Source organism: Strongylocentrotus purpuratus, unplaced genomic scaffold (assembly GCF_000002235.5).
Source record: "Strongylocentrotus purpuratus isolate Spur 01 unplaced genomic scaffold, Spur_5.0 spur5_scaffold_13, whole genome shotgun sequence".
NCBI lineage: Eukaryota > Metazoa > Echinodermata > Echinoidea > Camarodonta > Strongylocentrotidae > Strongylocentrotus > Strongylocentrotus purpuratus.
In genome coordinates, this window is record NW_022145598.1 from 15,289,720 (window position 1) to 15,361,808 (window position 72,089).

Genomic DNA, 72,089 nt, shown 5'->3' on the forward strand with positions numbered 1-72,089 from the left:
CTATTGTATTTCAATTTAGAGCCCTCAGTTTCTTTTACTTTATATTTATAGAACAATTTGTTTTTACGGTTAATGCACTTCAAAAGAGATTTAGTGACCCAAGGCAGTCTGGGCACTTTTTTGTAATTAGAACGCAATGGAATACATATCGGAATATACAGGTTGTATAAATCATCGAAAATTTCAAGGAACCTATTATAACAATCGTTTACATTTTGACAATTATATAATTCAGACCAATCAGTAGAGATAAGACTTTGTCGAAATCGTTCGATGTTCACATGGGACAAATTACGAAAACCCGACACCTGCTTACTGGAATTACACTGAGAGTGAAAATTGGGAATGAAAGCAAACACAGGGAAGTGATCACTCAAGTCGGAAAGTACTATACCAGATTCAATATAAGAAGATACATTTGTAAAAATATTATCGATCAAAGTGTGACTGCTATTTGATATTCTTGTTGGTTTGGTGATTTGGGGAAGAAAAGAATGGGATAAAAGCAAATTTAAGAAATCCAAATACTGAGAATTTGAGTCACACGATAACAAGTTGGCATTAAAGTCGCCCATTATAAAGCACATCTTATTGGCAATATGAGGTGATGATAAAATAGTCTGAACAATTTCAAGAAATTCAATGAAATTACTTTGAGGTGGCCTGTAGATTTCACCAATAACGATATGTTTTTTACCAGGAACTTCGATCTCTATAAATATGCTTTCAAATATATCAGACATGATGGTTAAGTCATTAAGTCTTTTGGATGCATAATCATTTGAAATATACAAGCCAACTCCGCCGCCAGTTTTGTTTATCCTGTTATTAGTGACAAGAGTGTAGCCATCAATAAAAAATAGTGAGGAGTTAGATTTAATCCAGGTTTCACAAATACCAATGAATGAACAATCATATTTAATTTTGTCCAGGAGTAGTTGAAACTGGTCAAAATTTTTACCGAGACTTCTGACATTGCATTGTAGAAAAGATAGTTTATTGACAGCCTTTGAAAAATGATCAATGAACTGGGATTCTGTAAAATAGCGTGAATGTTTGCTGCCTGACAATGACTCACATGAGTCCATGTTCAGTTGCAACTCAGCAGTGCATAAATTTAAATATTCAGCCGTGTCAGCTTCATGACGAACGTTATCTGTAGTTATGTAAGAGGAGGATGCCTGTGAATTATCAGGTGGTAAAAGTTGTTGATCATTACCAACATTAGATAATAGAGGTTCAGTCATTGATAAAACATGAAGTAACAGGTGAGTAACGGAGAATCCAGTAGATGAACTGGAATGACATGTATATAAATATGAATAGGAAAGAAGAACGTTCAGGTGGTGTAAATACACAAAAGGCGTGGTTTATAATATGACATTTGTTGTATAGTAGAATTAGAGATGGTTCGCAATAGAATGTAATAACCGATTTAGTACAGGTAGCATCAATCAGGAAGTTAACTGAATCAATTGTACATACGTATACATTCATTGGAAATAAGATCGAGACAAAACACAGATAAGAAATAAAAACAAGAAAATTCATTACTTAGCACTTATACTAGAACACGTACAAGAAACTCATGGGCTCCTTTCAGCCACCGCACGTAGAAGAAATTTAGAAAATTCAGGCAAAAGCAAGAGAGAGAGGGGGGGGGGGGGGGGGGGAGAAAGTAGGGGGGAAGTGGGGGGGGGGGGGGGAGATACCCTTCTTACGGTATCGGGTTACATGTATGTTTACATGTTAATCAAAAGTTAATTCAGAATTTAAAATGCATTTAAGTTGAAATGGTAAAATAGATGTACATGTATCACACAGTAAACAGAGCACATTCCAGAGAAGGTAGAGAATAATTATCGTGATTTGTGTTCAATGCTGAGGTGATTTACCTTACTCCTGCTGGTTATTCCACTTGGAGGTGTTTTTTTCCTTCCATTTGAGTTCAACTGAAGCTCCGACAACGATTATCTTAGTGGAGACTCCCTTTTGCTTCCGGAGGTCGTAAGCGATCTTGGCAAGCATTCCCCTCCTGGCTTTGAGGGCTGGGGGGAGGTCTCTTCAGTACATAAAAAATGCTTTGCAAGGAAGCACTATCAAGATTTAACGCCCTTCTTGCTACTTACAGACGGTATATGGTTAAAATTCAATTGGATTAATAAATAACTTCTATACTTATTCATGAAAACTCTCAAAATATACAACTGAAAATTTCTTGTTAATCTTGTATACAGGCATGAAGCGATAAAAGCGTGTTAATCGCCCTAATCAAGCTAATAATTGAGTATGAGTTTGCACAGACTTTGATATCACGCTGACAGGCAGGGTAATATGCAACATCTGTTTAAGATATAAGTTTTCTCATCTTTATCTCTGAAGACAAGATTACAACTCGCTCGCTTGCTGGTAGATTATTGACCATATTATTTGAAAAGGCAGCGAACTTTACACCTACTTTTCCGCATTTCAAAATGAGCTATTCAAAATTTCGATGAATATTGTTTTTTTTTCTTATCTGTGTTTTACGCAAGTCGATACTGCGACAGTTTTACTTAAACTAGCGCCTTATTTGTTTCAAGTAACGCCTCTGACGACCATGACAACATTACAAATAGAACGTAATAATGACCGTTGGAGGCGACAAACCGTGTTTTTACATCATCAATCTCAGCAGTTGTAAACCATGACACAATATCACTGACACCGACAATAAAAAAAATCATGTATTCTTTTCAGCAAGGATGCTTTAATTTCAGATCATGTGGAACAGAATAATTTACATGATAGGTTTTGCTTTTTATTACATATTCAATGACCAATATATTTGAAAAATTAGTAAAACTGATGACTGAATTTCGACCATCACGATTAATTATATAATCATGTTTATATTTACGTTTATATATTAATAAACATATATAAACGCATGATTATTATGTGTTTATATATGATATATATGTTTATAAATGTTAATATATGTTTATATCATTTGTTGTATCTTAGGAAGAACGAGTGCCTCCTGAAACAGCGAGAGAATGAGTAACCCAAGTATATGTTCCTTCTGTGCGAGGCCACAGATATTGATATATAATGGAATTTGATTGAATGGAATAATAGGATAAGGGGAATAATATCCAATGACAAGACAGCCAAAGGATAGATTGTAAACGCCATTTTTAGACGCTGAAGTAGGCGGATCCGATGTATCCTCCATTGTAGTCCCATGTCTGTACTTTCTGTGTTATCCCACCGGCCATGGTGAAGGTACTCAGAGCATTAGGGTTCTCCTTGAAACAAACCGTGAAGATGGCTAGTTCGAACTCGGGACTGGCTCCGTAGATGATGGAGGCCAGCTCCTTGTAATACGAGGAACCATTATCGTCAAGACGGAACTGCATCAGAATTTGGTTGGGCTGCGGATGGATTGATGGATGGAGAAGAGGGATAGAAATATGAGTATTTGTTATCAACTTTGAATAATATTTATTGTTGAAAAAAAGTCACAATTAACACAATGTACCGATGCTCCATGAGCGCCAAGCAGAGGCAAATACCGGCGCTATACAAGAAGCCATCATTATCTTCATCATCATCATCATCGTCGTCGTCATCATCATCATCATCATCATCTTCACCATCATCATCATCATCATCACCATTATCATCATCAACATCATCGTCATCATCATCATCACCATCATCATCAACATCATCATCAGCAGCAGCATGATCATCATGATTAGCATCATCACCATCATCATCATCACCATCACCATCGCCACGATCATCATCATTATCATCATCATCATCATCATCATCAATTGCTATTTTTTATATGAGCGTAGCTAGAGAGGTGCACACGAGCTCTTAATTTAACTGCGTCATTCGAGGGCAATCAGGTACATGCATGTACCTGGACAGAACTGGTCCAGGCACAAATTCTAGCCATGGACACCAGGGTGGGATTGGTTTGCGCAAAGTTTCAGACTTGTCCATAAATCGACTTTCGACGAAATACTGACGTATAGCAATTTACAGCATTTGCTTGACGAATATTTCAGTGGAAACAGAGCCGCGTTATCTTTAGAGGCCTATTATTCTTGAATTATATTGAACTGACCAATCAGCTTGCGTAATTAGTGGTAGTTAAATAACTCCTCGTGTGCACGCGCTTATGAAAGCCACCTGTATTCTCCCTAAAGGCTTGTTAACGTAAGATGCGGTAAACCGCAAAAAACAACGCCTCGGTTAAAAAAAAAGTGGAAATGAATAGCAACTGCGTGCAACATAGGTCCCGCGCGGACTCACTCATGAGCTCTGTGTTAAAAGACGCAGGAATGTGACGCACATTTAACTTTAATTAGTATCCATAAAAATAAAAAACGGTTTTGCCTCGTCATATCTGAACGAAGCCCATTTCGTCACCCACCTCGTTGTCGCTGGTGTAACCGTAGTAGTTGACATTTCCTTCGAGCTCGTCCTCGTAGAAGGCCAGCCAGTTATGGTAGCCGCTGACCTTGCCGTTCTTGACCTCGCCGACGAACGTGTGCTCGAAGGCGGACGAGTCGAGGACGCCGCCGGACCGGGTGTAGGACGTGAACCAGATGTCCTTGACGTAGCTCCTGAATGCCGACAGTGACGAAAAGTAACCTGTAGAGTAGAGGACGGAGGAGGAAGAGTGTGTGTGTGTGTGTGGGAGAGAGGGCGTGGAAGAGAGAGAGAGAGAGAGAAAGAGAGAGAGAGAGAGAGAGAATGAGAGAGAGAGAGAGAGAGAGAGAGAAAGAGAGGAGAGGAGAGGGGGATATAGAAGTATTATCATATAATTTCGCTCAGTATTGTGACGGATTGAAAAATTTTGAAGCCAGTCTCTTCCGGGACAAAAACAATTAAGCTATTTTAACGATAGAGTAAAGGAATGGACACAGAAAGCTATATGTAAATGTGAATGGATCACAATCTCACTCAGATTATTACAAACATGACGCACAGGTAAAGCATTGCAGTGCCCTCAACCCTTATGCCCTTTGAACATGATGCGTTATTTGCCTGACGTACGATTGACGTAGAACTGCGTCATAGATCGGTCATGTTGTTGCGCTCTTTAAAACACCGCATGACCATATAGGGTGACATAGTCCAAAATACATTACAAAATAAACACCGCACATAGTGCATTAACCTGCTGACGTATGATCTAATTGCCTCCATGGCCTTATTAGCGGAGGTAATGACGCAATCAAAATGACGTTTCGTGTACAACATTATGGTGACTCAAGTGTCTAAACTGAAAATATAAATTCGACTTACAGCAAAAATTATGACCGTAGACAAAGGAAAAATAGAAGGGGCAAAACATAACGGTACAAGATCAAACAAAACAAAAACAAATATACAAACAGACCCTCCAAATGAAATCTCACCTTTATTGAACAAGTAATCATACGTCAAGTCCATGACCCTGGTATTGAATACCTCGTCGAGGAAGTTTTCGATCTCTCGCTCCTCATTAGCGGTGTTGGTATCGGAGCTGCCGGTGAACCGGATGTAGTTGTCGAGGAGAGCCCTGAACGTCGGCCATGTTCCGGTATCCAGCTTGGCAGGGTTGACGTAGGTAAAGAGACTGTGCAGAATTGAATTGAATTGAACAGTATTGAATTGAGTTGAATTGAACAGAATTGAATTGAATAGAATAGAATTGAAATTAATTGAAATGAAATGAATTGAATTGAAATGAATTGATTTGAATGGAAATGAAATGAATTGAATTGAATTGAATTGAAATGAATTGAATTGAAATGAATTGAATTGAATTGAATTAAAATGAATTGAATTGAATTGAAATGAATTGAATCGAATTGAAATGAATTGAAATTAATTGATATGAATTGAATTGAATTAAAATGAATCGATTGAATTAAATCGAATTGAATAGAGTAGAATAGAATAGAATTGAATGGAATTTAATTTAATTGAATTGAATTGAAAATATAAAAAAAGAAGTTCTGGGCTAGGTGAAAAACAATTTGTCACTTTTTTTCATTATCTTCATATAAGTGTGGAAGGGTGTGATAGAAGATGAAAATCCCCCGAAAAGGCAAGTTTATTCAAATTATTACTGTTATTATTATCATTGTTATTATCATAAATATCATATTAAAAACAATCGCAACTATTTTTGGGGAAAAATCACTTCAAGTACAATTTCAGTACCCTTTGTACATCGCATGGGAATCATGTTCAGATTACGTAATGCATCATTGTCATATCCGCGCATTAAGATAAGTGACTCATGCACAGAGGACCGTGAAATGGAACTAGTTGCGATCCTGTTCGTTAATATAATATTATTATTATTAATAGTGATTATAATAATAATAATAATAATAATAATAATAATAATGATAAAAATGTAGATAATCAAAATGATATCAATGAATAATGATAATAATAATAATAATAATAATAATAATAATAACAATACTAATAATGACACAAATAAAAAATAATTGAAATGATAATACTCCTACTAATAATGATAATGATAATAGCAATAAAATTATGATCATAATACTTATGATAATAATGATAATGATGATATAATAACAATAATGATAATAATAATAATAATGATGTTATAGAATAATAATTATAATGATAATAATATATTATACTACATTTAAATTCTGTCTGAAGTCCTTAAATTGCATGGGCCATTGTTGGACTCACGGCTGCGAGGACAAATCGTTTCGTGCCGCGTAGTTGCTCAGGTATGCTTGTCTGTTGAAGACCAGGTCGGAACCGCCGATACCATTGTCATCAGCTTCCCACAATGCCTCAGCCAGGGATGAAAGGGTTTCTCCGGGGTTTCCTCCACCTTCAATAAATAACGAAATTATTCTCGATTGATATTGCGCTTGATAAGAAATACCGTTTCTAAGCGCTTTACAGATTGTATCATTCGTTTAATATGACATTCGCTGAACAATATTGTTCTTAAATTGTCTATTTCTGCATGCATTATAAATATACATGTTGTTAGAGATGTGAAACAAATGAATTGAATTTGAATAATATTTATTTTTTATGAACACTTTATATATTAAAATGATGTACACCATTAAATAAAAAAGATGGAGTGAAGAAGGAAGGAAAAAAAATAGATGCGGTTCTTGAAGGATAAGAGGAGGGATGCAGGGGTGGATTCAGGGTGGGGGGGGGGGCATGCAGGATAGAATAACAGGATATAGAGCTAGAGGAAGGAGACACAAAACGAGAAGCAACAAAAGGGAGAGACAAGATTAATAGTCAGACCGTAACCTGCTAGTATTAGTTGCACATTCTGATTGGTCGACGTGACGTCACTGGGTCTTGTTTCTTGTCTGTGATTGGTCAGTGGTGGCTGTTACTCTGGACTTAAAGGGAAATGCTCCCAGACCCCTCTAGCAGGGCCGCGACCGGGCACGCTTAAAGTGTAGGCGCCACAACTTGACTTTACCCTTTCCTGCTTGGTACATTTCACGACCCCTCCCCTTCCCCTTTTGAAAATAGATATACAAACTTCGCCATTGCTGAACTTGTCATTTTTATTGACTTTTTGAAGAGAAATGCAGGAAAAAAAGCTAAGAAAAAATAACATAAGTGTTCAGATATTTAGAATATTTACCCTAATACGGCCGGGCTATTTGAGGTCTCAATACGGCCAGGGGGGGGGGGGGGGGGGGGGGAATTATGGCCCCCCCTCAAGATCTCGGCCGTCAAACGGCCGATCGCCGCGAAAATTTGCACGCATGTCAAGTGAAGTGTATAGAATAGTATGGTAAATTAATTTTTTCGAAAAATTCACTCATTTCCATATTTATGATAATTTATGCAAATAAGGTCATAAAATTCACATTTTTACCCATAAATCATATATTATTCATATTTGAACATTAGTTTTCACTACATATATTCTTTAGACCATTTGGAATAATATTACCGAAACAAAAATTGGAAGAGCGGTTATTCCTTATGTTATCTATTGATTTGATAATTTCTTATGTATTTCTTATTTTTTTATTTATGTATTTTATTTATTTTTTAAAAATTTTAATTCTCACTATAATTCAACTATTTTGAACCCCAAAATAAACACCCAAACTATAAACAAGACCAAATAACCAATTTTTTATCTCTTTTTTCGAAAAATGAGATTTCCATATGTTTTGTACACAAATCACGAAAATGAGCGATTTTCGGGCTGACATGCAAAGACAAAAGGTCACGTGACTTTGTAACGACAGGTCCGATTTTCGAAAAATTTATTTCAAAAGATGCGCAAGACTCGAAAGAAAAAAGTCAGAGAGTGGCGGGGCGCCATCCGTATGCGCTCCCGAACAATCAGAAAAATTCCGGAGGGGGGGGGGGGTGGCCATTATGACCCCCCAGCCATATTAAGGTTAAGGTATTTGAAGAGCCATGCTTTTTAGGGAACATTTTTTATATGATGTCCTTCCACACTGTATAATACAATGATAACGCTCACAAAATATTTGTCACTTCCTCCCAGAACTCAAACTTCTCTTTAAGTAAAATAAAGTATATTTTTTGAAGCTTATGGATTGCATTAACAAAAAGGGTAATAATCTCAAAGAGTGCATCAGCCAGCATGATAACAAAATAAAAATAAGCAGTATACAGTACATAGGTGTAAGCAAGCAGTCACAGCGTGGATGTTAAAGGTCGAGAGAGAAATCCATTACCGGCATGTATATAGTTTGTGATTAGGGTCCTATATAATTATTTGATTGAAGGTTATCTGTTGGATGCAATGATTAAATCAGAAAATGAATTAAAAAAGTTAAAAAAAATAAAATGTTCAGATTAAGCATTCAGGAATGCCTCAGAATGTTCCATAGCGTAGTTTAAGGTTCAACATTTTCCGGGTCTCTTAAGCGGGCCCCAGAACCGACGCCGTAAAGGCTTCGCGCTTTGCATTTGAAATTTCCTACATTTCACGCCGCCCCCGCCCCCTTTGGAAACTCCTGAATCCGCCATTGGGAGGGGGCTTTGGGGTTCTTGCATTCAATTTCGAATTCAGTTCCTTACGAGCCCTCTCGTAATACATACCCCTCAACCGAAACAGTAAAATGAGAATGATTTTAATACATTCTAAAGCTATGCACGAATGATTTTTTTGCAGGTGATTGGTGCACATTTAAATGATACGCATCTACTGAGATTTACCCGAGCACAAGCTGTCGTAGTCTGTGCAGCAGTTGCTGTACTGCGTACATTGATCGTTGCAATGGCAGGGGTTGGCTGCGTTGTAGGATTCGCCACACCGCGAGCTACACGAATCTACCCCCGGATCTACCCCACCTGGTTTGTGGAATAACGTTCATGATGGCCCAAATTCACAAAGGAGGTTTGTCGACAAACCTAGGTTTTTGTGCATCATATGCCGCGTTTCGACGCGTTTTTACAAACCAAGGAAACGCGTCATATGACGCACATCAACCTAGGTTTGTCGACAAACCTCCTTTGTGAATTCGGGCCTACAAGTTCCGAATAGCCAAAGACAAGCTCATGTGTGATCAAATCCTGAAATACATGTAAGTTATTCAGAATTTACTTCCCGTAAAGTCCTTATTTGGTATATGTATGCACATGTAGATCTTAGCAATTTTTTTCTTCTATAATTTCGATAGTTGTTTCTGCATGCATTGTATTTTTTTTTTTAATGTGAAACAAATGAATTGAATTTGACTAATTATGTCTCTTTATGAACACTTCATATATTATAATGATGTACACCATTCAATAATAAATGTAAAAGATTGAGAGAAGACGGAAAATGAAAAATAGACCAGGCGCGGTTCTTGAAGAATAAGAGGAGGGGGGGGGGGGGAGCTTTAGGATAAGGAGGGGAGGGAGCGTTAATAGGGTTTCTTGCATTTATTTTCTGTAAGTGCCAATTCCAAATTGGGTTCTATACGAGCCCTTAACGCGGGGTCTAAATGTTATCCATTATGTTCTATAGCTACACACAAATTATTTGTGCATCTATGGAGCGACTTACCCGAGCATTGGCTGTCGTAGTCTGTGCAGCAGTTGCTGTATTGCGAACATAAATCGTTGCAATGGCAGGGGTTGCCTGAGTTGTAGGATTCGCCACACCTCGAGTTACACGAATATGCCCCACCTAGATTGTGGAATAACGTTACATGGGTAAGTTTTAAATAGCCAACGAAAAGCTGATATAATAAAATACATGTATGTTACTAACTTTTTGTATTAAGATTCTCCCCCTTTTTTTATTTTAACGAAGTCTTAAATTCGGCTTCATCATTGATAAATTATTATTAGCTTGCCTGAAAGTCATTATTTGGTAGAGGTATATAGATTTTAGCAATTAATTTGTCTAAAATGTCATTTAATATCCGACTAAAAGTCAAAAGTCTCGTGCACCTCTAGAAAAGGTGTCAGATGCCCCAGAGACTGACATATCTCATTGCGATTCATATTCACAGTTACATATGTTTAATTCCTAATATTAATTATTCATATTCTTGATCACTTTAATATTATCATTCATATTCAAGTTCATAACATTATCAATATAAGAATGTGCCCATAATTGGAGCCGGTACTATACAAAACTATACTGAACTTAATACAAAGTTTCACGTTATTACCCCCCAGCTTTAACGCATTCAAGGAATTACTTACTCAAGGAATTACTTACTACCGGGTACCCATTTACATCACCTGGGTGGAGAGTAGCAAATGTAGATTACTGTCTCGCCAAGGGACACACGTGATATTTCCAACCCCCTGCTTACGCCATGGTCACAACCCCAAAAGTAGCCTGCTCGGCGGCCGGCCGAGCGGCGAGTTTTTAGCCAATTTCGCCCGGGCATCGCTTGTTTTTAGGACATCGCTAGGGCGCCGCTGAAGTTTAGCGCGGAGTTAAAATTCGAGTGGCGCCTGCTCACTTTCACTCGACGCTCAAAATACCGACCTAACGAGCGTCTGCCGTCGAGGGATTTTTCGGTCGGCGTCCGGGCAACGCAAGCCTTTGACCTAGCGGCTTCGATTTGTGACCTAAATTGCTCGACGGCTAACGCTCAATTAGGTCGGTGCTCGAGCGGCGACCGCCCGAGAACCGAGCGTATTTTAATACCCGCAGATCCCCCGCCGATCACCGGTCGGCCTCCGGGCAATTTCTTTAATATCAGCCGGTGGCCGATAGGAGACCGCCCGGGAATCGATGGGCCATCAGTCGGTCACTGCCGGGACGCCGCCGCGGATAAGCTCCCCGATTATGCCCAGTTTTGACCTTAAACCGACCGGTGACCGACGGGAAATCGACAGGGCACCGCCCAGGCATCGCTGATGCTCTACAGCCTGCTCGATTTCTTTAAAAATTGTTGGGCGATGCCTAAATTCCCGCTAAATTCCAGCGGCGACCGACGATGCTACAAATCGGTCGGTTGCCGCTCTGAGTTGTGACCATAGCTTTAGCTGCTGCAACACATAGATGGCGTGATCCGCGAATCCGTACACATCGACAGTACGCCTTTCACGCAATATTTGGCTCGCAGCAAGTAGGAGCAGATCGCGTTACGTTAGAGGAATTATTTAAAATTAAATCAACTATTACATCAACGAAAACATCAAAAGCATCAGCACTACCATCACAATTAACAGCGAATTTCTTACCGAGACATTCAGATTGGTAGTCTGTGCAGCAGTCCCCGTAGGTCTCGCAAGCACTGTTACATTGGCAGCTCTTCGAAGAATCGACGCCCGAGTTGCACCTCCCGGAACAGGAGTCAGCCGAAGCTATGATAATTCATAAAATAATGCAGGGGGATTGAATCAAATTCATATGATCAGAAAATGATATAATAATAAATGCCCCCAGCAAAAAAAAATAAAAATAATAATGTTATTCAGACAAATATGATAATTCACAACGTCAATCATGCTCATATACCGGCTGCAACCGGCGACCGGTCTGTAGCCATTCCTCTTCATTAGAATTCAAGTTCGTTGTTTGTCGTTCTGAATTATCGCAGTCTTCTCGGAATATCTCGCAATGTATGGCAATTACGATAATAACAATAATTATTTTATCCAGGAAACCCTCATCAGCGCCATTGCTGTTGTCCCTGACAGCACTGCAACTAGTATAACTCCAGATATTGCCTACTGGACGGTAAAATGGTGGCAAATGTGGAATAAAATCTTGCCAAAGGACGTTCGAGCCGAGGTGGGATTCGAACCTTCGTCTCTTGGATTGGGAGTCAAGTGAATGAACGACTATACCACGACACCTCCACACACCTCGAGTTCCGGTCAATCCCCCCAACTTAAAGTGCTTACCTGCGATTCCAATGTGCAGCACGAGGCAGAGGACAAGAATAGGAGAGAATAACATGATGACGACTCGATGATCAGACGTTGCTTATTTGGCAATGGACAACCTGGATTATGGCCAGATAGTTAGCACTGCGCTCGCTTTTATCTTATCATCACCTAGCAGATTTGCGTATCCAGGGGTGTCGCTTGAGGATGGGTGGTAAAGCCCCCGTTAAAAATCATCCGCCGGTAATTTTTTTGGAATATTTTTCGATGTTGTCGACGAATTTCAGAATTTGACAGCTCTCTTTCGCTTTCTCATCCTTTTATTTTCTTGGTGGGTCACTTTCGGCTACCTTATTGGCAAATGTCGGCACCCCCCTTCAGAATGGTCAAACGAGGCCCCTGAGCTTTTTGGTAGTTCCGTCTACCAATGGTAGAGCTCAAGTTTTCAAGTTTCAAGTTTTCAAGTTTATTTCACATTTCACAAATAAAAAGAATTTACATAATAGACAAAAATAGAACATAATATGAAATATACTAAAAGTGTCACATTATATAACTAATTCTTTGAAAAGACGTCGAAATTGTTTGGAATGAATATAAGGTTATACAGAGTGAAATGTGGGGAACCTATTAAAAAGCTTAGCTTGTAGATTATAGGTTCCCATAAATAGCTCCTTGTAGACTGATCAAAGAAAATGACCACCGCAAGGGGGTCGACCAAGGATATAGGTGGGAGGGGGGGGGGGGACAAAATCGCTCATATGGTACTAGAAGTCGTAGAAGAACAAACAAACAAACAAACAAACAAACACAAATTAAACAGAGTTCATATCCGCAGATGTAGAATATTGGCAAGAGAAAAGGTATAAGGATAAGGGTATAAGATTAATCGGTTAAAAAGACCGAGAGGGGTAGGGATGGGAGGTGAGACACTCGCCCCTCTTAACAAAAAAGGGGTCAATAACCATGGGCAAAAAAGTTGGGTTCATTGGAGGAGGCCCTATTTCTTTGAAACCACGAACCCACCAACGTGCAAAGCCGTGGTAAACTGAACACCTGCCAGTAAATGATATCTGTACCAAAATCTTTTATCTCCTTTTTAATTTCAATCCGTGACGTCTCTTGTGATGGCAGAGCAAATACAAGTGATGACAGACAGGTCTCCAATGGTGTAGCCAGACTCGTTGAACAGGGGGCGGGAGGGGGTTGGGGATGGGGTGACGTAAAAAAGGCGCATACTTATAGCCAGGTAGTTATATTCGGGTTGGGCAATAGTGGAGTGCGTAACACAAGACAAATACATATATTGACCGACACGCTTCTTACAATTAGTTTATTAATCAATTCTGCTCCCTTTTTAGACTATATTTCGCGAACAAATTTGACTGCCCCGAATATGATGTCCATCGCTCATCCCCCATATTTACACATAATACAAACTGAAGATATTGACACATTGTTCTCTGATTAATTATTTTATTACTGATATTTCTTTAACAAATTAATCTTTATCGTCGATAAGGTTATGCTTCATGGCCCAGTTTCATAAAATTGTTATCAATAACATGTTACACTAGCTGTTCTAAGCTACTGAATTCGTGGCATTTGATTGGCTGAGAGCAAATTCGTCGAGGAAATTAGTTTTATGAAACAGGGTCATTGACTTACCGCGTGGAAATCCCATGAACTACATATGCAGCTGTAACTAAACTCATGTAGGCCTAGAGATATTTATTACATATTAAGAGATCATGTGAAACGTGTCCGTATATACAAAAAATACACACAAAAAAGAGATCGATAATGGTTTCGGCAAATCTATGACAAGCATTTGTTTTTAAATTTTGAAAGTCATCTGCCTCACTCTCCTTTGCTCTTTCTTTACCACTTTTACTCAGTGTAAAATATTTCTATATCTCTTTCAGTCTCTCTCTTTTTCTCTGACTTTTTGTCTTCCTCTCTCTGTCTCTTTCTCTCTCTCTCTGTCTCTCTCTATCTGTGTGTGTGTCTCTCTCTCTCTATGTCTCTTCCTCTCTTATACTTTCTGTCTACCTCTCTCTGGGTATCTGTTTTCCTGTTTCTCTCTATGCATTATCTCTATTTATTCACTTATCTGGAGTGCATAATATTTATTTATCTTCTGTTTATCTTACATACTCACTTAGGTATGTTCCGGTAATAATTCTATAGAAAACATATGGTATAGTATAGTATAGTATGGGGAAGATAGCAACACATTCACGACAATATTTGCACCAATAAAAACAATCATACTGCTCTGGAAATATGCCATGAGTAAGAACATCTCATTTATTATGTCTGATGTACCATAGGGAAGCAAGAAACGCATTTTGAATTAATTGTTGATCTTTTTATACTTCAAGTCCAAACAATAACTTGTTCAAATCAACTTTTGATGTATACGCACACATAGGGGCAAACTACCGTAGTCAAACCTATTTTAGTGACCACCTGAATAAAAAGACTACCTGTCTACAAAGACCCAATTTTTCGTTTCCCTTAAAAATTGTTTCATTGACACATGCACGAAAGGAACCTGTATATAAAGACCAATTTTCTTGTCTCCCAAGGGTGGTCTTTATATACAGGTTCCACAGTATTTCGTCTTGTAAGAGATAAGAGGGCATTAACTTGTTAAAAAAGATTAAAATGTAATGCCCTTCTGGCCCTCAGCAGACAATGCATTTATGTAAAGCCTTTTGGCACGTCTGTGATACATTGTACATGTACCGTATGAACATGTTTCTTTTGTGTTTTTCAATTGTTACTGCTTTTCATTCTATACCTGCTCCATGGATGCATGGAACTGTAGCAGACCGGTAAAAGGTGCAAAATAAATTAATTATTAAATCAATAAATAGATAGGTGAATGGATGAAATAAGTAAAGTTGCTCCCATATCTATTTATGCATATTGACTTTGATACAACGCTATTAAATACAATCTTTTAAAGCAAGCTTCTCCTTATTGCATCCTAATATCTCCATCAAAAGTTTATATATCGCTATTTCTGGGTCGCTTTTATAGACATGATAAAGTTTATCCTCATTTCATTCTAAAGGGCGAGGGAGGAGGGGTGGGTGGGAGCATTATCTGATTCTTCTCAGTATCTTTCACAAATGACAACAAAAGTCATGTTGATTGTATTCGTTGATTTTGAGTGGGGTTTAGAGAGGATCCTTAAAATGGTGACGATGTGGTCTATCTTCTTCGGACAATAATTACTACACGTTAAAAAAAGCGGATCCGATATAACCGCCATTGTAGTCGTACGTTTGAATTCTAACCGTGCTTCCCTGAAGTTTGAAAGAGCAGGAAGAACCCGGATTCGAAACAAAACAAGTGGTGAAGAGAGCGAGCTCGAACTCGGGACTGACGCCGTGCATGAGCGACGACAGCTTCTTGACGTAGTTGTCGACGCTGAATTGAAGCAGGATCAGATTAGGCTAAAGAAAAAAAATAGAGAACAGGATACCATCATTTCTTTACATATTTTGTTTTATTTATTTATTTTCTAAGTATACTTTGTTCAAGATATATTGTAAAACAGCATCAGAGGAACTAACACTTCAACAAGCTCTGCCTCTAGTTAGTTCCTCTTTTCTCGTACTCTTTCTATTATATTTGTCGTTACATTGTATATTTGTTTGTAATATACTTATATATAATGCTCTGTCATTTGAATTTGAATCAGGCCCTCTATAAACCCGAAATATACATATATTTCCGTATCTAATAATCAGCTATTTTTAAAAATGAATGACGAGGAATTAGACATTTTATTGCAACCATTCCCCCATTCCAATTATCGAAGACTCGTAGGCTAAAATACATGGGCAGTCATGATGACGGAGATAACTATAAACCTATATATTGATATTATAGTACACAATGACTAGCTTACTTCAGCGAAGGTGGTACTATCTAATTTCATTTGACTTACGCACTTTACAGAGAACAGTTACTCGATTTATGAATTTCTTTGATCAACTAAATTGTTATCACCTTCTCTATAGCATGCTACTATTACTTACATTGGCTTCCTCGACATATCCATAATAGTTGAGACGACCAGTCTTTTCCATGAGATAGAACTGGTACCAGTTATGGAAGCCAGACACAGCACTATTCTTGATCTCTCCAACAAAAGTGTGTTCAAAGGCCGAAGAGTCTAGACTCCCTGAAGAACGGGTGTAGAGATTAAACCACACGCCCTCTACGTACTTCTTGAAAGATGCCTTGTCGTCGAAGTAACCTGTTCGTCATAAACGGGTAAAGTAATAAACTCAATATGAAATTCTTTATGATAATATAGAGATGTCGATATCTCTATCCCGAGAGCATATTAAGCAGCCAGACCTCGAATATTAAAGCAGTCGATATGTCTTTTATATGCCGAATTGAAACAAAAATTTATCAAGAATTTTTACTTTATCCTTTTATTGAGTAAAGATTAGTCAGTTAAAACATCACGGAAAATATGAGACACTGTCTGTAATCTTTGCTTGAAAAATGACTGATAAAATTCAATCATTCGGGTATCGCAGCAAAATGTTACTTTTTCATGGTAACCGGAATTTTGAGGGATCTCACTCTTGGACTATTAAAACCGGTACTGGCATTTTTCGTTTCTTTACGGGAATGGCTGAAATCACGACTCCAATGTCGACTAATCAGATGGCTGGATTTCTTAAGTGAGGTATATAATATATTTTAGGATGTATATTTTTTGTTTGAAATTGTATCATAAAAGAACCCTGTGAAAGGGGAAAAGATGATAAACGTTGTGGTATAGCGGTTTATTCGTTAGACTTTCAATCCAATACACACACAACATATGAGCCAATTAAACAAACAACAAACAACATACCAACAACTAAAATACGAACCTTTTTCGTTAAGTAGTTCATAGGTAGTGGTCATCACACTTGTCGCCATGATCTTGTTCATGAACGTGTCCATCTCAGCCTCTTCGCCACTGGAGACCTGTTCCGATGTACCGGTTTTGATGACGTAATTATTGAGAAGATTCTGGAAGGACGGCCATGTTCCCTTCAGATTGCTTGTCTTCACGGAGGTAAAGAATCTGTTTACAGGAGTGCCGGGGAAAGATTACGTTATTAAGGATAGTAATGATGACCATGACGATGTCGATGATATAAAAAATATAGATATATTGACTGCTATGCGAGGCATCGTTGTTTCTATAGGCTCAAGGGGACGTAACATCCTGCTTTGACCCCGAGGCGCGCGGCGGCTGAAGGATTAAACGACGTTCCCGAGAGCCAGTATAAAAACAGCTGTGCTTCGAATACCAAAGCAGTCCATATATCTTTTATAAACCGAATTCACACAAAAAATTTACAAAGAATTCATATCTTATTCTTTTCTTGAGTAAAGATTGGTTAAAAGTTAAAACATCACAACAAATCTGAAAGAGTGTCTGTAAATCGTCGCTGGAAAGTTGCCGAAGTGTTACGATCATTCGGGAATCGCACACACACTGCACTGTATGGTTTCCGCGCTCGCACAAAGAAACTTTTTACACGTAAACCAATAGGGATTTCAGCAAAAATTAACTATGCCGCCCGTTAACCGGGGCAACGGGCATCTTTCTCATTAACTATTGACCGTTGGACGGGCATGGCTAAAATCACGACTCCAATTTCTACCAATCAGATGATTATATTCACTCAACATACTAAAAGAGAGGTAAATAATGTATAATAAGTATACTCCTATTGTTATTCTTTTACTCTACTTCTACTATACTATATACTACTGCTACTACAACTACTACAACTAGTACCACCACCACCAACATCACCATCACTAGGACCACTACTGTCACTACTAGTCTCCTCCTCCTACTACTACTTCTAAATTTGCCGAAAATTTCCAACCAGACCTTCCACTCCTCCTCTCACCAGAAGAAATCATCATTTTCTCTTCGGGGCTTGACGATATTTTATATACAAAGGCAAACATTAGTCGACGTATTTTTATCTTTCTTCAGAAATGGGGAGGGAGGAGACGGGGTGACACCCCTGAACTTTATATACTTGACCCATAGCTTACTTGCTGGAACTCCTGTCGACTGCTGGGTCATAGTCGGAGAGTTTTGTCTGTTTGTTGATAGTGTACTGTGAGCTACTCAGTCGGTTGACATCTTGGTTCCAGAGGTCACCGGCGAGGGCGGTCAGATCTGACTCGTAAAGCTTGTCGACTCCTTTTTTTGAAAGAAATAGATTCGCTTAATTCATTAATAATTCTAGGTAATTTGAAGATACGTGAAGTATGTGATTTTTTGTTTACTTGCACAAGGGCACCTTTAACATTTCGATTTCAAGTTAATATGGCGCCTCACATATCTCGTATATTTGTATTATTATTATTATCAATATTATTCATTTTTTTAATGATTAATATCAGCATCAGTAATATCATTACAATTATTATGATTATCATCATTATTATCATTATCTACATAATTATTATTTAAAGAAAAAGAAAGAATGTAAATGAAATGTAACCTTTGCATTTGATGAAGTAGTCCGCACAACAATCTTGATAATTGATGCACTGCGAGTTGCACTGACAGTCGTAAATGTTGTTATTGGAGCCACATCGGTTCGAGCAGGACCCGGCGGCGTCTAAAAGCAATGCCATGTAACAAAGATTTGATTTTCATATTCATATTCATATTCATATTCAAAGAAACGTTTGTTTTCTTCCGATTTCGTTTTCTTCAAATTGACAAAATACTGAAATAATATTATACATGTACACACATTTGACATAAATAATAACTATAATAATGATGATGATGATGATGATGATGATGATGATAACAATAATAATAATAGTATAATAATTGCAATGATAATAATAGTTATATTACATAGTAATAATGATAATAGAAGAGCATAATAAAATAAGGAAGTAGACTTGTGTCGGGTAGGCCTTTGTAAACGATTATCCATTTTACTCTGATGAGTGCAAGGCGGAGATAAAAATGATTATAATTGCTATATAAGGTGTTGTTGAAAACAGAAATAAAAATTGATTTGGATTGAATATAAACATAATTTTAGTATATCTCACTGCTTCTCCATGGTTATATAATGGTGGAATATTTCTTGGAAATTTGTTTTGCACCATTAAGCTACATAAAGAAAACAACATTTTATACAAATCACATGAAAATATGATAAAATAACAAAATATGGTAAGGTGATTCTTGTCTCGTTATGCATTTAGGAGAGGGGAATGAAGGTAATGATAAGTGATAATCAGATGGTATAAAAAAGAAGAGAGGTTTCAGGGATAGAACGGAAAAAAAGAAGGGGGAAATCTACCAACTTTAGACGGATGAAGAGAAGGTAGAGAGCGAATGTAAGATGCTTTGTGAGGTGGAATTATTATGAATTTGGATAACTGTAATTATAATGACGTGATGAAATATTTACTGTCATATTGATCAAGTTAATAAATGTGAAGTAATAATGGAATACTAATATAAATAATCTCTTTATTGCAGAAATAATAATTGTAGAAGTAATAAATTCACAAGAAAATGGTTTCAGTTCAGGAATTTGTTCACACAAAATGACATTTTCTTTCCATGAATATCAGAAATACATTATTGAAAATGTGTTAGTTATCTGTTAACTCAAGAGTTCAACAATCTTATCGTGAGTAGTCAATCTTATTTATGTTATAAATGTCAATTACCTTTAATATATATTTGTTAATTTGTTGCAAATGAAAATCAATGAAATCCCTGTGGAGGGAAAAATATGGATTTAAAAAAAAAATTTTTTTTTTTTAGTTAGCTTACAAGTTTGCAAGACACATGCCAGCAGGCACAGGGCGATGATTCCTACAGTCTTCATGGCGATTCGTCTGTGTGTGTGCTGAAGATTACTAGTCTTCCAAAGAAAGCAATGACTAGACAATGAAAATTATGTTTGCTTTATATATGAAGCAATCATATTCGCATTGTCATGAATTATCTATCTAAAAATCATGGGGGAGATAGAAGGAGCACGAGGGAAACGTGCCTCACATTTTACCCCCTCACATCGAACGGGAAAGTACGAGATGGACTCGAGGAGGGGGAGGAGTGGGAGAGGAAGGGGGTGAGAGAGAGAAAGAGAGAGAGAGGGGGGGGGGGAGATAGAAAGGAAGAGAAAGAACGAGAGCGAGAGGGGAATGGGGGAGATAGAAGGGAAGAGATAGAGAGAGAGAGAGAGAGAGAGAGAGAGAGGGGAGATAGAAGGACAGAGAAAGAAAAAAAAAGAGAAAGAGAGAGATCGAGAGAACAGACATATAGAAAAATAGAGAGAGAGAAAAAAAAATAGAGAGGGTGGGTGTAAGGCAGGAAGAGACTGAGACACAGAGACAAAGGCAAACATAGAGAGAAAGTGACAGGGAGAAAGAGGTCAATAAATTCAACTGACTTTCTAGGCTTGTTATAGACATTTCATCCATGATCAAGACCGATGCCCGCCCCCCCCCCCCCTCCCCCGCGCCATTGATACCAGTGCCCCTTGATGAATGGACCGATGCTACCCCCATGAGCTATTTATGCAACGCCGGTGACGAGTGCTTGCACTTAAGGATGATGTGGCGTGAATTCATTAGATGAGGTGCTATAGAAAATGCTACAATGTAAGTTTGTCAGCCATTAGTTTTTTTGTTTACATTGCGAGCCACTTTTATGTAATGCGACATAAATTATGAACACTTCAACCACTATTTATCGGAATTTAGATAAAGCAGAACATCGGAGTTGATTTATATAAAGTATGAGTATGCGAAGAAATAATGTCATACAAAAAAAACCAAAAGACAATAATCTATGGCTTTTTTAATATTGATTTATTCTGTTCAGTTTGCTCTAAAATCGAGCAAATTTTACCGCCCTAAATATGACATCAAAGCACCTTCTTCCGTATCTGAATTCATATTTCGCATGCTGTATCAACACTTTTATTATTATCTCTTAAACAAACCTAATCATATCTCCTGTCAATAAAGTGACATCTGTGTCCTTTCTTGGTTGGAGTTCCCGCAAGTAAGCCACATGCACTGCCTATGTATCAGCAAGCCTGGACTTGGGGGTGGGGGTGGGGGGTGGGGGGGGGGGGGAATTGAGGCATTTTAAGCCCGTACATGAATTGAAACAGGCATTTACTTGTACAAAAATCACAACAGAGTTCATCCCTGTGACTGTACAGTTTAAGCCATTTCCCTGTTTTTTCTTGATCTATAATTGTTCATGTTCTTGTTCCTTTTCTTTTTCTTTGAGTCCTTGTTTTTGTTGTTGTTGACGTCGTTTTTCTTATTCTTATTCTTCTTCTTCCTTTCCCTCTCCTCTTCCTCCTCCTCCTCCTCCTCCACCTCCTTCTCTCCTCTTCCTCCTCCACCTCCTCCTCCTCCTCCTTCTTTTTCTTCTTCTTCTTCTTCTTCTCTTCTTCTTCTTCTTCTTCTTCTTCTTCTTCTTCTTCTTCCTCTTCTTCTTCTTCTTTCTTCTTCTTCTTCTTTTTCTCATTCCTTTTCTTCTTTTTCTAAAATTAATGACGTATTAATGGGTAATAATATATATATATATATCTGTAAAGCGCTTTGAGATGGCCTTCGGTCCTGAAAAGCGCTAATATAAGAACTAGCTATTATTATTATTATTATTAAAGCGATATTCAAATTAGGCGTGTCGCGATTATTATCGACAGCCAACAAATCTCTTCTCCTCCTCTTTCTTCTTCTTCTTTTTCTTCTTCTTTCTTCTCCTCCTTCTTCTTCCTCTTCTTCTTCTTCTTCTTCTTCTTCTTCTTCTTCTTCTTCTCATTCTCCTTCTTCTCCCTCTTTTCTTCTTCTTCTTCTTCTTCTTCTTCTTCATCTTTCTCTCATTCTTCTTCTTCTTCTTCTTCTTCTCCTTTTCATTCTCATTCTTCTTCTTTATCTTCTTCTCATTCTTCTTCTTCTTCTTCTTCTTCTTTTTTTTTTTTTACAATCAATGACGTGAAGCGATATTAAAATAAGCCGTGTCGCGATTATTATTGACAGCCAGCGAATCTAATTCGGTTATCACAGTAAAATATCGATGCATTTGGTACACCAAGCAGATTGAAAGAATCAAATATTTCATGGGGAATGGAAAAAATGACCAATTATGGATTTGGCTTAATTTACACTGTTTAGTTTGGTCGTCATCTGTTATACCAATTAAATACTTTATTCGCTTGTGAATCTACTCTCAAAAAATACTTTCCTCACCGGACATCCAAATCCCTATTTCTAATTCCTTGATTTTAAAGATTTTGACTATTCAATAATGATTGGCAGTTTATTATTTCACTTTGCCTTTGTGACAGATACCGAGAGGACGTAGGGGTCGGGGGAAAAAAGTGATCGAATAGGAGAGGAAGTGGAAGAAACAAGGAATCAAATGAATGCTATGTCAGTATATAGCATTGTTGGTTCAGTGGTAGAATTCTCGCCTGCCACGCGGGGACCCGGGTTCAATTCCCGGACAATGCAATTTTTCCCTATTTTTTAAATTAAATTTTCATTTCTCAATTAGTATTTATGTTGCTGCTCCATTAAAGAATTGTATTACAAGATATAGACGCGGGTGACCCGGGTTCGATTCCCGGGTGCACGAGGTTTTTTTTTTCATAAAGGTTCATATCATGATGATGATCATCATTATAAGTATCATTATCATTATTATTATCATTATTGTCATAATTATTATTACTATTTTATGATTATGATTATTATTATCATTTTATTTATTATGATGTTTTTCTTATTTTCCATTTCTCCAAAGCTGGAGAGGATAGTTAAAGTTTCTGAAGACTTCGGCTATTCAACATTGAAACAATTAATCCCATTGTTTCTAAACATCTTTCAAAACTATCTATCAAAACTATTTAATTTTGAAAATGAATAGATAACCAAGAGGTTGGGAGAGAAGGGGAGAGATGAAATAGATTTCAGGTCTGTATGTAGCATTGTTGGTTCAGTGGTAGAATTCTCGCCTGCCACGCGGGTGACCCGGGTTCGATTCCCTAACAATGCATTTTTTCTCCCTCGATTAACGGCTGTTATATCTGCGCTAGTCATTTCATTATCATTTTCTCAAATAATTTATATATGCATCACTTGTGGGATGGAACATCTTTATCAGCATTAGTGCTTTATAATATACAGGTCATCATCATCATCATCATCATCAATTCGTCATCATCATTATTATCATGTCTTATTTTCCAATTCTCCAAAGCTGGAGGGGATTTAGTGAAAATGAAAATTCCTAAAGTTTTTGAAGACTTCGGCTATTCAACATTAGAACAATTAATCCCATTTTTTTCTAAACATCATTCCAAACTATTTTACTTTTAAAATGAAATAGATAACCATGAGTTGAGGAGAGAAAAGGGGGGGGGGGGGAACGAGAAATGATATAAATTTCAAGGTCAGCATGTAGCATTGTTGGTTCAGTGGTAGAATTCTCGCCTGCCACGTGGGTGACCCGGGTTCGATTCCCGGACAATGCATCTTTTGTGTATTTCTCCGTTACTTTTTTAATTCCTTGATTTTAAAGATTTTGACTAGTTCAATAATGATTGGCAGTTTATTATTTCACTCTGCGTTTGGACAGATACCGAGGGTCGGGGAAAACAGTGAACATATAGGAGAAGGAAGTGGAAGCAAGAATCAATCAAATAAACTACAGTGTCAGCATGTAGCATTGTTGGTTCAGTGGTAGAATTCTCGCCTGCCACGCGGGTGACCCGGGTTCGATTCCCGGACAATGCATTTTGGGGTGTATTTTCTACACTTTGATTCTGCATTTTCATTTCCCCCTGCTCCGAAGGGGATGTATAAGTCGAGACTTTGACCATCGTTTATTTTTATAACTTAGCTCTAACTCTTCTGTCCTCACCGGACACCCCGTTCCCTATCTTTAATTCATTGATTTTTAAAGCTTTAGATTATTCAACAATGATTAGCAATTTGTTGTTGTTGAGTTATTCAATTTTATATGTCTGCCGAGGTTATTATTTTTTGTAATGTTTTATTGATTGAATACTCATATGGCAAGTTATGAAATAGTGTATCCATCGATCTTTTATGGAAATGATTATGTTGATAATTAATAAAAGAATCATGTGGAAGGGTAAATAGAAGGGGAAAAAGAAGATATTATTATACTTACCTGAGTTTTCTCATCGGAGATTAAATTTCCTCGTTTCTATTACTTTGAATTCAAAAGATATTAGCTATTCAATAATGACTTGCAACTTCTTCTACAAAAACATTTTCCAGAATTATTTCAATTTAATAGCCTACTTCTTGACAAATAGTTGGAAAGAAAAAGTGCAGAGAACAAAATATCAAATAGGAAAACGTGTAGCATTAGCATTGTTGGTTCAGTGGTAGAATTCTCGCCAGGCGCGCCGGAAGCAGTTTGGGATTGGGGGGGCAAACATTCCAGGGGGCTCACTTTCCAGGGGCAGTGACGTAATGAGAAAAAAATTCGGAAGGGGGGGGGGCAGACGAAAAATCTGCATCACCACCAGTCTTACACGTTATATGCAGGTCCCGCGGAACGTTTTTCAAAGTGGAGTATTATCGATCAGATAGAGCGTAAATTGGCGTGGGGTCCAGGGCATGAGCCTCGGCAGGGGGTCAAGGGGCTGAGCCCCCGGAAGCTCAGGGGTTTTAGGTATTTAATTACGGTTAGATGAGCATCCAGGGGCCGTCTTAGGGCCCTTGGTGTGGTCCAGGGGGCAGAGCGCCCGGAAGCTCAGGGGTTTTAGGTATTTAATTAAGGTCAGATAAGCATCCAGGGGGCCGCCTTAGGGCCCTTGGTGGGGTCCAGGGGGCAAAGCCCCGGAAGTTCAGGGGTTTGAGGTACTTAATAACGGTCAGATGAGCATCCAGGGGCCGCCTTAGGGCCCTTGGTGGGGTTCCAGGGGGCAGAGCTTCCGGAAGCTCAGGGGTTTTAGGTATTTAATTACGGTCAGATGAGCATCCAGGAGCCCGCCTTAGGGCCCTTGGTGGGGTCCAGGGGGCAGAGCCCCTGGAAGCTCGCGGGTTATAGGTATTTAATTACGGTCAAATGAGCATCCAGGGGCCCGCCTTAGGTCCCTTGGTGGGGTCCGGGGTGGAGCCCCCGTAAGCTCTGGGGTTTTAAGCATTTAATTACGGTCAGATGAGCATTTTTTATACCTTATTTGTGACATTGGCAGGTCACTTATTTTTCTCTCCGTCTTTCTTTCTTTTTCTCTTTAACATACTTTAAAAAAAAAGGAGGGGTGGGGGGGGGGGGGGGGGGGGCTCGAGCCCAGCCACTTTGCAGACCATGACATAAAGGCTTCTAAATAAGCGTATTTCGCCTGACTGTAATGTGGGAATTTCTTATTTTCCAACAAACGCATAAAAAGGTATGACTTACAAAAAAAATGGAGAAAAAATGCCGGAAAATCATGTCACAACATCAACATTTGTAAATCACTTGTTTCGAATAAGAAATACATAACCCCACCCCCCCCCCTATCAGTACGCCAGCGTTCAGGGGCTCATGTCTTCTCACCCCTATAACAAAAAAACGGACACGCTTTCCCATTCTCGCACAATATGTCCACGATATGCGCGTATCGCTATAATAGAGACCTCCATTTAAAATACCGTATAGGTGGCATGCGCAATGTTTATGAAATTTAATTCCTGTGAACTTTCCTTTTTCTTTGATTGGAATTGTATATGTGATTTAATTCAAGTTTTTACTATTGTTACGTTCTTTTGGATTAAAAATACAAACCATGTTTACTCCTTTACTGTTTTTTTTTTGGAGGGGGGGGGGGGCGTTTTGGGGGGGCAAAAATGCGTTTTGCCCCCCACTTTTTTGACTGGGGGGGCAACTGCCCCCCCTGCCCCCCCACTTCCGGCGCCTATGATTCTCGCCTGCCACGCGGGTGACCCGGGTTCGATTCCCGGACAATGCAATTTTTTGTCAATCATCTCAATTAAATACGGCTTAACACTCCTTGAAAATTAAAACGAGTCGGACTAGGTGTGCGCATTAAAATTAATAATACAAAATGACACTATTGAAAATGCCACGAGCTTTGAATAAGTCGGGATTTCATTCCATTTTTTCGGAAGAAAGGAATGTTTAAAAGAATCTTTGTTTAAACTCATTTCGATAAAAGACTTGTTATATATTTTGCCGTGAACACTGAACAGAGTAACAGAGTGACAAAGTTCTCACACTGGAACGTAAAGATACGCACCAGCCATCTGTTCAGCGACCGTAGTTTTCTGCACAATCTCACCACGAGAGAAAGAGGTCTAGCGCCATCTAACGATGAAACCATGTTTTCTCCTTCTAATAATAAATATTGATGTTCAATATTCGGCTGATTTTTCGTATAATCTTAATTTCATGAAGTTTCATATGTAAAGGCTCATTTAAATGCAAGAGTGGTCCGTTTTTTCGCGTGTATATGTAAACGGAATGGTATTAGCAAAGAGCGCATTTATAATTTTACAAATAAATTACAGAAAATTCACAGGGTCGACGTGGAAAGCATTGTTGGTTCAGTGGTAGAATTCTCGCCTGCCACGCGGGGGACCCGGGTTCAATTCCCGGACAATGCAACTTTTTCCATGTTTTTCTTACTAAATTTGTTTTTCTAAATTAGTATTTATGTTACTTCATCGTTAATAAATTGTATTACAATACAAGATATCCACAAATCTTCCTGTCCAAACAACTATTGCTATTTCAGCTGATATTGCTACCAGGACGGTATCACTACCATACAGTGGGGTTATTTCACATGTTTTCCATGGTTGCAATGAATCTCCTTGTATATTATGATTTACACGAAGCTGCGTGAAAGGAAGATAGATAAAGAGAAAAAAGAAAACAAAGTATAATCTTTTCAGTTCACTGCATTCTTACACAAGGACCGTACGGTAAGCCTCTATAGCAGGTCTCTCAACTAGTTTATTAGAAATGCCAAAACGAAAATAATTTGTAGTTGAAGTGCCACCCTGTATGTTTGACTGCTGCGAGGGAGCGTAGTGACCGAGCCGAATACGGATGGGGTCGAGGGACGAAGCCCCAATGGGGGTAGCTGCTTTCTAAAGGCCCAAATGGGGCATTTTTAACACCATTTCATTCCACAATATAATTAATCCTAATTTCATATTGATGTGAACAAATTAGTACAATTCATGGGTACAATTACACTGGAGGTAAATTTATATGTAGTTTTGGGGGTGCAATAAACAAGGGAACTGTCAAAATAAAGTAAAAAATCAAACAAACAAAATCAAAATCTTTCCAGATATTGGCAATGTTAAAATTGGTAGCCCATCGTAAGCTAACTGTTGTTCAGAGATTAGGTTTAGAGTCGTAGATAATGGTAAAAAAAGATAAATTCCCCCTTTCTTCCTGTTTGTTAAGCAGGCATTTTGGACTCAAATTCGACTGTAACTTCTTGATTTAGCTGAGTATTTAATTCTAAAATACATATTTTCTTTCTTTTATTTTGTATTTTGTTGTTGTTGCAACAGTCGCGCCCCACTCCGACTGACCGCAAGCGCCACAAGTGGCGCGCGCTAGTCTGCAAGCACAAACCCTGGTCAGTCGTAAAAGTGAGTCTGCACTATAAGACTACCATATGCCATGTACTGTAGCTGCTCCTGACACAGTCAGTAGGTAGCTGGGCTAGACTTCTCTCAAGGCACAATGATTGTTGATAAAGACAGTGTCAAATTAGGGTCTGTGCCTGCAGACTACGCGCGCGCCGCCAGTTGAGAAGGCCTGCTCTATAGACTTGCAACATCACGACTTATGTTTATATTCTAAATAGTGTCTAAAATGTGCAGACTATAATGTCAGTAGTGGGCTTGTAATCTCTCTCCACGCTCTGTCTTCGTAATAGCAATAGCGTTCTCTATCGTAAAAAAGTATACATGACAATCACTATTCACATCTATTTTGTAAAATGCAGCAGGGTATTTTTAGCCTAGTTTTTCTCGGAAACCGGGGCAATTAACCTCAAAATATTTATTAACACCGTGATATTCTTAGAACCAACAGATACCTTTTGCGTTGATGTCGTTTTCACACCAAGTTAGTTATAGAACAGAAAAACAATTTGTCATTTTACAAACAAGGTTCGTTGACACTCGGACATAATTTATTTTCTATTTCTAAACACCATGAAAGGGTGAATAACCTCGAGCTTTAGAATGTCACATCTCTGAGGTGTCACTGCCAAATATTTCCTCTCCATCTTCTTTATTCATCGTGTCAGGTTCAACGACCCGGTTTGATAGTAGGCACCCTTTCGGTTTGGAGAGCTCACTTAAAAAATAATGATTATGAAATTAAAATTAAAAAAAAATGAATCAGCATATTTACAACAACAAAACATCCTCTTCAGCCCCTTCCCAAAGGAAAAAAACAACAACATTTGAATGGATAAGACAATGACGCTAAAAATAAAACGAAGGTCTATTTTGTTTGTCCCATTTACTTTTATTTGGATGTTTCATTTGGGGGTTTATTGATCTCAAATCGTGATGGAAACCATTTCATAAAGATTAATTTAATCATTTATTCATTATTTCAATTTTTAGCGTAATTTTACACCACCCCCCCCATCAGACCCAATTAATTTGTGTATGCTTCAATGAAAATGCTTACGTATGACTACCAAAAATCTTTAGTTTCTACAACTTTAGAAATACAATAACTCATACCAGACGAATATATTGGTTCGTCGGCGCTTTGGGGTATACAGGAAGCATAAGCATTCATAAAACTGAATGCATTTAAAAAAAATAGTTTTAGTGGGTTTTTTACTTTGTGATACATGAAATTGTGTGGGTTACTTGTATCAATTCTGTGAAGAAACCGATAAATTAGTAGTCCTGTTCCATTGCTGATGAAAATAACGACGGATTCGAGGTCTTCCAACTTTCATCGGGATGAAAATAGGAAGACATCCCCCTCTCCCCCTCCCCTAATGCACAGGCGACGATTCTCCTGGCTTTATATCTTCCAATCACGTACAGGTAACTATAGTAATTCGTCCCTATTTTCACGAAGTGACGGTAGTGAGGAAAATCGTAACGCAAAGTGAATGCAATTTTTTTTCACTACCGTCACTTCGTGAAAACAGCGACGAATTATATTATTCATAACCCTTGTAAATTTGATGTTGAAGTGTCTTTCGTGACTCAAGAATGAAAGGTGAATTGGTTGATTTCGCACCTTTTTTGAATACTTTAGAATGTAATCTTAAATGTATCGCATTATCAAGAAACATCAACTTGTTGAGGGAATGAATAATTTGGTTGTTTTTTGTAGGGTTAGGATTAGGATTTTCTTTGTGGTTTAGGGTATTAGAGGTAGGCTAGAGTAGGCATGATTCAGGGTAGTAAAATTAGGACAAATAAATTGTTCACATACTTAACAAATATAAGAAAACTTGTTGAGGGAGTGAATAATTTAGTTGTTTTGTAAGGTTAGGATTAGGATATTCTTTGGGGTTTGGGGTATTAGAGGTAGGCTAGAGCAGTGTTTAATTCAGGCATGGTTCAGGCTAGTAAAATCATGGACCTCCTAAAAAGGTCCATGGTAAAATCCATGGTTGACGTTAGGAACTTGCTTAGTGTAGGTAATTGACCGCAGATAATTTTTCGTCGAAGCATGTCTCGTAAAAAACTAATTATATATCATTCCCGTTAACTGACATTTGTAAACAGGTAAACATGTTTATTATCTTCACAAAAGGATAGAGGTTGGCTCATTTAATTTCTTTATCATCTATGAATAGATGTCATAAGTGATTTGACATTTTTTCATCGTGCTATCACACACCAATCAACAACAGTCGTGAATCATGGCGACGAAAATAATCATGTTTTTACCGATAGGAGAACCAATTTCACGCCCCAAGAGTTTCTTTTATTCGACCATTTCCTTTTGTCAGCTGTCGTCCTTATATTTTGACCGCGCCTGTTTTCATCGCGTGTAACTAGGTGTTGATATAAAGAGAATAATACGAGTCAATTTCTACAAATTCACACCTTTTCTTGTGCCATTCATTCCCTTGTATCTTTATATAAGGAAGGTTCGATGGCCTGAGGTTGAAAACAACTTGCTCAAAATAGAGCTATTTTGTTCATCTGATATTCATGCATTGTAGGCATTGTCATTCCCGAATGGCGTAATATTGTTGATATGCAACTCCTTTTATCATTGTATATTGCATGTAATTGAAAAGGTGGGACAAAATAACGATTTTCTTCAAATTGACACCTTTTATTTCTACCATAAGGCAAGGCCTGCCATCATGGTAATCCTGTTATCGAAGTTCAATGCCTTTCAGGTCAAAATAATTTGTGAGAAAAGTTTGATCACCTATTAGCTTCTTCAAAGTATATTTCTCATTTGATTTGATTTGATTTGATTTGATAACAAGTAATATTCAACAATATTCAACATCGCAGCTAAAAGCTGATCAGCCAACATATTACAGTTACAGATTTGAAATACATACATCAAAGATAAAATGCTATATTAGATAAGGGCGAGCTCCTTGAAAGTGGGATGATTAGAAACTAGCGTTTACAAAGGGTCTGAAATACAGACTAAAACCCTAGGGCTGGTGTATATGCTTGGCTCAAGTCATCAAAAAGATTTTTTTTAAATGTTTTAAAATGTTATTCTGTCATTAAAAAAGTTAACACAATATGGGCGTTGACATTTACGATGCAATTCAAATTTATAAGGGCGGTGATGATTAAAATTACGGAGATAGTAATGATGAACTTGAACAAAATGAGTTTCAGATTCTAGTTCAATATTGACAAAAAGACAACGATGAATTGATGATGGTGATAATTATAATATGATATTATGGTATACCCATTTTTGTAACCCCTTGATTTGAGCGGAAAAGGTTGATTGGGGCATATAATCTATCGCTCAGATTGTGTGTGTGTGTGGGGGGGGGCATGGCGGACGACCTGGTGCCCCAACTCAATCGAGAAAAGGTAGAAGGAGAAGGGGGGGGGGGAGAGAGAGAGAGAGAGAGAGAGAGAGAGAGAGAATATGAAAACATACCAGACCATTCCTTCAAATAAAGAGTAAACGATTTTTTAGTTACGACAGAAAGAGAGTAGTAATTAGTATTCGGATCATCCTGATAATCATGCAGCACTAAAGGCTTTCTAGAAATGAGTCAAAATATAACAGAATAAAGTGAGCCCTGTCTAATCATATACGGTTAGCCAATAGGGTGTTTAAAAAAACACATTTGTTGTTGTTTGTTACAGAATGGCTAATCCAGCAAATAAGCAATAAGACCTACATTGCTTTAACACCATCAGATTGATAAGTTGTTTTCATGTACAAATGTAAAAACACATCAAGAAATTTAAATCATGTTTAGTTACAAGATAGTTCGTGGGGGTTGTTTGTCTCTCTTTCCCTGAGAGGCTACCGTTTCGAATCTCAAGGACGTATTTGTTCTCTTCGAAACAGAAAAAAACGCCAGAATCGAGACCGGGCAGCGCCAATACCATTAATACGGGTACGAATACGAAAGGTCATGCACCGCTTCCTCTGCAGTCCCACATATAGATTCAGCCGTGTGGAACTGATTGACTGAGTAGCTCAAGCGTAAGCTAACTGTAAACACGATATTTTTGTCCTTTCATGTTCGTTCTCCGGAGCTATCACCCTCGAAGGTTATGGAATGGTATCGTGCGTTGACCCTCTGAAACACGTGTAAACAACCACTTAGATATAATCCTATAAGCACCTGGAAAATCATATTAAAGATTTTCATTTTTAGGATAAATTATGAGTCTAACCGTCTACGTCAGACCATGGAGTTACCAGCTCCTTGATCAGACGAACGAAGCCATTTCCCCATGCAATGTGCTTCCTCCTCCCCTTATCTTCTCGATCAACATCCACCATTTCCGTTTTTTTTCCTTTATTAGTATTTTCGTTCCTTGTTTCTTTTCCCTTTTTCATTTCTTCTGTAGGTAGGAGTCGCATGCTTCTTGATGCAGTGTTTGTTTGTATCCTCCTAATTCATTAGAGAAGAAGAAATGAATAGCGAGAGAAAAAAAAAACATGAATTAAGGATGGATATCTGCTTAATTTGTTTTGGTAGAAATGTTCAACGTGTTCAACGCAGGGTTTTCCCCGAGTCTCCTTCATCTCCCGTATCATTTCAATCTCCATTTGCCTTTTCCTAGATTGTAAGATCCTATCTATCTTCATTTTCCCCCTCTATATACGATCAATTACCCATATCTAGCAAACAATCAATCTACAGATCTGTTTTAAACATAACTCTATCTAGAAAAGATAAAAACATATACGTCTTTCTTATCTATCTGCATCAATTCATATATATCTAATCGTCTGTAACATACTTGCCTTTAAAGAACATAGAGTCAGGTATACTTCCTGGAAAAAAAATGTATGATCAGTCTGAAAATAAAAAAAAACCATTATAATATGTTATGTTATCAAAACTTGCATAATCATGTTGAAAAAAACCTGATGCTTCGTGATTGAACCAAACGCGAATTCGATTTTGCATCGACAAAGCTCTACGCTGAGAGCATACCCTTTTCCATTTACGCATTATTTTTTCACAGAAATGTCAATCATAACATATTTCAATTTTTACACTTCCAACACTAACAAGCTTCCCTACCACGATGACTCTGCATGTGAGAGGTCAATGAACTTTGATTATGAATAGTATCATTCAAGGTTTCCTTTGTGTATATAATATGTTTTGAATATAAATATTTTGAAAAAGGCCTTGGAATGACGTGTAGGCTACTCGCAAATTATGATGATCGTAATCATATTTCTTCCATCCTAGGCCCGCCCCTTCCATGCATTCACTGCACCCCCATCCCCTTCTCTCCAGCACAAGGCCCTCCCCTTCTTTCCCTATCTGTCTGTCTGTCTGTCTCTCTGTCTGTCTCTGTCTCTCTCTCTCTGTCTCTGTCTCTCTCTGTCTCTCTTTGTCTGTCTCTATGTCTCTCTCTGTCTCTCTGCCTCTCTTTGTCTGTATCTATCTCTCTCTCTCTCTCTCTCTCTCTCTCTCTTTCTCTGTCTCTCTCTCTCTCTCTTTCTCTCTCTCACTCTCTCCCTCTCTCTCTTGTTCCAACACGCACACACAATCTCCCTGCTTTCTCTAAGCCTTCTCTTCAATCTTCATTATTTTCCCAGGTTTGACAAGGATGACATCACGCATGGGGATGACAAATTTTGCCAAATTTGCCTCGCTTCCAAGAAAAAAACGATTGCTTTTATTGGAGCCCATTTTAGACCCATCTCCGTCCGCTCCTGTTCTTACAATTGGCGTTAAGTGATCTGGAAAATCCGTATTGCGTGCTGCATGAAGTCATTGACATTGTTGGTGAACATGACCGCCAATAACACCGTTTCGTACAGATGGGACTGTTATGCACCAAGCTCGTTATGATCAGCTGTATACGTCGTGTATTTTCAAGTTGCTATTCATATCCGGGCAATTTTTTTGGAAATGCCTGTTAATTCGATTTTATTCTGCCTCTTCCACTTTTTTGATTGATTGATTGATTGCATAAGCGAGCATATAGCTCCCATTTATTTCTTCCAATATGTACAAATAAAAAAAAAAACAGGTTAAAGATAAACTTGAGTTCTGGTAATGCGATTGCATTGTGAAAGAAAAGGTGTGGAATGTATCAGAAAAGTTTATCATAGCATGTAAGTAATGGTGTGTAATGCAAGGTTCTGGAGTCATCAAAATCATCATAAATTTGGCAGAGTCTTGGTAAAGTAACAATCACTTACACAGAAAGATGTATATGGGACAACACACATGGTTTCGGGGCTAGTACTACCTTGATTTCCTTATCTTTCTATGCTCATTACTCAGCCAGTATACATTTTCTTCCAAAATTGTTTGACACATGACATTTATTTGTAATCTTGAACATTCAGTGTAAGTTTCGTTAGATTCTGTGAGAATTCATTTTCTTTTTTTTTACCAGAACTCAAGTTTATCTTTAACAGCGGTAGTGAGGAAAATCGTCACGCAAAGTGAATGCAATTTTTTTTCACTACCGTCACTTTATGAAAACAGCGACGGTATGTCATGCATAATTTCCTGTTTACATCAATATATTGATAACAGAGTTATACATACATATGAGCTAGTAATACAAATAGATACAAAGAAATGACAATAGAGTCTGAGACAAAAGGTTGGATAAAGGACAAAATGGGGAAATAATGTATTGCTAATATCAATACATTTTTCATGAACACAAAATGAGCTCATCTACATTCCTTTTTTCAGCACGCCTCTAGTCAAACCTTCCTTTCTGAAATTATATCATACCAACTACCAATCTACATGTTTATGTCAATCTGAATTCATATCAAATCAAAAAGGAAAGAAAGTTTATTCACCATCAAAAAAAATATCGCCCTACTTCCTAGCCATCCAATATTACATCACCTCAACAAAATTGGCTGACAGCCCAATAAAACACTTCAGGCTAACACTTCTAACGGGTATAATGTCCGCTTTCAAAACGCATATCAAATATTAGTCAATACTATAGAAAAAAAATACAAAAGAAAAACCTGACCTCCATTTTAGTTTGATTGACAAAAGGTGACAACGTGTTAATTCACACGAGGGTTAAAAAATAGAAAATAGAATATATATATAAACGAGGACAAGAATTTCGGTTCGTTGGCGATTTAATATCAATATATTGTTTCCGCATGGTTTCACGAATAGAGGATTACGTTTTATATTATTTTATTTTTTTGTATACAAAAGCACGCGGGCATGTCAAGATGTGACGTCACTTTAAATATGGACCTTTGATGTAGACGTTTTTAATTAAAGATAAAGTTGTGCATTGGTCATGTGATTACATCGCGAAAGACTGCCTCAAAGTAATGAGAAACAGTTGAATATGTGGTACATAGGATTTAAGTACTAGTTGAATTTACAAGCTGAAAAGAATTTGATTAAATTTGCTTCGAATATCACACACACTGCACAACGAAATAGGTATATGGGACTACACAAACGTGTGGCATCAAAGTGGTCAATACTCCTCAACTAGGCCCCTAGATAGACAATCCTTTTGAACGGACATTTTCTAAATGATCAGTGATAATATTCGTCCAAACAGACATGAAATTCATAAAAAGCTTACAAAATTAGGCCTATCCATCTTTAACCAAAACAGCAACTCTATACGGGCAGTAGAGCATAAAACAAAAGTATTTCGCTAGTCAACGAAAGCTGGATTTCGTCATTGATTACCGGTGCATGTACCTAAAAGATAATGATATATTTGTTTTGTAGTTTTCAGTATACCATGTCTAGATAATAATCGTCATCCGTTACGGATGTTATTCGTTTGATTGACACAAATAATGATGATTTATTACTTTGAAATGTTGTTTTAACACATCGGTAACAAAATACACATACAAAACAAATAAACAAGTAAGCAAATGCTTGGAATTTTATTTTACTTTCGTATGTGATTTTCGGCCTTGGTATTGACCTTGTGGTTTGTAAAGAATTTCACGTCCTTGTCAATTTTATTGATATAATATACTTGCAATTTTCTTTAGTTTAGCAGCTATTTATATCATAATAATTATATGTAAACAAATAAACAACACAAAATATTTGGAAGTATAGTAGAATTGTTGCCATTGGTAAACCTTGCCATTTTTAGTCGTTAAATCAAATCAAGGTCATGGGAGAAACAGGGTAAGGAAAAGCCAACAGAAGCATTCGCTTCTGTAACACTGACATATCACCAAGAACATCAGTTCTGAAAATCACCTTCTAACAACAGATATTTACACAAAATAATCCCTTTTTCAGGACTACACACAAACTCGAGAAAGAAAGATTACCGACAGTCCTTTTCATGACTCCCCAATCCCCCTCCCCCTCTCTCACATGGTGCAACCGTAAGCCTACTGTATATCTACATTACCATGCAAGCCGATACTTATAAGCTGCATCTAAAATAATCCTTATAATGTAATTTCAAACGGCCCCATATTTTGTTCTTGTATAGTTTTACAGAAAATATTGGAACTCCCATGGTACATCTACCCGATTGATCGTGTACTTGGGACATCCCGCTAGCCAAAATGAATTATTTTATATCAATCTATTTGTCCAGCTATAGACTCCATCTTTTTTCGACAGGGGCGGATCCAGGATTTTATAAAGGCATAGGGGCACAATACAACAACAAAAACGAATACACGTGAGCTGTTAATGGGGTGGGGGTGGGGGGGGGGGGGGGGGGCAGTTTGTGTACCCGAGGTATGCCAATAAGATTTTGAAGGTCCTCTTATTTCTCCAGTTTTACTCCTGTCTCCTAAATCCCACCTCTCTCCCACTCCTCCACCTCCCCCCCCCCCTCTCTCTCTCTCTCTCTCTCTTTCTCTGACGCATCGTATTTGTTTGTCACTTGTCACACCTGGAACCCTCACCCCCTTTCCACCCATCTCCGATGGAATTCCTCCTTCCACCTGCCAATATTAACTACCTCTCCACCTTCTACCCGTGTCCGCCCCTATCCTGTCAGGTCCCTCATCATTTTCGAAATGCTTTCCAATTTTTAATTCGTCATCGGCATGCGTTATTTGGAGTGGCGCTGGGCGAGCTCGTGACCCACAGCCCACGACTGACACGCATCTCTATCTCGAATCTACCCCACTGAGTTGACGAGTCATCGTCGTGTTTCGTGGCACGGTGTGCGGAGAATAGGAAGAGTGAAAAAGAAAAGAAATTAGGAAAGGAGCCCCCCCCCCCCCCCCGCCCCCCTTCTGATCAATTTTCAGCGAACGTCAGCCCAGACGCCGCGGGGAGTTCTGGGGACTAACCCGACCGAGTTTCCGCCTCATGCAGCAGGTGTCCCAAACACGCGACTGCCTAGAGGTGTAGAAGGTCTATGTCATTGACTTCGGGGCCTGTTGCATGGGGGAAAGTATGATGATGTAGCCAGACTGAAAATAGAGAGTTGTATGACAGTGAATTTGTGGGGCTGAGACGGAGAGAGAGTATAGGTCCATGTACATTGAGAGATATAGAGATAGCTAGAGAGATAGAGACGGATGAAAGAGAAAGAGAGGGAGGGAGTTGTAAACAGACACCCCCCCCCCTCCCCGTTTTTTGGACCCTCCGACAGGCCATTTTATTAAAAATCAAACTCTGAATCACATGTTTACAGATTACTATCATATAATACTTCAGAATAAGGTAAACATAATGAATATCAATCATAATAAGCGATTACTGAAAGCGTAGCATATGGTGATGATAATTTGATAATAACAATACTGTATGTACAGAACATAGATTTAAAAAACACACAATGCAACATTATGACTGAAAATGATTTGGGCAATTCAATACAATACTACTAAACATAAATTATCAATTTCCTCTCAAAATTTGGTTGTGACAAAATGGAGGAAGCGAAAGATACTGGTCGTGAGAGAGAGAGAGAGAGAGAGAGAGAGAGAGAGAGAGAGAGAGGGGGGGGGGGGGGGGGGGTAGTGGGAGAGAGAGAGAAAAGTGGGGGATGCCCAAATCAGGGAGGTGAGACAGATTAAACGACGTTTGTGATCTCTCGCAGGTCATGTTCATCTGTTATCTGTTCATACCGTTTATAATAGGCCTAACGGCTAGCAGGAAGGTTCTCCTCCCCCCCCTTTTTTTGGGGGGGGGGGGGGGGGGGAGGGGGCCTTAAATCCTCTTGTCATCTCCCAATCTTTTCAAATTACTAGTCATATTTTCTTCTCTCGTTACCAATCGCCATGGTAACATAATGACAATGTGAAAAATGACATGAGTTGAACACATTCTCGGAACGTGCAGAAAGCGGTACCATAGGCGTGCACGGTGAGGCGTGACAACTTGTTTTTGATAAAAAGAAAATGTCCCTTTCATGTACAACGGATATAAATCATAATGTAAACCAGGAATGATGAACTTCCCCTTTAACTTCCCCCTTCACACCCCCCTGTCATGTCGATGACAGGGCAGACTGCATCACACATTGTCTGAAATATTTTATTTACCAGAAAACTTATAAAATGATCATGCTGCAGTCCTCGAAACAGAGCCCTTATACCATGCTTACAATTTGATTGATTTTCTCCATTTATTTGGAGAGTAATATTGCTTGATTTCAAAACTCATCTCAAAACATTTCTTTTCAAGTCTTGATCTTTTTTCCTGTTTACACGCGCCTTGAGCACTCCACAGAGTGGATTTGGCGCGATATAAGTTACATTATTATTATTATTATTATTATTATTAAATGTGAGTATGACTAACAGTAAGTAGAATATTGACGTTCTTCTTTAATAGTCCTTATTTATTCATTTTGTCTTTTTGAAATCCGATATGTGCGTGTGGAGGTGGGGGTGGGGTGGATGGATCTTATTATTTTCTCTATTCTTACTAACCTAACAAGTAATATACCGTTCCCATGCTCTCCTCCCCCTCCTCATCCTCCTTCTCCTACAACAACAACAACAACAACATCAACTACTACTACTACTACTACTACTACTACTACTACTACTACTATTACTACTATTACTACTACTATTACTACTACTACTACGACTACTACTACTACTACTACTACTACTACTACTACTACTACTACTACCACTACTACTACTACTGTACTACTACTATACTACTACTTCTACTACCACAGACTGATGATATCATTCTGCTCTCTCAATTAATCTCTTCCCTCTACTCCCTCATAAATCAAACTTCAAACAGGTAAGTTATCGTTTGAGCTTTCAATTATTGCATGGTACTATTCCACGGTTGCCATATCATGCTGGAGTGTAATACAACTGAGAGTTCATGCAGGGGATGAGGGGATGAGGCGTGTACCGATTTAGGCAGAGGGCAACTCCATGTCTGACCGCTTCGCACTGGGAAAATCGTTTAACCTAGGACGACCCAGGCAAGAAAACTGTCGTCGAAGCGAGACATAAACATCCCAATGTCAATGACACCTTGGGCGTTGACCCCGCCATCTTCACTGTATTCTTACGGTCGAAAATTTTGTACTCTGTGCAATTAAGGATGATGGGACTTGCAGATTCATCTTCTCGGTGACGACATTTTGTTGCGAATCATCTTTCATCAAGATTGATAGCGAATGGTCAACTGCAAGCACAATATTGGTTGTATCCTAAAAAGGCCACTTGGGAATCTGTGAGAAATAGTCTAATGAAACAGACCGTATTGCAATGCCTTGGCCTTTCAAGAAATAATCATACAGTATGTACCAGACAGTGATGTAACACAATCATGCTTGAGAGAGGTTTCCCCGGGTTTTATTTTATTACCTACATGTATATTCTACTCAAATTTAAACCCGACGTTGTGCGTAAGCTTTTCTTTCAAACGTCGGGTTGATAACAAGGAATTTGTCCTACCTGGGGGGGGGGGGGGGGGGGGCGTTTCACAAAACATGTCATCAGTGACAAAATGACAGTTTTTGCTATAAGCCACTGAAATCCTTGCTTCTGATTTGTTAACAACAGATTTGTCACTGGTTTTTGTCATTTGTCAATTGAAAAAGGCTTTGTGAAACGGATCGGCTCAGAATCCCAGATCATAGATCCAGGGTCAGGTTTAGGAATACGTAAAATACGCAACAAATTGGGTCACAATTGTTGTTTATATGGAATTTGGTTAGTTTTCAAGAGGGTGAATAGTTGCCAATCGGACCAAAGCCACTTTAATAGTCTTATGCCCGTTATTGAGACAAAAATATGTCATAACGGATGGAAAGAGTTGTTATTAGTTAGACTAGACACTTGAGACGGTGATCGAGTGAGGTTTTAATCTGGAGTGACATCCCCTCTCGCGAGAGTAATCAAAGTATTTCAACCTTAAGATGACCGCTAAGTCACACGGAAAAGTCGACTGAGGGTAGTTACAACTGGGGGCTATACAGGGGGCTAAAGATAACGACTGAATTAATCATACCCCTTGTAAATTTGATGTGTGTTTTTTAGGGGGGGGGTGTTTTCCGTAACTAAAAAGAAAATGAAAGGGGGACTTTTTTATTAGGGCATCTGTTGAATACTTTTCTTCCTTTTCACATACTTTAATCTGGTAAAGGGTATGAACAATTTTAGTTCTTAACTATACATGTATGTGTAAGGGTAAGCCAGCTCGATCCCGCTTTCATGAGGGGGGGGGGGGGGTGTAAAAATTGAAAAATTGAAAAATATTTCAATCTTAAGATGACCGTTAAGTCACACGGAAGAGTCGACTGAGGGTAGCTACAAATGGGGCTATACAGGGGGCTACAGTGAACGACTGAATTAATCATACCCCTTGTAAATTGGATTTTTTGGTTGTTGTTGTTGTTGCTGTTGTTGTTGTTGGTTTTTTTTTTTTGGGGGGGGGGGTGTTTTCCGTAACTAAAAAGAAAAAGAAAGATGGACTTTTTGAATTAGAGCATTTGCTGAATACTTTTAGATGTAAGCTCACATTTTTCAAGAAACATAAATCAGGATTTTTTTTTTCTTCTTCTTTTCACATAGGCCTTAATACACAGTTGCCCTTAAAATGGAGTGCTTTTTTTTCTTCAAAACCCATTTAAAGGCACACTGTCCTACTTGTAGCTACTTGCTCCCTCTATATAGAAAATTTCCCCAATCGGTGCCTGTTGGTCCCTCATGATCCTCTTTTTCTTATGTTAAATGAGAGCTTAGTTAATGAGAAAGCCACCTGTCACAGTGACCTCGCTGGCTCGCTGGGTGGTCTAATCCCTTCTAGCTGAAGTAGTAAAGCCTGCCTTTAATGAAGTGATTGTTACAATATAGTTTATTCTTGACAGAATACAGTTAAATTCATTTCTCAAGAAGAAAATAAAAAGTATTCAAACTTCATGGGCAACAGTCATGGCAGTGTTGTTACAAGGTAGTTTGGAAATGAAAGGGTACTAAAGCCCCACTGCACTACTTATAGCTACTTGACCCCACTATACAGCCAAAAACGCCTAAGCGGTACCCGTTGATCCCCCATGATACCCTTTTTCTTATGTTATTGAGAGCTGATTTGATGAGATAACCTTGCAGGGAGGTCTAATCTATCCATGCCAAACTAGTGCAGAGGGGCTTTAATGAAACGCCCCTCTCAACCATTTAGGGGGACATGTTGCTGGGTCATGATACATGCATACACACCGTGTTGTGCCCCTATCCAATATGGTGCCACAAGTTCACTCTTGGAAATGCCTTGCACGGTCATGAACTGTATGATTAGACATTCGCTCCGGCGATACTTACCTCGACTATCAACAATGGACCTGTCTATTGATCATCCTAAGGTATTTCAATTTCGATGAATGTTTCACCCCTAACCCTTTGCCACCTTCTATGAATGATAGCATCCCTTTGGATGAAACTCTACGTCGGGCAAGCCTCTGAAAAGCATTCGAGTTGTCAACAGAAACTTTTATTCGAGAGGTATGCATAATATTAGTAATCAGGTGTATTGCTCCAGGCTGTGTCAAAGTATAGGGTAAGAGTTGGGATTGCGACCAAGTGATATGTTCGATTTCGAGGTTTGAGTTGGGGTTAGGACGATAGGCATTTTATTCCGGGGGTGGGGGTTCAGTGTAAGGTTGGCGTTAGAAATCCGGTTGGGTTTGAGGTTATGTTCATCTTTAGGATTAGATTCAGTGTTGGTTCCATAGTTAAAGGTAGGGATTCGGTCCGTGTAGGAATTGGGCCGTGGAGCGGTTGCATAACACACTTGCTCCTACGATAATCATGAGTATCGCTCCGCATTAATTTCCTACCATAACCAAGTTCCTAACTTCAACCCTGGGCCCCGTCTTTCAAAGAGTTAAGATTGATCCAAATCAATTGTAATTCCTCCAATCACTCGCAAGTTTGCAGTCTCCTATCTCTTATGCATAGTTGCGATTGATATCAACTCTTTGGAAGACGGGGCCCTGACTCAACACTATACTTAACCCCAGTCCGATACCCTTGACGGAATCAAATCCCTGATATAACTGTTGCAAAGACAAAGGTCGGGTCACCCACAGGAACACGCGCCGTTCTTAGGTATGAACAGCTGATGTAATTAGCATGGTGGTGTAAGCTTCATGAAAGGGCGTGGCATGTAAACAACACACCAGTTCATGACCCCCTCTGCCATTGCGCCCCATCGATCATGGCTTGACAAGGGCTTTGGCACCACACTTCACCTCACTCACCTCCGGCTCTAAGGAGAGGGACACGTCGTTGAACTCTTCCCCTCTCTCGACTCTGCCTCTGTCTGTCTCTGTTGCTGCCTCTGTCTGTCTGTCTCTGCCTCTGTCTGTCTGTCTCTGTTGCTGCCTCTGTTTGTCTCTGTCTCTGCCTCTGTCTGTCTGCCTGCCTCTTTCTTTCTAGAACATGAAGAAGACAAAGGTATTGAAATTGAATATTGCATACGGTGATGGCTTTTCTAGTTTGTAAAAAAGAAATGAATAACAAGAACACGTTATCCTAATAGAAATAATAAACATGCAAAAACGTCTGTCTGGCTGTCTGTCTTTCTCCCTTCTTGTCTCTCTATTTTTTTTTCTCTCTCTATCTCTCTCACACACTCTCACTCTATTTCTTTCTCCCCCTTCCTCTGTCTGCCTGTGATTTTGCTTCTCTTTCTTTCTCTCTCTCTCTCTCTCTCTCTCTTTCTCTCTCTCTCTCTCTCTCTTTTCTCTCTCTCTCTCTCTCTCTCTCTCTCTCTCTCTCTCTCTCTCTCTCTCAATGTTTTTCAATCCTTCTATCTCGCCTTTTCTCTCTACGAGCATCGCATTTCGATCCCTTGCTGCTAAACATCTATTATATTCACAAAATAATTATGCTTCCTTTATTTCTTAGTTTGAGTATTTCTGCCAGCAAGATAAACATATAATTCGGCATACCGGGAAGATATTGCATCCTTTACACCGGACAGTTATTTCTTTAAAATATGAATTTATTATAAGTAATCCCCCTTCTTTTCTTCTCAAGGCAGGCAAACTAAGATTTATTTTGTGGAATAGCAGTCGACCAACGACCAATGACACCGATAATGCTCATGGTGTCGATCTTCGAAACCTTTCTCTGAAGAAGAAACAAATCTTAAAATTGTGTGACGATGTCGGAAGGCTGACGTGCCGGTGTCACCTCAGGAACATACTTTATACAAAATTGAAGTGAAATTTGAATCTAAAGACCGCTATTAAAGGGACTTCGTAACATTGTTCAGATGAGAGATAGTGGTGCTAAGATAGTGACTCCAATGCTAGATGTACAATTAAAGATTAATGCAAAAAAATTAATTTAACAAAAAAAAATTAATGATGAGAGCCCGATGAGAGTAGTTAATGGTTATTACTCGCAAGATGACCATCAATATACACATATACACATATACACATTGCTATCTCATTTTCATAATACATACATATATACGAAGTAAATGAGACAAGAATAAATTGAATTCTCGCTCATACGGCTTCATCAGGAATTGATCTTTATGAGAAAATTGTATCTTTATTTTTTTTCGCTCATTTTATTTCCTGATATTTCCTAAAACATTTTTCATTTTTGGAGAAAGATTGTTATGTCACAACTTATTTTTGTTTTATTGAAAAGCTGATGTAGGCCTATGTCGATGGCGTACTGGTGGGGGGGGGGCCTTGGGGAAGCTAGCCCCCCCCCCACCCCCCAAATAAAATCCAACCATGACTTACGTTCAATTTCATACAAGTGATTTATAAATGTTCGTGTTATCACATGATTTTCAACAAAATGCGCGTTTCTCCATTTCTGTTGCAAACTGACACATTCCCAAATAGCCAGGAAGAGCAAATATTTCGTATATTCACTAAATGGGCCTAATTAGTGGCCTTTAACACTAACACTAGTATACAATTCCTTTCCAGAAGCTATTGCGACAAGCACTGCCGGGAGATAGCATGCTACCCACCACTCGGGCTGTGCATGCAAAGATTTGCGAACGAACGTTCCATACGTACATCATGTGGGACAACTGGATTCAGGCTAGGATTAAGACTTATAATTTAATGAATCGTCAAAGTATATACAACGAATCGTCTTCTTTTTCTAATAATTTAATGAAACGTGAAAGCTTCCGCGCTACGCGCGGGATGGGCGAAAATGATTTTAGACGTGGATTAAGAGTATTAATCAAATATAACGTCAAAGCTTCCGCGCTTCGCGCGGGAGGGGGAAAAGTGAATTCAGACAAGGACATGATACAGCGAATCGTCTTCCTTCTCTAATAATTTAATGAAACGGTAAAGCTTCCGCCCTTAGCGCTAGATGGGCGAAAATGAATACAGACAAGGATTAAGAGTAATATTTTATTGAAACGTCAAAGGGAGGGCGGGGGAGGGGGTTGCACTCAGACAAGGACACGATACAGCGAATCGTCTTCTTTCTCTAATAATTTAATGAAGCGTCAAAGCTTCCGCACTACGCGCGGAGAAAGGGGAACTTGATTCAAACATTAAGGATTAAGAGTCGAGAACGGTCCAACGAATCGTCTTCTTTCTCTAATAATTTAATGAAACGTCAAAGCTTCCGCGCTTTGCGGAGGAGGGGGAAAACTCCCCCTCCCTGCACCATAGCCCCCTAGGGAGCGCGCTTCGCGTGCTCACTACCGCCCCCCTAAAATGAAATCCTGGCTACGCGCTTTTGGAGGGGGTGCAACCTGCCACACTCTTCTACCTCTTGGTTGCTTTGATCCATTGCCGAAAATATTTTGGCACCTATCATCCCTCCAACCACGGATACAAATCGACACCCTTGGTGAAAACGGACCATTATGGCATTGAGAAAAACTGATCTGATCGATTCCTTAATTCTCCCAACTATGTTATTACAATGAAATTACATTTTAGGTGAATGGAAATCGTCACAAAGCAATAACATGGTTCAACATTCCATTCCAGACATTTAAGTGTTGACAGATTTTTTATAGCCTGTTTTATGTAATTTCTTCATGGAAAAACGTTTGGGAAAATTCAAAAATGGTTGGGAGAATTTACTGTTAATCACTGTTAGATGGTGTCGTAGATCGACGCCTTCAAAGAAAACCATAGATATCTTCGTGGTTTGAGAATTTGAAAAGTGTTTTTTTATAGGCAGGTGGTCTTTATGTGTAAGTTCTTTTATATAGTAGGCCTACTATACAGGTTTCAATGGGAAATCTTATTCAAGGGAAATACAAAAAATGTGGTCCTCATAGGCAGATGGCCTTTCATGCAATTAATGCAATACTGCTAAAGCACACAATTATGTTGGACTTATTTGTATTCATATTATTCTCGGATTTTTCGTCACTGTTCAATAAACTAGTATAGCGCCAACTATAGTGGCTGCACGCATTGTTATACCCATGGTATGAAATGACAAACTGACAAACAAAGTGTCGATTAATATTTTATGAACACACATTTAACTATCTTAGTGCGTGATGACACTAAGCCCCATAGTGCACATACATGTAATGTTGGTGACGTAGGTGATATAGTGATAATTTACAATTTTTAATAGGAAATAAAGCCATATCAAACCTTGATTCGAGTTGATGGCATGCGGATCTATCTTGCACGCCATGCCTGAAAAATGCGGGTATCAGAGAATGTTATTATCAAAACAGTATTATAATCAGCTGTGATATAATTATGAAAGTTCGATCGTATCGTGAGAGATACATGCAGTGGTGTAGATATGGAGGAGGGTGGGGGGGGGGGGGGGTCTCCTTTACGTTTCGAATGGCAAATAATAGGGGGAGAGAGAGAGGGGGAGGGAGGTGAGATAGAGGTGGAAGAGGAAGGAGAAAGAAAGAAAGGTGGATGAGGGAGGGAGGGAGGAGTAGGAGAGGGGGGTATATAGGTAAGGAAAGGAGGAGGGGAGGGAGAGGTGGGGAAGGGAGGAGAGAAAGAAGGGTGGGGGAGGAGAGACATAAGGGTGGGGGAGGAGAGAGAGAGAGAGAGAGAGAGAGGGGGAGGGGGGGGGGAAGGTAACATGACTTGTGGAGACGAGAGGACATAGGCTTTGACTAGACTACAAGGTTGTTAATTTGCCCTTGAGTTGAGTTTTCGAAAGTAGATGCGATCGTGTTTTTGCAACAAGTCAAGGCGGTGAAGGGGTGCAGGGGTGTTCCAGGTGTCTATTTTTCTCCTCCCTTTTCGCTTCTCTTTCCCCTTTTTTCTTTTCTCATCTTTTCTCTTTTATCATATTTTTAACGAGTTTGTTGTTGTTTTTTGACGTGTTCCTCCGTGCCTCCCTGTAGCTACGCCGCTGCAGTCATTAATGTGCGAAATATGAAATTTACTCATCTCCAAACCCCTATAGAGGTCAGTGGTATGCCCCAGACGGCGGGCGCGATCGCAGTTGACCTTCCTTTCGGCTTTCACTTCCGGGTTACCTTGTACTCTTGCAAAAGTTCACTATAATCATGCTTATGATGGTGGGTTCATTGAAAAGGCAGTTGAGAAAGTACTTCCATCTTTTGGTAGGTGATTAAAGTACGACCATAAGCTATGGAATATGAAATTTTAGTTTCTATTTTGGAAGACGTGACGTTGAAATTAACACGCATGCGCAGTATCCATATCGAGGTCCAAGTATAGTCTGCATGCACAGGCTCTGATTTGACACCGTACTGCAATTCCTAAAGTCCTGAGAAGAGGCTATAGATATACCAGTCTCTGCTGTGTCAAATGATGAGGAGTGGCTAAAGTACAGAGCCTATTGTAGTCTCATCGTGCAGACACTGTTACGCACAACGACTGACAAGGGTTTGCTCACTATAGTGCAAGTACGTCTTTAAACATGCATGGCTTTAACGATACACCAATTATGCATTATTTCTCGGACACGTTGGAAATAGGTCAGAATTCGACAAGAAAAAATAAAAAAGCGAGGACGAAAAATCATCAAATTTCAACATGGCTTCGATAATCAGTTCAGTCTTTCACAAAGAAATATCCATGATAGCTGATAATTTGAAGCAAAAGGAAAGACAGTTTGGAATACTTGCTTCATATTTAAAATATTTCTTTGTAGCTATGCGTATATATAAATGTATCGAATAAATTTCAAACTGACAAGAAATGTTCATGGTCTACCTTTCTAAACAGTTCATCATACTTCTAAACACATTTCAGTCACTAAAGTTACTGGTTTTACCACCAACATGTTATTAATTGAAGTCGATTAATGATTTATTGCTCGTTATATCTATCACTTTTATGAAGTCCTTGCCAAAGTAACCACGCTATAAACATCTCACCTTGATAAAAGGCAATCAATTGCGTGTCTATTTATCGTCATAAATTATTAATGCATTCTCACCGATCTTCGTCAGGGTTTACGATGAAAGAGTATAGCTTGAATTAATCGCTATTATTTATTATCGAAAAGGTTGAGCGACACCCATGATTCCGAAAGAGCTTAGAGTCACTGTTCATGCCTCTTCTGTACACGAAACAATCCACGTGGACATGCTTGGCATGGTGGCTTACAAGCTGGCTTAAGCTTTAAAGGTAATAATGGTGATAATAACAACAACAACAACAATAATAATAAGAATAATAACAATACTAATAATTAAAAAGAAACCAACATGCTTTGTTTACTCGGGGTAGCCTCAACAGTATTAATACTGTTCTCTTGGGGGCGACCTGCAATCATATTAGTACTCAGGCATTAGCCGAGCTACCTTGATAATGTCATTATTATTAAAGAGGTTATTAGTATCATTATTAAAGGGAATATCATTATTGTTAGTAGTAGTAGTAGCAGTAGTAGTAGTAGTAGTATCATTATGCCATGATCAGAAGTCAGCTTTAGCTTTAACACGACAAGCAGACGTGTGACTCTCCCAGCACCAATCCAGGGACAGCACCTAGTTGCACTCTCGACTTTCGAGGGTCATTGTACTATCGCTTGTCATTATATACACCAAAATATCAAATAATGTCCTTGTATGTATAGATCCTGGCTTGTAAAAATCTGTGTGGTAAATCATATTTGGCAGTTTTGATAGGAAAAACTGTTTCATTTTCTTGTTGGTATTTCCGGATTTGTTTCCCCTTTTTTCAATGGCGTGATGTGTAAAGAACATAGGTCATCTAGGTCTCCTTTAGAGTTTTGCATTCTTCAAATAAATTGGTACCATAAACGCGTCGAATGTTGGTACCTATTTTTAAAGCCCCTGTCCCCCTCCCCGCAATCTATCCGTTTCTTTCCCTCTCTCTCTCTCGCGCGCGCTCTCTCTCTCTCTCTCTCTCTCTTTATCTCTCTTATTAATGTCTCTCACTGTCTTTTGTTCTTTTCTTGTCTGGGTTTCCTTTAACATGATAATAGTTGTCAAACATATTCGTTGATATACAATTTTGTAGTCTGATTAACCATTTTGTTATTATGAAACAATATGTCTTTTATGTATATTTTGTTATCTGTATTGAATCTGCAGGTGAAATCCGAAACCAATAAACTTAAACTCAAACTCAAACTCTCTCTCTCGCGTTGTTTTTCTCTGTTTGTCTGTCTCTGACTGTCTGTCTATGTGTGTCTCTCTCTATGTGGCTGTCTCTCTCTCTCTCTCTCTTTCTCTATCTCATGGATATATCCATTACGCATTCATGTGTGTGGTGTATGTTGTTATGCATGCATGTTCATTCCCCCATTCTCTATCTTTCTTGCTTCTTTGTCACCTTTCACTGACTCGATTGTTCGTCACTCCACTCCTGCATTCACGTTGCGCTCAGATGTGTCCCCGATTCCTCTCAAATGACACTATACTCCCTAACCTTAAACATGCGGGAAAAGAACACTTTCCTGCCTTCTCCCTCCCCCTTTCCACCCCCCTTGCACCATCATACCACGGACCTACTAATCATAGCTAGTCACTATCCCTTAGCTATAAGTAGAAACAGTGGCACTGGTAATCAGCGTGTTACTGTCTCCTCTCCCCCGGGGGTTTCCCCGTTAACTGTTCGACTCATGTTCGAGGAAGGGCATCATTTCCAGCAGAGCGAACACGGTTCATCCCCAGGAGTTCATCTCCTGATGTGTCCGACTACTGACTCGGTTCAAGTGAATATTGAGGTCTGGTTAAGGTGAAAGATAATATGTATCTATCTTAATATTACTTCATTCATTTATGTGCTTATTTATATATTTATTTATTTATACGTATATTAAAGCCCCACTGTCCTACTTGTAGCTACTTGCTCCCTCTATTATATAGAAAACTTCCCCAATCGGTGCATGTTCGTCCCCCATGATCCTTATTTTCTTATGTTAGTTGAGAGCTGAGTTAATGAGATAGCCACCTGTCAGTGACCTCGCTGTGTGGTCTAATCCCTTCTGGCCCAGCAGTATTGACGGTCTTTAATTAATCCATGTCTTAATAAAATTTATTCATTTATTCATATTCATTTATCATTTTCATGTTGTTGTTTTTTTCACTTTCATTTTTTTTTCTTCAAATAAATGTATTCATCTAGGCTAGTCATGCTTTTCATTAATTTATCTCTTAATTTCTGCCTCTATCTTTTCCTTGCAGGAGGTCTATTTTCGTGTGTTTTATCTGCCTTGTCGGCGTGAAAAGAGTATAGATATAGTTCATATGAAGATGACGAGAGTTATAGGCAAAGCACACCGAGCCTTGTAAATATGAGCTTTTGCCGGACTCGATGTACTCGCAAAATTACAAGGATTGTTATTGCTTTTACGTTTCATTAGATAGTTGATCAATATCGCATCAATTTAGTAGACCATATATAGGCCTAATATTTTACAGCTTGGTTATACTTTTATATTCGTGAGGGCGAAAAGACCATCTGGTCTGACGCTGGAAATCCAGAAGGCGTATCCCTAAACAGGCAGAGAGAGAAGCTGAATAAGGAGGGGGCGGGGTTATGACACCATCATCCGATTTTGAATACGTCACTGCTATTTATCACAAAATGACCTCATCCGATCTGAAAAGAAAAATATACTTGCGCAGAAGCAAATACACTAAATATTGACTGTTTAAAGATTTAATGCTGAAAAGGGGGAGAAAACAGCCATTAGTCATGGTCATTTACCAAGCTAATTAAAAATGGCTGGGTGTAATATGCTATCGGTATCCTGTTTTTAAAATTCCTACCCGCATTTTCCTCGAAATACATATCACATTTGAAATAGATGGTCATGCATGGCATACTAATTATAGAGAAATTAATAATAACCTCTAATAATCTCACTGCTGATTTTCAAACTAAAGGTCGAGGTTACAACTCTTGAGTCAGAGATAGAAAGAGAGAGAGAGAGAGAGAGAGAGAGAGAGAGAGAGAGGGGACAGAGATTGTCATCGCATATCATCGATGTCGTTGACCCCACAATATCTATTTCAAGTAAACACCAACTCCGCATAACTAATGAGTTAGGTCTTTTCATCAACCAAATAACAATTTGATGACTCTTGCCAAAAATGCAAGCGAATTTCCATATTTGTACCGCTGTGAGTACCGATGCACTCGAACAAAGAAGATATATGAGTGATGGGAAACGGAAAATTGACATCTAGTAACCTCTAGGCCTAACTGACATCACTCAAAATAAACATAACCACAGACATCTTTCAAAATCATTTATCCATACCCAAAATATGGAAATTATCAATACGTATTATAGTGCTGAGCTTGCGTGCGCTCCTCAAATCGTTCTACACGCAGTCGTCCAGCTATACTAGGCGTAACGAAATTATCCAAACACCGATTCGAGGAAACGTCGAATAGGGTTAATGCGAATTAGCGCACTCACCGAGCGTCGCTCAATTCCGAGAAATGCCTATTGCTATCTACATCTCTACGAGGCGTCGGGAGTCATCGAACCCAGTCGGGGCCTGGGAGATACGGTTCACTTTCGTGCTCATTTAATGTCGCTTGACTTGAAGTTCGATCGAGGCTTGCTATAAATAGAAATTTAAAGCTGTCTATACGATGCTCTTGTAGGCCTGCGTATAAAATGTTTTTCTTTGAGTATTTTAAAGTAAATGTTACTTTAATTCATAGAAAAGAAAATCTTTATCACATATGAGTCATTTTCCTATTTACTTATTATGTTTTACCACGGCAACACAGTTAGTAGAAGATGTTCACATTCTAATTTATTTATTAGGCATGCAATTTGAAAAGTAATGTATACTCTACAGTGGTATAGCTCTTTGATATGTGTCGCATACATTTGTGTTGATTTGTGACAAAACGTAGGCTATTAATGAAGATATCCCCTGCTAGCCTCGATGTATGCGCCAAATTAACCCTCTTATTATCTGTTAATAATTATACCAGAGAGCAACCGAACCTTGATATAGAGTAGTCTTTAAGCCGTACAAATATCATTCGACTTATGCGTGTCAATGAAATGTAAAAAGAAAGGAGTTTGAATTCGCAGACTATTCTTTCATCCACTTAAGATGTGGACTTGGCGAGTATGGCTTGGAGTGCAATTTCTTCCAAAATCTGGACATCATATTAGTGGCTAAGTTTGTTATCTCGCCATCCTCCTCGATCTAAAGAAAGATACACAATGATTATTGCATTAATCAGTGTATTTCATTCTGGATTTCAACCTTGTCCAATAAAGTTAATGTGATTTATCAACTTATGCATACATTCTAAGCATGTACGATCCGATTTACGGGAAAGAGACTATTTTTGTCACTTGCTATTTCCCCCTCCCTGGATTCTTTGTTTTTCTTGGGTAGGGATATTTCCTAGAACCGGAGAGAACGCCTTGGGTTATCGCGCTTTTTTAATTTTAGCAGGTGATGGCTTCTTTTAGACAGGCTCAAAATAACGCTCACATATTTTTTATTTTCTTTGGAAAAAAGCGGAAGGCGTAAAGAGATTGATGATGAGAAAGCAGAGTGAGGGACACTTCTCCGATAATTGTCTACTGTTCTGTCCTTCTCTCCCCATTTCTCTCTCTGTCTCTCTAAATTTCTCTCTATCCATCTCATCTCTGTCTCTGTGTGTCTGTTTCTCTCTCTTTCACGTCTTTAGTCCTGTTCCCTCTTAAACTGACTTTTTAATTCAAATATAGTCTTTATCAATATGCTTACATTGTTTCATAAGATCGCACTAATAATCTCTCCGATCAATTATATTCTTTTTCCATCATTTCATGGTTTTTATGTACCATGAATCCCCAGACACACTTCTTCGCTCGAAATTTAAAAGAAACTTCCCCCTTCCCGAACGGTGAAATAAATAATAAAAACCAAAAGAAAACGATAACTTACCCCCCTCGGTACACATTGCACATCGCCTCCCTCTCTCACCCCCGCCTATATTAACGGTAAAATACATCTACATGTAAGTGCATTGTCAGAATAGTATCAGGTCCAAGTGGTTATTTTGAAAGTCAAAAGCAAGGGAAACTTACGTGTGTTACCCCGGGCCATGGTACACATTCGATCCATACCTTTTGAAAGAACTTAACCATGCAGGTAGATGCCGTATGTCTAGTTCTCGGAAACTGTTTTTAAGTTTTGTTCATCTTACCGAGCTGTTATGGGGTTAAAATCTCTTGGAAATCAGGGGGGCATTTCATTATCCCGCCATCTTTCATACCTTTATAAAGGTCACTTGTCTTTCAAAGAAATATGGCGAAAACAAGTCATTTTCATGGAAAAGAGCCTTAAATAAGATCGCGTTACACGGACGCATTTACATAATCATATTCACAAGAGAGAAGGGGAGAGGGAGTGGAGAACAGAGAGAGAGAGAGAGAGAGAGAGAGAGAGAGAGAGAGAGAGAGAGAGAGAGAGTGGGGACTGGGTAGTTCCATACTTGATAGAGGCAGTCTACATGTGAAGTTGAAAGGTATATTGGAATGTCGCATAATAATTATCTTATCATCAGAAAATAGAAATATCATATTAACCTTGTAAAACAATGCTTTGTTATAACTAATATTCGCTTTGGTGTGTCATATACCTCCACATAACCTTCCATCATTTTCCGAAAATGCTTCTTGACCAATCTAATATCGCGTTTAAATTCTGTTGTTCCAGACTCCTTGCCTTGCTCGGGAATTCCAAGAAATTCCCTCAGCCTCGCGCGACCGGGCTGCTTCCAAGAATCCACCACTTACCGATGTTAAGTAGACCTTTAAATAAGGAGGAAACTTTCCTCATCCACCTGCCTAGATAGAGAGAGAGAGAGAGAGAGAGAGAGAGAGAGGGAGATAAAGAGGGAGAGAGAGAAAAAAAAGAGGGAGAGAGATAAAGAGGGAGGGAGAGAAAGAGAGAGGGAGAATTAGAGGGGGTAAATGGGGTAAAGGGAGGGAGTGTGTGAGTATGTGTGTGTGAGAGAGAGAGAGAGAGAGAGAGAGGGATAAAGAGAGAGGCTGTCAGTCTTTTATTGATGTGAGATGACTGGAGAGAGAGAGAGAGAGAGAGGGATAAAGAGAGAGGCTGTCAGTCTTTTATTGATGTGAGATGACTGGAGAGAGAGAGAGAGAGAGAGAGGGATAAAGAGAGAGAGGCTGTCAGTCTTTTATTAGTGTGAGATGACTGGAGAGAGAGAGAGAGAGAGAGAGAGAGAGGATAAAGAGAGAGGCTGTCAGTCTTTTATTAGTGTGAGATGACTGGAGAGAGAGAGAGAGAGAGAGAGAGGGATAAAGAGAGAGGCTGTCAGTCTTTTATTAGTGCGAGATGACTGGCCGCATGGTGTGGCGCCGGGATGCATACAGGGAGGGAAGGGGTCACTGACTTATGCATAGGGAGGATGTGAGGAGACAGCAGAAGACATCTTTGCTATCAGGGGCATGGATCCATCGTCGTTGATCTCGGATATGAGGGGAGGGGGAAAGGGAGGGGGGGGGGGGGTAGATACAATGATCTAATAATATTCCTCCCTTTCCCAATATCCACATACCTATAGTAAAACTGCTGCCATTCACTAAGTGAGCAATATTTTCAAATATTGCCATACAATTTTTAACTCTTTTTTGTTATGGTACAAACTATCCAAGCAAAATAATGTTATATCATTTTCGAAACATAGTACCTCATAATACATCAAGTACAGTGTAGATGTAAAATTTAGGTGATCAAAGTTTGCTGTGGTATGGCTTTTTAATCCCTTTTCCTTTCATGTCATCCGCTCTGATATGTGTTTTCATAAGCGATAAATAACGAACTCGTGTTTAGTGGTCGATCGGGGGGGGGGGGGGGGGGGGGGGTGGGGGGGGGGGGTGTGCTGGAAAACATCCCCCTCGAACATTCCAATCTAACACATTTAAGTATGCGCATTTACAGCCCCCTTCCCCCCCCCCCCCCCCCAAAAAAAAAAAAAAAAAAAAAAAAAAAAAAAAAAAAGGTGCTCCTCACTATACTAATCCAGCTGCAACCCCGCCCCCTACAACAACAAAACAGAAACAGGCAACTGAATCTTGTGATATCCCTCCCCCTTTAAACTGTTTGTCAGACACTGTGTCAATCCCCCCCCCCCCCCCCAATTTCCACCGGCTGAATAATTTGGAACCGCCATCGCATGTGCATAGCACTTGCTATCTTCTTATTTCATAAGTATGAATAAATGCACATTTTAATCATAAAACTGTAATGTGAAACATTTTAGCACATCAAGAAAGACCCGTGCTTCGTGGTGTGATATAGTTTGCGTTGAACTTACCGTGCACTTTAAAATAATCAAATGATTTTATCCGCCCTAATGGTTTCATTGTGGTATTCTAACCAAATACACACACACACGCACACATCTGTTAATCTCCTGACTTCTTTACCAATTAAAGAATGCATAAAAAGAAGAAGAAAAAAGGGATTAAAAATCTATACCACAGGAACCCTTTGTGACCTAAATTTCGTGAAATGTCAATAATGTACTTGGCGTCTAAGCTAATTTTTTACAGTCTGTTGATCGGGTCATTATAACAAAATACACCTCTTTCGGTTTTATGCTCACGAACAACTTCCAGGCTTTTGTTAATACTATCATGATTTGGCATTCACACGCTTAATAGATACGGATACTGGAATAATGCGTGGTAAATAAAAAATTGAAGGTCCTTTGTGCTGTTATGCCGGAATATTGGCCGGGCGCCGAATTAGAAATGATTTTCGAGCCCTGCAAAAAAAAAACCGGGGTTGAATTCATCATGCGATTTCTCTGAAAAACCGCAGCTTGTGGGTTTCTAAATGTGATCTATTTCACCTTATTTGAACTTTGAATGTACATATAACCCGTTGCGATTTTTGTGCTGGTACTAAGTAATAATTCATAATTTACTTATTTTGTCAGTTCTTAAAAGGGTACATGACATTATGATAACACGTCCCTTTGCGCCTCCAAAGAATTTTGCAAATATTATTACCCCGGTCTTTGCTCCGGCTGCTCAGGCTAAGGATTCAAGGAGGTAGGATTTTTTTTCTCCGACTAGGTACCCATTTATTGGTCGGAGTGTGTAGAGTAACATCTTGCCAGAGTTATCGTTGTGGTGTTCGAACCTAGAACCTTGTGGTTCAGGGTCCAGACACTCATCCACTGGACCACGACAAATCTACATGTGGGACGTTAACGTAATACAGGAAAGTTCTACTGACCAAGTGTGAACAAAAATGTTTAGAAGTTATTGGAATTCGTTGATTATAAGAACCAATTTGTATTCCTTCAGACTTCGGAGTTCTTTAAATGATAACAAAGTGACTCAATCTAATAAGCTCACGCACAGTAAAAAGCACAATTACAGCACAACAAAATACAACTTTTTGGTCCAACCTTTCAAACTTACATATTTTGCATCATGGGCATGAAAAAGAGAAAACCAACAAAATAATCAACTTTCACTTTTAATGCTTTTTTTTCTAAGAACAAAGATGATACTTCTTTTTATCATGTGGCATGTACGTATACTGCAAGATATATACACATATTACAAAAAAACATGTTATTGAAGAAAGTTTATTCAACCGTAGTCAAAGGCTTGCGTGCGAACTTTCTCCTTCAGTTACATCTGATTACACGAAAGTAAATTTGAGACGACGTCGTAGAATATAAGATGAAATAATTATGATACGTTTTCAGTATACATTACGTACGAACTTCTCAATAATGCGGGCTTTCGAAACTCCTTTCCTTCCACAGCTAGCTCTCATGCACATTTCATGATTATTTATACCGGGAAAATTGATATATTATATGGCAGATACTTTCTATTGGAAACACAACCACCATTAAATTATGAAATACATCCCCAACTCTCCGCCACCAGCCCCCCCCCCCCCCCCAATCCAGTCAATATAAAAATGAAGGAAAAAATAAAAAAGGAAAGACAGCTGCGCCTAGTCTACGTGCGATTATTGGTGTAGGGGCATAACAATATTTCTAGGTATTTCTAGGTAATAAGTTTTAATGACATCCTTCGTTTTTGATCCTTGCCTTTAGTTAGTAGAGTACAATATCGTTGTTGTTGATGTCTTTTATAAATTTATTTCGGTTTACAGTTAAATATTTGCACTCGATTATCTTATCTAACTGGCCATTTTGTTCTCTCTTCGTGACTTTCGATTTTGAGCAAGTGACAACCTTGGAAAAGAAAATCGTTTCAATATGTGACATTCAGGTATCCTACATCCATGCATCTGGATAAGATCATATATTCAAATAATAATAATATAATGATAACGTTTTATTTACCCAGGGTAGCCACTTCAGTTATGATACTGCCAGCGGGCCCTGCATAACATAATATGTTATTACTACCCTTCTCCATTCTAATATGCTGAGCGCCTAGCTAGAAGGCAGAAGGTCCCATTGTTATAGGTCTTTGGTATGACTCGGCCGGGGATCGAACCCACGACCTCCCGTTCATGAGGCAGGTGCCCCTCTTTCTCCCCCACCGCCCGTGTTCTAGTAGCTACACCATGTAGTGACACCGGTAATTAAACAGACATCAAAACCCATTGATATCTCCCTAATACGAAACTACATTATATTAAAAATGTTTAACTGTTACAAGCTGCAATAAGAATACAACCACTTAATTCAAGCACGATGTCACAAAGTTGTGGTATGGGTATTCCCAAAGAGGAAGCAATGCTCTTTTTCTTTCTAATGTTTATTGTTCTTCTTACTAAACCGACGCTTGTTCACTGTCTTCAGTTCAACTCTGCTAAAACATTACAAATATTGAATAGTTACTCAATGGCAGTTTAGAAGGACTGTGGTGAGGGAACTTAACTCTCATAAGAGAGATCCTGGGTTCGAGACTTGCTCGGTGTTTACGCACTTAAACTAGGTATTTTTAAATAGGTATCATGAAATGTTGGGGGAAGAGGGAGGGGTGGGGTTATAATCTTTACAGGGACCCCCGGGAAAGGTAATATTGATACTGGCATGGCGGACGAGCTATTTTTGGATAGATAGAAATATGAATGTAATCATAAATTAATATATCATATTTTACCATAAATTAATGATTGTCACGTTTATTTAATTTTCTTTGATTGCCATGCAGTGATTGGCCACGATTATGTTTGACGACGCATTGGAAATTAGTAATACTTCGCAGCGTACGATCTGTGTTCAGTTGCACTACATTGTAGCAGTCCAGAGCTAAAATCGATTAATACGAGTTAACCTCGATGATCTATATCACTTTTATCTGAGTTCAAAATTCAGATGGTATATACTTGGAAAACGAAAGTATGTTTGACGGAGAGACCTCGACCCAAAACGTTCGGGATACATGACATGAAGATGGGAAATGGATGAAAGATATCGATTTTAGGATTTCCTTTCTCACGCCACCCTTCTCTCTCTCTCTCTCTCTCTCTCTCTCTCTCTTTCTATATCTCCTTCTCTCTCTCTCTCTCTCTCTCTCTCCTGTTCTCTCTATATCTTTCTTTCTTTCTTCCTGTCTCTCCATCTCCTCCCCTTTCCCTCTTCACCCCTCTTCTCTCCCCTCCTCCCCCCCCTCTCTCTCTCTCTCTCTCTCTCTCTCTATCTCTCTTTCTTTCTTCCTTCATATTTTCCCTCTCCCCTTTCTCTCTATTAAACTGCCTTGCGCATGTGCAAAGGCGGGTAGGGGGCTATGTCCCCCTCCCTTTCTGCTAATTTTGATGCGCCCATGGCCCCTCTCATGAAAATTAATTTCTACTATCATAGACCTACATGTAAGACCCAAATGTAATACCCTCCTTTTGCTCCGGGGTTTATAATGGCCTGACCTTTTACATACCCAGGTCATGGTGGTGCGTTAATGAATTACTTCCGGTCCCGTTGCATGATATATGAGAACATTTGAGGATCATTAATAACAACTTTCATTATCAAAACCTTTTCACGCAATGGCATAATCTAGGGCGGAGGTTAAACTGCGGGGAGTAAACTATGTTGCAACCTCTTAAATCACGCCCATGTCTTTAAGAAATGCTACACTATATGGTAATTCCTAATTAAACAAACACACACACCCTTACACACACACACGCCCACACACACATGCATGTATATACAGTATGTACAGAGAGAGAGAGAGAGAAAGAGATATTTCTATTCAGTAATTTGAGGAAAAAATTGAACATCTTTCTAACAATGAAATACAAAATATGAAATATAGACAATTGTTTGAAGAGGGCTATTTCTATCAATATTCATTGATATGATAAATAAATGTAATACTAGATCCTGCGTTTACATTAATCCTCAATGCTTTATTTCCTATACAAACATCACGTTATATCATCTTATTATATTCCAAAGCTCCAGTTATTTTTACTTAAATTACTTCATACCCATCAACGTCACTTCTCCACCCTCACTGTTAAGTCAATTCTAAGATCGCCTGGAATACTTCCTCATTTTCCTTTCTTCATTTCCTGAAACATTTTCAGTGTAACATGAGGTTTATTCGATCTAATTTCCACTTTATTCTCAAGAGCTTTACTTCCTTCCTCATATCCTCTTATATTCTGATGATATTGTCTCATGATGATGACGACATCAAGGACTGTAAATTAATTGAGTAATTTCAGATCCAAATGTTTGAATAAATATTATACCATACATGTATTTGGACAGTGAAGAGCATGTGCGTATGTAAAGCGCCTCGATACGCATTATTTCAATCACCTATTACGAATAAAATTATCTCAATAGTAAGAATGAAAATTGCATGCATCAGGCAGGAAAAATATTTTGGCTTGCCCTATGTACCAAACAATTTATGCAATTTGCATTCTGACTATAAATGAAATACATATATTCGTATAAACAGCTGATTTAAATCATTCGTGGCGAGGCATTGCGATAATTGCCTAATATAGCTTTACCACCAAGTGATTAGACCACCCTGCAAGGTCACTTACAGGTGGTTACGTCATCAAATCAGCTCTCAATTGACATAAGAAAAAGAGGATCATGGGGGACCAACAGGCACCGATTGTGCATTGTTTGATATATAGAGGGCGCAAGTAGCTATGAGTAGTGCAATGGGGCTTTAATCAAACTTTCAGCACGTTCGGGCCCTTTAATAATCTTCCCTTATCTATCTCTTCAATGAACCAACTCTTGAGACACATTGACATATATCTCTGCTTTGCTTTGCTTTGCCTTGAACAACCCATCCTAGCTCTCAGAGATATAATTGTTTCAGGCTTTCTAATTATAACCACCTCCAGGAAACGTCCGAATTCTCGTTACGGTCGAAAGTGCAAGAACTATTTCAACCTGTCACAGGCCAGGCCGGGCGCCTGGTATTTTCTTTTTGGTCGAGCGAGGCTCTTGAATTAAAAACTTCCCACCATTAAACTAACTGGTTAGGAAGCAGGAAGGTTCCGCCTTTTCCTCTGATAACCTCCTCATTCGCTTTCACTGTTATTTCTCTCAACTCTCTCTATCCCGTATTATTTCCTCTCGTTGTGGAAGTAGAAACTGGCAATCACTGCACCAGCCGAAACAATAGTCCAATCGCTCATCGATGAATTATTTTCCCACTTATCCCAAGTAAAACAAAAGACGAGCTGAAAGTTAAAACAAAATGGACACAGGCGTTGATTAGATAAAGTTTTGATGACTTTTGGGAAGAGGAAATTGCTGAGGAATGTAAAGCTCATTTAAGAACTTAATTTTCAAAGGTGAATCCAGGTTTATTCATTAATAGAGGACGATTCAGGGGTCAATGAGCTTCATGCAATCTTTGGTTGAATAAGTAAATTAGTGAAACCTAGTTATCAGATCGCAATGTTTGACATGTAACGTAATCAGAAATAAACGAATTGAATTGAATTGAATTGCATAACGCCCATGCTTTTCTTTCATTGAATAATTGTGTGATAATTAAATCCCAAACATATACGAGCATTCTTCTCTTGCCCCCCAAACTGTCCGACTTCCGTATCATTTAGCTCCTGACCAATATCTACATTTCTCTCCCACAAATTGTAAAATACCCCATCTTCGCATATATCTTTTTGGAACCTGATTGAAAATCAGATTCTAGGGGTCCTTAAAGAATGGCATTGCATAATTCTTAGGGAGTACGTTCCCCTCGGCGACGCCCCTCCCCCTTGACTCCGAATGCCTCTTTGCACTATCTAAAGTGCAGTGGGCTATCGTGATATACTTCTTTAATTGTCATGATTAGGGAATGACACTTTGTGTGGTATCGGACGAGGGTGGACAAATGATCACGTGACCCACTCTCAATCGTGGGAATATTCAGTAAATCAAACACCTTCCTCATCAAAACTTCGGAAATCCGAAGAAGATTTATTGACAAACGAAAAAAAAATTGTGTTTTGGGGAAAGCTAGTTTGAAATCCCAGACCCTTTGAACTGTTTGCTTTTATTTGTTGAAACAACATTTATGCCATCGCCATTTTGAATATCGCTCTTTGTGTCTCTCTAATTCGTCCTATTATTAGATAACTATATTCCACCTTCTCTCTCTCTCTCTCTGTCTCTTTCTGTCTCTCACCCCCTTTCTGCTTAACGTTCTCCCCTGCCTTACTCTTAATCATTTAAACAATTTTGTATAACATCGATGATGGAAATCATACTTGCAACTTCTAAGCGATGCTCATTCCACGTAGATCTCTTTCAGGAAAGATGTGGAAGACTCGAACAGGGACCCGTTTCACAAAACCTTTTTGCAATGGCAAATGACAAAAAATCAGTTACAAATCTGCTGATAACCAATCAGAAGCAAGGGTTTCAGTAGCTTATAACAAAAACTGTCATTTGTCACTGACAACAAGTTTTGTGAAATGGGCCCCAGGTTTTGATGGTATTTGTATGTATATCGGTTTGTTTGTGATTGAGTTCATATTGCGAGTACGACTGCAAGGTATTACGACAGGATTATACCCCCAAACGGTAGTTTGATCTTTAATCGCCGTTCCAATGGTCCTCTCGTATAGGGGTGCGAAGAGGACACGCCCTAAAGGACGTGAAGACGCCAAAAAAGCTTATCTTATCATGATGTTAACCTCTTGCGCATGAACAGCGCTCGAAACGCTTCTCCATCGAAACGGGTTTTGTGTTATGCAAAAGAAAAAAATGGTTACACAACAAGAAAAATAAACTATACTAAACTTTTTTTGCCACTGTTAAAATATCACAGAGTGAAACATCTAGTTACATTTAGATTTCTATGAGAAAAACCCCTTTCACTAAACCTTTTCGAAGAATAGATTAAAAATGATCACCGTGCTTTAGAGAATTTGGTGGAAAGCGCTTTATAAGCACCGTTTTTAATATTATTATGATTATTCATCATCACGGCAAAGCACAATTATAAATAGAAAGCTGAAGTCAAACGACAATGAAAGAACCAAATGGAATAACGTTTCCTTTTATTTTTACTTCGTCACATTTTCTTCAGGATATTAGGTATTTTTGTAAAAAAATATATTATAAAGGCTATGTATATTTACGGTGTTTGTGTTTCGTGCTGGAATTTTTAATATACTACATGGGGTTTGGATGACAAGACTAACCAGATTTTCCAGCGGATATCTCAACAGAGTGGAAGAAGAGTCATTGACATGTGACTATTTAACAAAAAGAGACCAAAACTTAGGCTTGATTCAGATAGGAAGTAACCTCTTTCCCTGTTTATTCTCCGTCTTCATTTTCCTTCCCTTTTCCTTATTGTATGCCTACCCCCTTCTCTTTCTCTCTGTCTCTCCCTCTCTCTCAGTCTCTATCTCTCTATCTCTCTTTTACACTCCCACTCTCACTGTCTCTGTCTATGTCTCTCTGTCACCCTGTCTCGTCAAGAGAGAAAGAGAGAGAGAGAGAGAGAGAGAGAGAATATCATATTGATTTCATTCCATTTTTTAAAATGAATATAAGTAACTTTCTCTGCTTGTATCACGCTCTCCCATCTCTTATCCTCTTCCTCCTCTCCCTCACCGCCGTCTCTTCCTTCTCTCTCTCTCTCTCTCTCTCTCTCTCTCTCTCTCTCTCTTCCCCTCTCTTTCTTTCTCTATCTTTCCATCTCATTGTCTCTTTCTCTCTCTCTCATACAAACACTCCCAAATCCCCTTATTCATTCAACCACCTCTTAATTGCTCCTATCTTTTCACTTTACTTTACCTCCTTTCTCTCTCTATCCCCATTACCTCTCCCAAATTTCTTTTCAAACCTCCTTCCACGTTCTCGCTCTCCCTCGCACCCTCTCTCTCTCTCTCGCTCTCTCTCCCCTCTCTCTTTCTCCTTCTCTCTCTCTCTCTCTCTCTCTCTCTCTCTCTCTCTCTCTCTCCGTCTCATTCCTCTTTCCTTTAATCTCCTTCCTTCTTGTTTTCTCTTCCCCTGTCCTTCCTCCGTCCTTCACATGCACTCGACACCTCATACAATGGCGACTAAATGTTTTCACCAGCCTCAGTTGTTGGTTCTTAACCTTCCTAACTTTTATATGACCTAATAATTCACCAAAATTGTACCAATGAAAAAGAGCAGGACCCCGTACTTCATTCATTTACTTTCTCTCGTCTGTTCGTGAATGGCCGGCGCCCATAGGCAGTCAGCCTGATTACATGTGATAATAAAAGAGAACTAAACAGAGAAAAAAATCATGTACCGAATTCTTGGAAAGCAAGGTTAAGTGAAAAATAAGGTTAAATAAAAGGTTTTTAGAAGGAAAAAAAGTAGACCATTCTCTCGTTGTGATCTTCGATTCAACTTCTCATGTTAATACAAGTCACTTCATTGTTCTTTATCATCGCAATGTTCTTTTCTCAACGTTCTGCTAAATAAGTTACAAGCTTTTAGTCGTACCCTTTACATTCTATAAATTCTAATTTCAAATCTGTCATGTAAACAGCTAGTACATCCCAACCCTTCCTCTCTACCCCTCCTACTACACAACCCATCGAATACTGAAAAACTTAAACAAAAGAGAGAGAAAGAGAGAGAGAGAGGGAGAGCGAGAGAGGGGAGAGAGAGAGGGGGGGGGGGGGAGAGAGAGAGAAATAGAAATAGAGAGTGTGTGTGTGTGTGTGTATGTGAGAGATAGAGATAGAGAGAGAGAGAAAGAGAGAGAGAGAGAGAGAGAGAGAGAGAGGGGGGGGGGATGGCAAGGCATCGTTAAGATAAAGATGAAAGAAACCAGTCCAACGACCCCCTCCATTTTCATTAAAACAATAAGACCGGTGCCGCCCCCATCAACTTTGATTTTTTTCTACGCCACTGCATAGCAAAACAACCAGCCAATAGCATTCGTGTATAAAATCATCTTCATTCAAACGGATCAATGACCTGTTAGAGAGCTGTTAAGATAAAAAAAGAAAATCGAAATTCCATTAAAGGAGGTCAATAATAGTGCATATCTATTGTCGTTCTAATTTCCTAAAACTTCATGGCCACGCGATGTGACAAGGGGAAGTAATAGGAAGAGGTTTGGAATGTGTCAGAATGTCCTTTTTATCGGATCGATGCCCTTTAGAATTTCAGATAGTTTGAATAAGTAATAATCGATTGGTCGATTAATTTATTAATTTCTGACCGAGGCATAGTTTGTTTGATTGATTAATTGATTGATCGATTGGTAGGTTGGTTGACTGGTTGACTGATTGATAGATTTATTGTTTGTTTGATTGAATAATGGTAGGTTAGTTTTGTCGATTAATTGACTGATAATAATTGATTAATTGATTGATTAATTGATTGATTAGTTGATTGATTAATTGATTGATTGGTTGATTGGTTGATTAGTTGATTGGTTGATTGGTTGATTAACTCATAAATCGATTGATGGATGGATTGATTGGTTGATTGGGTAATTGGTTGAAAGGTTGATTTGTTGACTGGCTGGTTGATTGAATGTTATTGCCATTAAAGATAAATGCGAGTTCTGGTCATCCGATTGCATTGCGAAAGAAAAGGTGTGGAATGGATCAGAAAAAGTCGATCATGTAGCATGTAAGCATTGGTGTGTACTGCAAAGTTCTGGAGTCATCAAAATCATAAAAAATTTGGCCCAGTCTTGGTAAAGTAACAAGCACTGTACACAGAAAGATGTATATGGGACTACACAAATGGTGTCGGGGCTAGTGCACCTTAATTTCCTAATCTTTCTATGCTCATTACTCAGCCAGTATAAATTTTCTACCAAAATTGTTTGGCAAATGACATTTATTTGTAATTTCGAACATTCAGTGTAAGTTTCGTTTGATTCTGTGAGAATTCATTTTCTTTTTGTTATACAAGAACTCCCTTTTATCTTTAACTGACTTTACAGTTACATTAGAAACATGGTCTTCATCACAACCATCCCAGATTAATACCATTCAAAGAGAGAACATGTATATATTTTAAACAAATGCATGCAGAGTGATATATCTGGTGTATGGACCGAGGTCAACAAAATAATTTTGTTGACCTTTAATGTCAACAAATTTTTATTTTTGCGGCGATTATCCTAATCAGCGAAAGTGGAAGTTACACCCTACAACCAAAATAGTTTGGTGTGAGAAACCTGCACAACAAAAAGTATACAACAGTTAATGGGATATTGATTTAAAACAAACAACAAATTGACAATTATGACAAAGACCGGACAAATGTAAGAAGAAGTAAAAACACAGACCTAAGTTACCTTCAAGTCTAGTCACGCTAATGCTATTCCTATCGTTGACCTTTCAGAGGAAGTGCATTATATGAGATATTTTCGAGGAATCAAGTTCACGTCGGGTCATTCTACTTGACGCAGGAGGGGGGGGGGGGGGGGTATCCACTATGGCTATCGTTATTCTTTCAACCAAATCTACGTTTGTGGGCTAAACTAATCCATGTACCAACATGATTAGAATTTGTTTCAAAGCCCGTCTGTACTAGTTTGGCCAGGGGGATTAGACCTCCCTGCAAGATCACTGGCATATGGTTATCTCACCAAATAAGCTCTCAGTTAACATAAGAAAACGGGGGCCATGGGGACCAATACAGGCACCGATTAGGCATTGTTTGCTATAAAGAGGGGGGGGGGGGGGCAAGTAGCTCTAAGTACAGTGGGGCTTTAATGCTTTTTAGCTGTAACCATTCAGAAATCAACTAAAGAAAATACGAAATGGCTAAGGTCCATTTTACTTAGCGTCATTTTTTTTGCTGACGGAGGACTGCGTCAGCCACTGTTGCCGTCTTTGACGCACTCTGTCAGAGTGGCTTCGTATAAGAAGTGAAATTAAAATGAAATGTGTTTGAGTATTGGCTTGTTTCACCTGACTGCTAAGAAAGCATGTGTATTGTGTATGCTTGTAAGCAAGCAAGCAGGGTTACGCCTTTAAGGAGAAGACGCGATGGCTCAGTGGTAGAGTAGTGGTCCCGTAACTTGGAAGGTCCGGGGTTCGAAACCAAGTCGATGCTGTATAGTGCCATTTGGTAAGAAATTAGTCCTCATTACTAAATCTCTCGGAAAGGACTTCAAGCCGTCGGTCCCTGGTCGTTTACTGACAAGCATAGGAATGCTTTCTTAGCAGTCAGGTGAGAAAAAAACAAACCATCAAACCAAACCAAACCAAGTCCTCTCACAGGGACTCGGTAATGAGGATTAATGCCGTACCAAAGGGAACTAGCACATCTACTTGGTTTTGAACCCGGGACCTCCTAGCTGACTACTGCTTTACCACTGAGCCATCGCACCTATATCGCTTGTAACATGTTAAATAAATGACGCATATGCCAATTACCTTTACAGGTTGCAATGCAACTTACTCGACGTAACAGGAAATATAATGTAGTATAATTTTGCTTCGTTTAAGTAAAAACCCCGAACATACCAGTAAAAAAAACTCTTTCTACTGTAATTTTTATTTTTCAAGCATATCAACTTGTGAAGCATTTATCCAGGGATACGGAATCACTGGTTTCATTTCCTTTAACATTTTTGAATAGCTACAGAATGTTGTCATGAATGTTATGAAATGATAACTTATCATTCATATCTCTGAATTTTCAAGTTTGTTTGAAAGTTTTGTTTCACCATAGGTTCTATAGCTGAACTTTGTTTTAACTTTCGGTCGCACTTTGGTCAATGTTGGAATAGATAGCGTGTTTTAAGGAATATTTTTCAGTAGTTGCAAGTCCTAAACCGCTATCCCAGATCTCAGCCTAAATCATACCGTATTGTTTGGCAAATTGGCAACTGACCACTCCAAAATCACTGCGCTTTTTTCAGTTTGATGGTAAAAACATCATGGTGGGATTTATAATTTGTAATTAGTATGACTTCCCCCAAACAGATTGCGAACATTTCTTCGAGAAACTATCGCACGTCTGATTTCGAAAACTATGTAGACATTTACATGAACTTATAAAGGAGATATTTTAAATATGTGAAGTATTTGTGGTATTTTGCAAGTTGGCGGAGACAGTTTGTCGCCATCCCGATGTTCTTTTTGTCCGATTACCATGTGGTTTTGTAGGTGGAAAGTGCAAGCTCTTTATATAGAATTCAATGACCTTAGATTAAATACCAAACATAAACATTGGGCATTCATATAAATCCACCTTTACCACTAAACTATAGACTAGCCAACTTGTGTGCTTAACCTCTTGATGACATTTATGATAAATAGAGGAAATATAATTACACAATCATAACATTGTTTGTGACATATAGACTTACAACCATTTCCCTAAAACATTGTTTTATTTGCTCTGCTTTACTTGTGTTTGAATAGGGGTTACTATATATATTGCCTCAAAAAGGGGTGGGGCTACCACTTCGTTACCAGTAGAGTGTTCTAAATTATTACATTGTCAAAGTCTCAAAGAATAATTATGCTAAATTTATTTATGTAAAGATGTATTTCCCATTTAGATATTTATCTGTTATTCAAAGATCCCTTTTTTGGTTTCGTTTTCGTTTCCGTTTTTCGTTTATTTTTATTTCCTCTCCTTTTATGTATACACTTGCCAAGTTTATAGCATATCAAAATCGGCATTATAATTAAAGATGAAGTTGAGTTCTGGTCATGCAATTGCATTGTGAAAGAAACGGTGTAGAATCGACCAGAAAAGGTTGATCATTTAGCATATAAGAATTTGTGTGTATTGCAAGGTTCTGGAGTCACCAAAATCATAATAAATTTGGCCCAGTCTTGGTAAAGTAACAAGCACTGTACACGGAAAGCTATACATGGGACTACACAAATGGTGTCGGGGCTAGTGCATCTTGATTTCCTTATCTTTCTATGCTCATTACTCAGCCAGTATACATTTTCTACCAAAATTGTTTGGCAATTGACATCTATTTGTAATCTTGAACATTCAGTGTAAGTTTCGTTTGATTCTGTGAGAATTTATTTCCTTTTTCTTACCAGAACTCAAGTTTTTCTGTAATACCAAGCTGCTCGGAAAAGACGATAATCCATCGGTCCACTAGATGTATACAAGCATACACATGCTTTCTTAGCAGTCAGGTAAAACAAACAAACTAACAAATTTCAACGGTGAACCGTAATTTTTTTTTTTACAACATTCATGTAGCTTTGACACAAACTCACATGCTTATTTTGCGCTCTTTATGTAGTACCCATAATGAGGATTCCATATTCCATCCATGACCACACAGACAATCTGACTCATTGGTCATAACAAACATGACACGGAGAGATGTTTTAAACCTGAGGTGGATCAAGAATTTGAAATATAAGGGGTGTGTGCGTCCTACCTTTTTCAAACAGGTACATAGACTATAATTCTGGATCGTGTATATTGCGCCAAATAACCCCAATATATAAGAACTTTTATTAATCATATTTTTTGTCCTGGTCATCAGAATCAGACCTGCCCACACACAATGTAAGCACATTTACTATTCAATTCCCTCGGGAGCATGCAGCCAGGCGCCATTTTACAGGCACCATTTTACAGGCATCATTTTTACAGGCACCATATTACAGGTGCCATTTTACAGGCACCATTTTACTGGCGCCATTTTAAAGGCGCCATATTATAGGCGCCATTTTACAGGCGCCATTTTAAAGGCACCATCTTACAGGCGCCATTTTACAGGCGCCATTTTACAGGCACCATATTACAGGCGCCATTTAAAAGGCGCCATATTACAGGCGCCATTTTAAAGGCACCATTTCACAGGCGCCATTTTAAAGGCACCATTTTAAAGGCGACATTTTACAGGCGCCATTTCACAGGCGTCATTTAACAGGCGCCATTTTAAAGGCACCATTTTAAAGGCGCCATATTACAAGCGCCATTTTACAGGCGCCATTTTACAAGTACCATTTTAAAGGCGACATATTACAGGCGCCATTTTACAGGCGCCATTTTACAAGCACCATTTTAAAGGCACCATTTTACAGGCGCCATTTTACAGGCGCCATTTTACATGATAGTTATATGGTACATGTATTCCAACCACAATAACGTTCGCGTCACTCTACGTACCAATTCAACACCTGGGTGGAAAGAAGCAATGTAGATAAAATGCCTAAATGACAAACGTGCAGCGCGGGGGGTGTAACCCCTGGCCTTCGTATCTGCATCCTCGCATCAAATGTAAACGAATTAAATCGATGAGTAAAATCAATAAATGAATGGAATGAATAAATAAATGGGTGAACAGATATAAACCAAACAAAGCTAAATGGATATAGTACATAGATACATAATTACATAAATACGTAAATACACAAAATTTAATACATAGAAACATAGATGCAAAACAAAACATGAATACATGAATACTTAATTTCAAAAATACATAAATACATAAATGAATATATTAATCAAAGAATATATAAATTCATTTAAACAAACAAACGAACGATTATCAAATCAATAGGGGGAGGTAAGGGTCTGACGCGTCGGCGCCCCCGCACACGCCGCTAGAGGAAGCGTGATGAGAAAGAGGAAATACTACCAGCTTCATGGTGACGGAGGATGATTGGTAACTCAATCCTCAAGCTTCCTTATAAGACCCTGGGCCGAGCTAGGTGACCTCATGACTTTGCGAGGGAAACCCGAGACAAAAATCAAATGAAATCACAGTCATATTGCTCTTTTTGTTCTTCTTCTACCTTTTATTATTGACAGTCCGACCGGAAACATGACTCATTACCGGTCTGATGCACACAAATTTATGCACTTTTTTTTTTTTTTACTTCGACTTCCCGCCAAAATGAAGGATTTGTCTAGTCTAAAATCGTCTGCGCGTATAAGAGGATGGTACCCCCGGGGCTATGGTGATTAGTATACACGGTACATAGCAGGCGGGCTACTAGCCCGGGGGTAGGCATCATATTAACAAATGGGTCAGGATGGATAATACTTGAGGGCAAATTCATCATGATTCGTTCAGAACTACTTCGATTGCTGTTCGTGTTCTGTCCGTATATGTGTTCTTTTCATATTTCTTAACCCATTACAACACTTGCGTCATTCTTATAAATGGTTTGTTGGCTTGCGATTCTGGTATGTGATTTTACCAATTTGATGTTACTACATGAATGATAGAGAGAGAGCGAGGAAGAGAGCGAGGAAGAGAGAGAGAGAGAGAAAGAGAGAGAGAGAGAGAGAAAGAGAGAGAGAGAGAGAGAGAGAAAGAGAGAGAAAGAATAAATAGAAGATGGGTGTGTGCGTGTGTGTGCGCACGTTTGTGTGAGAGAGAGAGAGAGAGAGAGAGAGGCAAGTGTATGGAATTATTTTATTTAAAAAAAAAGTTGATGGGTGTGCGATTTTGCGTGTGTGTGTGTGTGAGAGAGAAAGGGAGAAAGAGAAAGAGAGAGTGAACGAGAAAGAGAGAGAGGGTAGGAGAGAGAGAGAGAGAGAGAGAGGGAGAGAGAAAGGTTGGGCGACGAGAAATAAAGAGAATGTAAGATAAAAATAAACAGGCAGCAATTTGGAAGGTGGGTGTGTCTTTTTCGTTTCATTTCTTAATATTTGTTTTCATGTCTTACAGTAATTTTAAATATTGAAATTCGTTTCATCCAAATTGTAACAAAAGGTATCGCATGTGATGCTTTTTAATCAACTACCACTACCAAAAAGCCCTGTCAAATTATTTGAGTGTCTATACCAAACAGACCGAAAGTGCATTTCAGAAGACAAAACACAATTCCGTTTTAATACCTGTATGCAATTAAGAATCCCAATTTCACCGCAAATTTCACGAAATGCAATTCATTTCCCTGTACTTCGACGACACAGCAGACTTGCTGACGCTGAAAATGATATTCTTAAGTCACCAAACACGAAAGACATCATTAGGATTACTCATCTGTGACCATGTTTACACAGGTTTTTATTCCTAAACGCGCCGTATTTTTACACCTTGTTTTTATGATCTCACGAAATCATTGACTAGTTGCAAACGATTTACATTTTCGTTTAAGCTTGGTACTATTTTTTCTAAAGAAGTAAGTTGATTTAAAATAGATACTTGTTGAACAAAGCGAATAGTTTTTTAGACTTGAGAAAAGTTTGTCCGAAAACCCACGAGACCAAAATGTCGGTCTTGTGGGTCGCCATTCATAGGATTTCATAAAACCTCAGATAGCTTTGAAGACCGTTTAGAAAAAGTTGTCAGACGGCCCACATCGGTCTTAAAGCCTGTAAGGACGAATATCATGCAACCATTTGTAATCCTACAATTGAGCTTTGTTTCGTTTAGTTAGATGTGTGGCTTTTGTGAAGAACTGTTAGAAACCATCACAGACATGACCGCACCTTAACGAACTAACAAGGGTTAAAACAGAAGCATATCGATGTCCATATGGAGTGCTGATGTCCATGACGTTGATCACTTGATCGAGAACAAACTTCTGTATGGACAGGCCCGGCCTTACTGTCGCATTACATACCAGGTTATTTTCAATTTCCACGTGGCCAGGAGGATCATCTTTCATGTTCTACCAGTCTGACTAATGATCCACGTGCTTGATATGACTCAGTCAAGCATATTCATAACCTGTCGGGAGAGTCTCTTAGTACGCCAGACTTATCGTAATACCACTCCTTTTGTTGGGATCGGAGATGGTTGGGAGAAAGTG

The 72,089-nt window shown here is 38.8% G+C and overlaps 2 protein-coding genes and 5 non-coding genes across 8 annotated transcripts; 5 read left to right on the top strand and 2 right to left on the bottom strand.

Moving 5' to 3' along the window:
- Positions 1–2,722: 2,722 nt before the first annotated feature.
- Positions 2,723–12,483, bottom strand: LOC579079 (poly(U)-specific endoribonuclease). Of its 2 annotated transcripts, XM_030982992.1 has the most exons (8): positions 12,373–12,483; positions 11,707–11,829; positions 10,064–10,186; positions 9,229–9,363; positions 6,730–6,877; positions 5,424–5,623; positions 4,433–4,653; positions 2,723–3,416 (listed from the first exon to the last, which is right to left on the bottom strand). In XM_030982992.1, exons 1-8 carry the CDS (start codon positions 12,425–12,427, stop codon positions 3,180–3,182), a joined length of 1,242 nt encoding a protein of 413 aa, XP_030838852.1. In that variant the 5' UTR covers positions 12,428–12,483; the 3' UTR covers positions 2,723–3,179. The 2 variants fall into 2 exon arrangements, with proteins under 2 accessions (XP_030838852.1, XP_030838853.1); XM_030982993.1 differs by lacking the exon at positions 9,229–9,363.
- Positions 12,484–15,552: 3,069 nt separating this feature from the next.
- Positions 15,553–20,296, bottom strand: LOC591786 (poly(U)-specific endoribonuclease). Its single transcript, XM_030983767.1, has 6 exons — positions 20,216–20,296; positions 18,909–19,028; positions 18,454–18,604; positions 17,265–17,461; positions 16,410–16,630; positions 15,553–15,821 (listed from the first exon to the last, which is right to left on the bottom strand). Exons 1-6 carry the CDS (start codon positions 20,268–20,270, stop codon positions 15,600–15,602), a joined length of 966 nt encoding a protein of 321 aa, XP_030839627.1. The 5' UTR covers positions 20,271–20,296; the 3' UTR covers positions 15,553–15,599.
- A 2,554-nt stretch (positions 20,297–22,850) lies between these two features.
- On the top strand, positions 22,851–22,920 carry TRNAG-GCC. The gene has a single exon. It is a non-coding gene; the product is annotated as a tRNA-Gly (tRNA).
- Positions 22,921–23,393: 473 nt separating this feature from the next.
- On the top strand, positions 23,394–23,464 carry TRNAG-GCC. Its single transcript has one exon. It is a non-coding gene; the product is annotated as a tRNA-Gly (tRNA).
- Positions 23,465–23,871: 407 nt separating this feature from the next.
- Positions 23,872–23,942, top strand: TRNAG-GCC. Its single transcript has one exon. It is a non-coding gene; the product is annotated as a tRNA-Gly (tRNA).
- Positions 23,943–24,133: 191 nt separating this feature from the next.
- Positions 24,134–24,204, top strand: TRNAG-GCC. The gene has a single exon. It is a non-coding gene; the product is annotated as a tRNA-Gly (tRNA).
- Positions 24,205–26,980: 2,776 nt separating this feature from the next.
- On the top strand, positions 26,981–27,051 carry TRNAG-GCC. The gene has a single exon. It is a non-coding gene; the product is annotated as a tRNA-Gly (tRNA).
- The last annotated feature ends 45,038 nt before the right edge of the window (positions 27,052–72,089 follow it).

Bases quoted from the DNA above. Each gene is read 5' to 3' on its own strand.
- LOC579079 (XM_030982992.1), bottom strand. From the start codon at position 12,427: ATGTTATTCTCTCCTATTCTTGTCCTCTGCCTCGTGCTGCACATTGGA. The intron at 5,624-6,729 runs GTGAGTCCAACA...AATTCTGCACAG, and splicing joins AACGATTTGTCCTCGCAGCC to TCTCTTTACCTACGTCAACC. The intron at 3,417-4,432 runs GTGGGTGACGAA...ATCCATCCGCAG, and splicing joins GTTACACCAGCGACAACGAG to CCCAACCAAATTCTGATGCA.
- LOC591786 (XM_030983767.1), bottom strand. From the start codon at position 20,270: ATGAAGACTGTAGGAATCATCGCCCTGTGCCTGCTGGCATGTGTCTTG. The intron at 16,631-17,264 runs GTTCGTATTTTA...TATGACGAACAG, and splicing joins TGAACTACTTAACGAAAAAG to GTTACTTCGACGACAAGGCA. The intron at 15,822-16,409 runs GTAAGTAATAGT...TTTTTTCTTTAG, and splicing joins GATATGTCGAGGAAGCCAAT to CCTAATCTGATCCTGCTTCA.